Source organism: Macaca fascicularis, chromosome 20 (assembly GCF_037993035.2).
Source record: "Macaca fascicularis isolate 582-1 chromosome 20, T2T-MFA8v1.1".
Lineage (NCBI taxonomy): Eukaryota > Metazoa > Chordata > Mammalia > Primates > Cercopithecidae > Macaca > Macaca fascicularis.
The window spans coordinates 29,877,721-29,949,809 of NC_088394.1; the positions used below are offsets into that span (position 1 = coordinate 29,877,721).

The 72,089-nt window shown below is 40.8% G+C and overlaps 1 protein-coding gene across 8 annotated transcripts; it reads left to right on the forward strand.

Annotated features, from left to right (window-relative positions):
- The first annotated feature begins 8,775 nt into the window (after positions 1–8,775).
- Positions 8,776–52,262, forward strand: KRBOX5 (KRAB box domain containing 5). Of its 8 annotated transcripts, none has more exons than XM_015442496.4 (5): positions 8,776–9,038; positions 18,061–18,187; positions 18,693–18,788; positions 48,584–48,718; positions 49,586–52,262. In XM_015442496.4, exons 2-5 carry the CDS (start codon positions 18,154–18,156, stop codon positions 50,848–50,850), a joined length of 1,530 nt encoding a protein of 509 aa, XP_015297982.2. In that variant the 5' UTR covers positions 8,776–9,038; positions 18,061–18,153; the 3' UTR covers positions 50,851–52,262. The 8 variants fall into 8 exon arrangements, with proteins under 8 accessions (XP_015297982.2, XP_015297981.2, XP_015297980.3 ...); XM_015442495.4 differs by having other exon boundaries at positions 8,776–8,959; XM_015442494.4 differs by having other exon boundaries at positions 8,776–8,946.
- The last annotated feature ends 19,827 nt before the right edge of the window (positions 52,263–72,089 follow it).

Genomic DNA, 72,089 nt, shown 5'->3' on the forward strand with positions numbered 1-72,089 from the left:
ATGGAGGAGGAGAGCTGGGGGCCAGGGCTTGAGCCTGCTGGGGGAGGATGAGGCTGGAAAACCCAACCTTGCCCTGGCTCTTCCTGGCCCTGTGCTGTAGGCAGGAAATGGAGGGCCCTGGGCCCTGCCTGGGGTCACTCTGCTAACATAGTGGACTTGGGAATGGAGTACGGGTTCAGTTATTGCCTTATTGCTAGAGGACAGCTACCAGCTGGGCCTACCAGCCCTGTTTAGGGAGAGGAGTGGGAGCGGGTGGGTAGTGTCAGGTCCAGGGTGCCCCAGCCTCTTGCTCTGTGCCCTCAGGCAAGTCACCTCTCTCTGGGCCATGACTTTACCATCTGTCACCGGGGCCTGGGGGGTGGTATTGGGTGTTCTCCAAGGACAGAGCAAACCTGGAGGACTTGCAGGCTGGTAACTTGGTGGGGAGCCGGGCAAGGCCCTCTCATGTCCTCTCTGCTCACAGGCTTGGGCCCTGGAGCACCCCTTCAGAAAGGAAAAGGCCATTTGCCCTGGGGCACTCAGCCCTTGGCACTAGGCAAGGGCAAGAGCAAGCCTGTCATTCTTCCCTTTCTTCCAACTCCCACGCCTCTGCTCAGGGGTTGCTCTTAGGCTGCAGGAAGAGTCAGTGGGGCCAGGCTCTGTCCTGCACTTGGGCACACAGGTGCCAATGGGCAGGCCTGGAATGTAAAAGCCCAAAAGTGGGAAACTGAGTATTTCAGACATATATTCTCAGGACCCAGGTGTTTGGGGCTGGGGAAAGGGGTATGTCCCTGCTCCCTACCATGTGGCCTCTCACCAGGGTGGTCCAGGCCTTCTCCCTGGCGGTGTCCCTGCAGGAGATGGTGCTGGAGATCCACCGGGTGTTCATGGACCATGAATACCCATGTCCCCGCCTCACTTCTCACTGCACCCGGGTGGCAGCACGCTGGACCACCTCTCAGAGCTGCGCAGCATGGCGGGGCCGCAGGCGGGCTTGGTGCTCCACGTGGTGGAAGGTTGGCCTAGAAGCTGGGCTGCCTGCCCAGGGAGGGCCCCTGTGAACACGGCCAGGCAACACTTCACTGCCCCAGCTGGGGCCTGTGTGTCACAGATGAGCATGTGGAGGTGGGACTGGAGCACAGGTCTGCTCTTCAGGGCGTCATACCTGCATCTCTAACTTCATGGCCTGGGGTGAAAAAACAGTTGAAATTCTGAAAAGAAAGCCAAGCAGTATGAAGCTAGGGCTTGGAATCGGCCCGATTAAATTCTGAAAAGATGAGCACTTAGTCTCCTAAAGAAACTAAAAAGTTTTACAGTCCTTGAGTGGGGAAGTCGGCTCCAAGCAGCACCATCGGCTGGTGTGGTGAGCCTGGCTTGGTTGCCAAATAAAAGTTTCCATAGACTCAAGTTCCCTGGGGAAGCACTCAGGTTCCCAGGGCCTGATTATTAAGAGCAACTGTGGAAAAGGTCTGTACCTCAAGGGGGCCTACAGTTCATTACAACCTCTCCCCTCCCCCAAAACAATGATCATTAAAATCCCATGAAACTCAGTGGGGGCATTGAATTTGGCAGCCCTAGAAAGTTCTCAGGCCACCCCTTCGTGAAGGCTGCCCCAGGAGAGCTGGGCGAGGCTGCAGAAGCCCCACAGTGCCAAAAGCCCTGCCCACCCGACACACTAGAGCACAAAAAGCAGGAGGCTTTGTGGGCTCTCCAAGGCCTGTGTGTGCTTCAGAAGCACTGGCAGGAGGTGCTTTGCAAGCAAGGATTCTTGCCCTGAGCCAGCCAGGGTGTGTGTGTGTGTTTGTGTGTGTGTGTAGGTATGCGTGCGAACACATGTGTGTATTGAAACCAAAATATAGCTTATGTGTCCAAAGCGGAATTTGAAAATGGAAGCCTAAAGTTGAAAATTAAAATCATCCATGAAGCTTCCTTGCCAACTATTTTCTGAGCTGGGTGGGTTGTTCTAGGATGCAGGGCCCTGGGAGCACCTGCCCCTCTCCTGTTCCTGACAGAGCCCTGCACAGTGCACGAGGCCCGAGGTGACGAGTGCCACATCTGAGACTGCTCAGGAGCCTGGATCCAGCTGATGCAGCTCCTTGTCCTTCCTGAGCGTCTTCACTGACAGTGGCCTGGGAGATGCGGAGGCATTGGGGCCAGAGATTGGGCAGGGGGCAGAGGGGCAGGGAGCAAGGAGGTCAGAGGCTGACGAAGGGGGCTCAAGGCCAGGCCTTTCCACCTGGAGGAGCCTGGGCCTGAGGAACCCAAACCAGGGCCACAGTTAGAGGCAGCTGGCCCTGGGTGCTCGTGTGCCGACCACCAGCCTCGGGTCCCACAGACAGCAGGAGCAGAAAGGCTTGGAGATGGACCCCACCGACTGCACACCACACAAGCGCATCCTGCTCGGAAACCTGGAACAGCCACTGTGTGCCCTGTAGCCCCAGAACAGTGACTAAAAGGTGGGACTCCAGGGAGGAGCAAGGAAGAGGGTCCCTGAGTGGGTGGAGGGCCACACACCAGGAGGCCTGGCCCATTCATGCTTGGCCATTCCTGCAGCCCCTGAAAGTGCTCGCCTTGAGCGGCTGGCCCCTGTCCCCTGGGAACTGCAAGAGACTCCAGGTCTCCCTCTAGGGAGCCGTGAGCCAGCTCTGGCGAGAGCAGCCCTGGGAGCGGCGCCCATGTGCTTGTGACTCGCCTTTCGGGGCAGCATCTCAGGGCCAGGAAAACTCGGAGCAGGTGAGGACCTTGATGAAGGAGGAGCCTGTGGCAGGGTCCTGAGACTGGTGGGCGGCCCCATCTGCCTTTCCCCTGCCTGCCATGGGGTCCAGTATGCCCATTCGAGAGGGGCCACCTCATTCCAGGTGTGCAGCTGGATGGCCCCTGTGACGGAGCACACTGTGGACTGCACGTGTGGAGAGGCGCCTGCACCTCGAGGCTGGGCTGTGAGGGGCACATTCCTGCACAGGGGCCTGTGACCCGGCCCGGTCCTCACTGGGAACCCCCTTCCTTCCTGGGTGCCAGGTGGGGTTCTCTGCACTTCCTTGAGGCTCTCCGCGGGTCTGTTCATTGGGAAGTCTGGGGCTGTCTCTGGGGAGAGAGGAGAAGGGACTTCCCAGGGCAGGTTGCAGTGCACAGGCTGAGCCCATGTCTCCCTCCCTGGTCCCTCTGCAGCCCCAGTACTGGAACGTGGAGCTGCAGATGATGAGGGACCTGCCCTACAGGAACCAACCTGAGCAGCTGCTTCAAGAAAAAGCCATGTTTAAGGTTCCGAAGCCCCTGGTGAGTGAGTGACAGCCTCACAGCCTCAGGCCCACCTGTCTCCTGCTGGAATGTTTCTTGTGTACAGCAGGGACGTGAGGGAAACTGGCCTCCCCCATCTTGGTGAGCTGGGCCAGGTGGATGTAGCCTGAGGCTTTTGTGGGCGTGGCCTCTCGCCCTCCCAGCCTCGGTCCCTCCCAGGTACACAGCAACTTCGGAGTGGCAGCCACATGGGGCGTCGGTCAGGGAGGCATCGTCATGGCCATCAGCCCCAGTGAGGAGACCAAGCTGCAGATGTTCACGTGGAGCCGCGTCATCTTCAGCCTGGGCTTTGTTGTTAGTGGCCACTACAAGGACTTTGCTGGGGACGTGGCAGCCTCCATAGCGTTCACCAATGACCTGAACGGTTAGCACTGGCACAATGCAGTGGACATGGAGGGTCTGTACACGCTGGACACGGCAGAGGTGGATGACCGCGGCTACTGGGTCAGGTTCCAGTCCTCATCCCTGGCATCCTGGAGTGGGACCAGGAGCAGAGTGTCATCTGTGGCTCCACTGACTTTGCAAGACAATGGTGTGGCCCCCGTGTTGCCTGGATCTGCTGGAGCATGAGTTGACTGCTCAAGACCCTGCGCCACTGCACGCTCAACCACTGCGACGCGGAGGCGGAGCTCCTCTCGGTTGAGGGCAAGGGCATCACCGGCAACGACAGGTGCCACTATAGTCTCTACCTGCTGAGCCCACTGCCCCGACCTCAGCTCCCTGCCTGTGCCCCACAAGGAGCTGCCAGAGGAGTGCTCCCATGCCAGCTTCCCCTGCACTCATAGGCATAGGTTCTGTCGCCTGTGCCAGGAGCTGGTGGACGCCTTTGTGGAGCATAGTTGAGGAGCAGCCCTTTGAGGCTGGGGCTACAGCCAGCTGCACCCTGCTATAGGCAATCGGCAGCCCGGGTTGTTCTAGGGTTGGGTTGTTGAAGAGAGAAGCTCTGGACAGTGAAGAAGAGCTTGTTCTGGCCACACTCACTAGAGCCCCTTTCCCATCCCCCACCCACCTGCTATCAGGCTCCCAGATGCAGAATCTGGAGCTTTGTGTTGGTTGTAAGTTAGTGAGCCGTGAAACCAGCGACCCAGCTGAGCTGTGCTGTTCTCCTAAGGAGGGTTTGGAAGTTGCTGGGTGGGTTGTGAAGGTCACAGTCCCTGAGTGTTAGTGCTGCTGGTTTTTAGTGCTTAGGAGTTGACCATGTTAAATTTCCCACACCACAAGTAACTCTTTTCCAGAAGCCAGTGGCATTCCTGTCTCTGTTGAGAGTCCTGGTCTGAATGTGGACCCCTTCTCCTCCACCTCCATACTCTGGCTGTCTTCTTCCTGTCTGGGGAGATCTGGCAGCCACCACCTTGTTGCTTGGGTCTGTGAGAGCAAAGCTGAGTTCTGGTCGGGCTTGCAGCAGGAGAAGGAATCTGATGCCATCTATAAGGCCCAGGTGGGCTGTGGCCGGGCCGGCGGGTTGAGATGTGCCTGTAGGTTGTGGGCAGCTAGTCCTTTCTTGCCTCTGCTCTCTCTCCTGTTTTTGAGTAAGAGCCACGAGAAGCAAAGCTCTGAGAACCCCAAGTGCCCGGCCCAGCAGGCTGTGGCCCAGCAGCGCACCGTGAATGGGAGATACCGTTGGGCTGCAGTGCCAGCATCCTGCCCCTCCAGGTATATTCCTGGGTGGAGCTGGGCCCCCACCCAGCCTGGGTAAGATGAGCCTCACTCACAGCTCATCCCCCCACGGCCCGTCAGTTCACAGCCCCCAGCATGGCCAGCGTCTTGGAGCAGCTCCAGGTCATCAGTGACATCCTCTTCATTCTTCTCAGCTGAGGCCCCTCCATGGCTCCCTACTTATAAGTTGGCCTGTAGTTTTTTAAGATATGTAATAGGCTGACATGGCTCAAAATTGAAAAGTGTAGCCAGTGATGAGAAGTTCTTTGTGAATCCTTCCAGAAATACTCCATGTGATCTTTTTCCCCCTCTTTTTTTTTCTTTGGAATTGTGGCATGCCATGGATGAAGGTTATTATTGTTTACTTCATTTAACAATGTATCTTGGTGATCTTGCATTTCAGTTCCTAAGGAGTGGCTTTATTCCTTCCCCGGCTGCCTCTGGTTCCAGTGCAAAGTGTGCCTTAGGAGCAGGCCCTAAGGACTCCCGCGGTGCTGTCACAAGCAGTGCTGCCTTTGGGAGCCCCTAACCTCCTGCCTTTTCTCCCCTCAGTGTGGGAAAGGGGTTTGGTCAGCCAGGGGTGTCAGCAACCCTGTCCCATGCCCACTGTCTACACCTAATCTGGTGGCAGGGAGGCCACAGAGTACAGCGACTGGAACTGGGTGTGAGGGTGAGACGCAGCCGGGCCCCAGGCCAAGTCAAGTGCATGGAATCCTGACTGTCAGCAATCAGGGATCTTTCTGCTTTTGGGAGGGAAGTACTTGTTCCACGCGTCTCACTGAATATGGCACGGAGCTTGATCTGTCCCAAGTGGGAGTTTAACCAGCCTAGAGGGGAGCCCAGGGCCCTGGCCCAGTCTGACACCTACCTCCTCTCCCACCTTGTACTGCCCCAGAAGACTAGGAGAATCTGAAAGCAGAGGTGGTGCAGCACCACTAGTTCCAGGAGTCCAGAAAAACAGGGAAAGGGCATTCTGGGAGGTCGAGGTAGGTGGATCACTTGAGCTCAAGAGTTGGAGACCAGCCTAGGAAACATGACAAAACCCCATTTACAAAAAGCAAAAATTGGCCTGCTGTGGTGGCGCGACCTGTAGTCCCAGCTACTCAGTAGGCTGAGGTGGGGGGATCGCTTGGGCCTGAGAGGTCCAGGCTGCAGTGAGCCATGATTGTGCCACTGCACTCCAGCCTGGGTGATAGAATGAGATCCTGCCTCAAAAAACACACACAAAAAAAACAGAGCTAGGGCTGGGGACCCTATGGCCACTGAGTCTGAGCCAGCGGGGCCAGAGGAACTGAGCTCCCAGCCCTGTGGCTGCCAAGGATCCTTTTTCCTCGAGCTTGCAGGGATCGAGAGAGAGAGATAGTCAGGGACCCTGATGTTACAGATGCAGACTCCAGGAGAAGGGGGCATGCTCGCAGATTAGAGGAAGTGAGCCCCTCTTCCGTGTTCCACCCCCACCATCCTCCTGGGACCCCAGCCTGCATGCCCCCCTAAAAGATTCTTTTGCACTGATTCAGTGAATATACGATGCAAAGGCCTAATTGAAGACCTGTGAATGGCATGTACGGTCCTCAGTTCCCAGCTGTGGGACCCCTCAGGCTCCCCATATTCCCCTCAGCCTCCCCATCTTACATCAGGGGTGTGGAGTGTGTCCATGGCCACGAGTATTGATCTCTCCCTCCCAGCCTGTACATCGCCCTGAGGCAGTTCTGAGTGGATGACATGCAGATGAGATTGCTCAGCTCATTTGCATCGTTGATGTTATGGCTGCTGCTTTTACTGCCACAACTCCCAGGCCCAACCTGGCTTAATGTCTAAGTTTTAAGCCAAAAAGGATGGGGAGCCAGAGCTTTGTGGCAGGGCTGGGGGTTGGGGTGCACTTTAGTTTTGTGGCAGGATGAAGGCTGCAGTGGTTTTATTAGTCATGATTGGCCTGGCCATAGCTCCAGGCTGAGAGGGACAGGTTTGTCAGTGGTGGTCCCCCAGATGTCCCTGTGCCCAGCCCTGGCCTGTCTGCCGTCAGGCCCAGCAGGCGGTGCTGCCACAGGCTCTGACTGGCCTCCCTACTCCCTGTACCCCAGATGGACAGAACCTTGGGATCTACAGTTGGAATGTATCATTCTCCCCATTTTAACCCGAGCTGTCTGACACAGGGAGGGTGGGGTTGGTAAGGAGCGTGGGGAACCAGGGTTGACATGGATCCTGGGGAAAGGTTACAGACACAGGAGGGCTTGTCACCTCTCTGTGGAGCCCCACTGCTTACCACACAGCACCTGCTGCAGAGACTAGCTCTGAGGGTGGCAGGGGACCCCACGGGCCATGGCTGCTGCCTCTCTGCCCCTGTCTGTGCCTGCTGTGGGAGCCTGGACTGGGGGAGGACATGGCTGCCCTGTGAGCCTGAGGGAGTCTGTCTGGCTGTGACCGCTATGTAGGGCTTTGCAGAGAGCTGCTTATGGATATGGTGTCACCAGACACCTTGTTTCAGAGGGAGTGGGCATGAGCTGGCAAGTGAAGCACTCCCACAGCTTCTCAGGAATTTCTTCTCATTTTTAAACCATCATGTCTTCATTTCACATCGGAATGAAGTGAGGTTTTGAAACCTGCTTCCCCAGCCTCTGGATTGTGAGGGCTGTTGTCCCGCAGGTTACCAGGAGAGGCATATGTATAAATTAGCTCAAATTCAAGGTTATGCTTATAATGTCATCTGAGTGGGAGGTAAGAGGGTGGAGTCACAGGCACTCAGCTGGGATTTGCCTGGCCCACTCACTAGACTCATGGGATTGTGGCACAGGTGAACATCCCCTGTCATTGGAGGAAAAAGTCTGGAGTGCAGGGCGGGTGGGGGATGGGTGCTAGGCTGTGGGGTCAGGCCCTGGGCACGGTGGACCTGTTAGGTCACTGAGCATCTGGGCACCTGCTCCTGTCCCTTCAGTTGAAGTGAGGTTGGCAGCACTCCCCAGAAGGCGTGCAGTGCTGGGAGAGTGGAGGAGGGTCTGACGTTTGCCATCCTGTGGTAGGTTTTAGAGCTCACTAGACGCTTGTGGAGAGCTAATGACATGGGAAGAAGGCAGCCCGCCTTGATGGACCGTAGGGATAGAGCCTGCGATGTGAGAAACGGGTGTGTGGAGGCGGCCTGTCTACAAGAGGGAAGTTTAAGGCTCATTGCAGTGGCACCATCTCAGCTCACTACAGCTGGTGGCTGATGCCAGGCCATCCCTCTCCAGAGCAGGGAGGCCCTCGGCCTCATGTATAATTGAATGCCTTTTGGGACGCTTGGATCGTCCTTTATTTCTTGCAAATTCAGAGAAGAAAAAAAAAAATACAATCCTCATGTCCATTAGTTTCCCTGACCCCGAGATTTTAAGTGACAGCCAAGGGAAGCCTCCATTACCTTGGCCATTGAAGCCTCCTGCGTGCTCCCCAAAACCCCAGCAGTTCCCTCTGCAGTCCCACAGTTATGTCCTGAGCAGTGGGGTACCGTGCGATGAGAGGGGCTAAGGGATGGGATGAAGGTCTTTCTTGTGTTATTAGAACGGTTAAAAAGTTGTTTTAAAGGTGTCCAAATGCCCTCCTTCTTAAACCTAATTAGATAATAAGATGCCTTATACAAGCAAAACCAGGTACGGGAAAGCAAGTGCATTTCAAGTCCCAGCTCACCCCTTAAATTAGCTGTAATACTCTCAGCAGGCGGCCCCACCTCAATGCCTGTCTCCCATTCAAAAACAGAACTAATGAGGGGGCGAGGCCTGGAGCTTTACCCAATCAGTGGCGTTGGAGTGGAAATCGTCCAATCGGGAGCAGCCGGAGACCAGGGGCTGCTTCTGGGATTTGGCGGGGGCCTTTGTTGACTGCAGTGAGAGCTGGGTCTCTTCACCAGGGTTCCGAGTCCTTCCACCTGGGAGGCCCAGGCAGCTTCGCGTTCTGAGAATAGACGGAACCTCTGTTGCTCTGTGACCTGCAGGCACTGGGAGCTCCGTAGCTAAGACGCCAGGACATCCCGGAAGCTGGGAAATGGTGAATGTGCCAGGTCGGGGGTCCCCAGAGGAGTGAGAGGGGCGGTCGGAAGCGGCGGGAACCCGCTTTGGGGGCACCCGGGCCTCCCCAAGGTCAGCTCCGTGGTGTGGGCCCCGGGTCCCCGCGGGCGCAACTCGGCCCTTGGTTTCCTCCGCCGCAAGATGGCGGCCGGGTCGGCAGCCGGGACCCCGTGCGTCCTGTCCGGTCCCGACGCCGCAGAGCGACCTGGCCCTGGCAGGAGCCGTCTTTGGGCAGCTCTGTGCTGCAGCCCCGCGTCTCCTCAGATTGTGCGGTGAAAACGTGAGGGTCTCAGGGGAAACCCCGGGTCGGTGTGTGATTCGTGTGTGGGAAGATACTGTGCCCCATGGTGTTCCAGTCTCCTTTTTCCTCTTACAAATTAAAGGGACTTACCCTTAAAGCGTGGAAGGGTTTATTTGGGCAAACAGCGATTGGTGAAATGGGAAGCCTGCCGCCGTGGTTTGTGGTTTAGGGTCCTCTGAAGCGGCGATTTCAGAATCCCAGGGCTTAGCTTGGAAATGCTGCTGGGGACAAGAAACGGGCAATCTCTCTTCCACTATGGCTGTAGAAAACGAATACATTTCCACAGAAAGTGTGCTGGATTAATTGGTCAATTACAAACATTCATTAAAACGTCAGGGCCTCTCTTTTGCAGTGGAGGATTTGTGACAGTGGGTATCTCTGTTCCATATTCTACTGCTAACTGGATGTCCGAGTTTAATGCCAGATTTTATGAGACAGAACTTGGCACCTCCTAGAAGTGTTCACAGATACTAAATTATCTGCTGTTATGGAAATAATTAAATGACATGTTTCGTGCCCGAAAGAGGTATTGTGGCCTTACCTGTTGAAGTATAAACTGTAAGTGCCTTACCGTTTCCTTCCTTTCTATAAAAACGGTGTTTGAGTGATTTATGCTGTTTTCCTGAAACCTGTTAGGTCACTGAACATCTAACTGGCTGGGCACCTGCCCCTGTCCCTTCACTTGAAGTAGGATTGGCAGCACTCCCCAGAAGGCGTGCAGTGCCAGGAGAGTGGAAGAAGGCCTGACGTTTGCTATCCTGGGGTAGGTTTTAGAGCTCGCTGGATGCTTGTGGAGAGCTGATGAGATGGGAAGAAGGCACCCCACCTTGATGGACCTGAGAGACAGAGCCTGTGAAGTGAGAAGCGGGCCTGTGGAATAACCCTGACAAGGCATAGAAGACCTCAGTCTTACTTGAGCCTGCAAAAGGAGGTCATTGAAGGCCCAGTTAGTTCTTCTTGGGGAGCGCCCCCTTCAGGTGTCCCTGAGGTTTACAGCAGCCGTGGAGGGAGCCCTTTGTACTGGGAGAAGCTGCAGAGTTCTGGAAAGCAGGGGATTCACAGGCTGATGTGGTGGAGGTTGGGCTGGAAGGGAGACTGGGAAGCTCTTTCTGAGGGTGGAATTGTTAGTGTCCTGGAGCTGTTTCTTGACTTGGTCAAATAAAACATCTGGATATAGGTAAGAAGTTCCTTAATTCTAAAGGAGTATGGCAAGAGGAGGAAAGCACCAACTGTAAGATATTTGTGGATCTCACAGTTGAAGCAGAAAAGGCCTTTCTTTCATAGGGAGGAGCAAACATGATTAAAGGTGGGAGGGGAAGGGCACGACTCTGGGGCAAAATCAGATCCCTGATCAGAGAATGTTTCACCCTGAAGTCGGCCTGTTCTTGGGAGGGGCATAAAGAGGGGTTGAATGTTGGCTCAGGCTGTGGGTGGGACAAAGCTCAGGGACCTGGAGAAGGGGAGAAACTTCAGCAAGCTTGGTTAACACATATTTTGTTTTGATCACGGAAGACAAAACTCTTTATTTAATTGCTTATGAGGGGGGAAAAAAATGAAACAGGAGAGTCTGTGGCTTTGTGATACCTAAAACAGGGAACATCTACTAAGTCATAACGGGAAGAGGATTCTTTGCAGTAAGCTGCTCTTGCAGAACACAAAGAAAGGGGGATTTCTTTCATCACAGCTGCTTCCCAGGGTTAACTACCAACCCCATCTTTTCCCCACTCCTTTCTCTTGCCCTACACATCTCTTCCATTAGGCTGAGTTGTATGTTTTATAATAAACTGGCCAGTGCAATTACAGTCTTTGCTGAGTTCTGTGAGTCCTTGTATAAAATGAATGAACTTGAGTAGCGTATTATGGGAGGCCCTAACTTTCAGGCAGTAGCTCAGAAGTATAGATGGACCCTGGGGAATTGTGACTGACATCTGTAGAGGGGGCAGTGTTGTGGCACTGAAGTCTGAACTTGTGGGGTCTGTGCTGCCTCTGGGTGGTGTCAGAACTGAGTTGTTGGACAACCAGTTGGTGTTGGAGAATTGGCTGGTGTTCAGCAAACTCCACACATTTATTGTCGGAAAAAAGATAGCACAGGGACCTGGGCTGGAGAGAGACTCTGGGTGTCTCCTGGAAGGGAGGCTCTATTCTCCTGCACACAGGGTGTCACCCTACACATTGTCCTGTTATTGCACATCTCCTCCCAGGGAGAGAGGCGACTGAGGATAGAAAGGGTAGAAGTTCTGAGAACAGACCCCGCCCCCACTGTGCTGCTACCATATAATTCCCACCCACTCTGAACACACCCACTAGGCACTGACGTGGCCACACCCCTTTCAGGACAAGACTTGACCCTCAGGAATTGTGCCCGTAGCACCTTTGCTCCCAGAGTTTCCTGCCAAAATTCCCATACAAGTGCCTAAAGGACTCCTGGCTCATCCTTGTCCCCAGACCCTGAAACTGCAGCAGCAACCTAGTCCCTCCATCAACCTAGGCTTGTGGACCACCCAATCATAGTCTCATCTGCCTGCATGCACACAGGAATAAGTCAGAGCCCCGTCTAGGCCAGTATCTGTAGCACAAACCAGTCCTTCCACCAATTTTGCACTGCCCCCTACTCGAGAGTTCTTAGTAGCACCTTCCTTTCTGCCTTTTAACTTCCCCACAGACCCTGACAGGGTCTCACTCTGTCGCCCAGGCTGGAGTGCAGTGGCATGATCATGCAACCTTGACTTCCCTGGGTTCAGGTGATCCTCCCACCTCAGACTCCCAAATCGCTGGGACTAGAGGCGTGTGCCCCCTGACACCTGGCTAATTTTTGTAATTTTTGTAGAGACAGGGAGAGTCTCACTATATTGCCCAGGCTCGTCACAAACTCCTGGGCTCAAGTGATCCACCCGCCTCCCAAAGTGCTGGGATTGCAGGTGTGAGCCACCATGCCTGATCCACAAACCCTTTTTTACGTGCACGCGGCGTGTCCAAGCCCAATCCTCAGGTGCCTGAATCCAGCGCCTGCTGGAATTCAGATGTCCATGAATTCAAGATTGTGGCCCTAGATCTTGCAGTTGTGAGAACAAGTACAAATTAAAAATATATGACTTAACCCTTCTTGAAAATAAGGGAAGACATGTTTCTCTCCTTCCTTTTCTTGAATCATTTACTTTAGAGAGTTTTATATGTAAATTTTTTTCTGCCTTTTGGAAGTATATCTAAATCATTGTAACAGCTAAACAGATCTTTTGTCTCTTGTCAATCTTTGTTGTTGTTGTTGTTTTTGGAGTCTTGCTGTGTCGACCAGGCTGGAGTGCAGTGGTGCCTCTTGGATTCAAGTGATTCTCCCGCCTAGCCTCCCAAGTAGCTGGGATTATAGGTGCCTGCCACCACGCAGGGCTAGTTTTTGTGTTTTTAGTAGAGATGGCGTTTCACCATGTTGTCCAGGCTGGTCTCAAACTCCTGACTTCAGGTGATCTGCCTGCCTCAGCCTCCCAAAGTGCTGGGATTTCAGGCGTGAGCCACTGTGCCTGGCCGTCAGTCTTTTTGATTCGGGACATTCTTTCTCTAGGAACTGGGAATCATTGATTTGAAATATAGGTAGCAAAGAAGATCGAGCCATATCTCACAGTTTCTCTAGGAGAGCAGGCATCTGCCTTCAGGCCCCTGGCTCCAAGTTGCAAATCTACCTGTCACGAAGACATGAAGTTTATTTGTCCTTATTTAAGGAAAAATAAGGCCAATTAAAAAACACAGATGGCCTCCCAGTTCCCAGGTGAATTTAGGATGCACTCTATCTGACAAATGGTGCTGTCGGGTCTTCTATTGAGGACTAATGGTGAGTCATGAGTGACTGTTTTTCCAGTCTCTTAGCAGATTGCATGTAATGTCCTTCACATTTGGTCTGATTGTGTCATAAAACAGTTTTCTTTCTTTTCTACCATTGTGCATTGTTTTTCTGATGATTCTGTTTTTAATTGTATTTCCCAAACACTGAGACGTGTAAGGTGCCGCAGGCCTCACTCTAGAGGCGACGTTCCCTCGAAGACTTCCCGTCACAACCCACAGTTGTGCAGCAAAGTGCCCATTGCCCCAAAAATCTGCAGGCAGAATGGTCTCTCTGCTTATTTGGAATCTTTAATCCCTTCTAGAACAGTTGGCCAGATTTCTACAGAAGTAAGTTCACAGGGCATCAGTTAGCCATTCCGGCTCTGTCATGCCCCTGGCATCTTCAGACCTGAAACTGATTTAGAGACCATGGGGACTGGAAACCAACCAGGCACATACACATACATGGAGTAGGCCTGAGAATCTCAACATTCCCTTCATCCTCTTGCCCAAATGCCCATGAATGTGCGGAGGGTGCATGCCACTTCCCTGCCCCTCCAACACCTAAATCTGCAGCCCCAAAAGTTGAACCCAGGTCCTGGGGTTCTCTAGGATGTGTGACAGCAGCCTTCCTGAGGGGCTGTCTCCTCTAGTTTTCCTCTCTTCACAGCAACACCCAAGAATGCAGAGCCAGGTTGATTCCGTCTGGGGTCTGCACATAAAGGCTGGTCTCCACCTGGGATCCACAAGACAGGGCCAGACTTTGCACTGAGGATGTATAGAAAATCCAGCGGACAGTTTCTGCATTACGAGAGATTGACGTAGACCTTGTAAAGCCCTACTTTTTGTGTGGGGTCCTTCAAGTTTTCCAGATCTTGTCCAGTGAGCTGCTGCAGTTCTGTGAGGGCCTTCTGGTCTAAGCAGAATATGGTGGCAGAATCTGTTAGTGTAAAGCAGCATCTTAGCGAAGGGAGGGCAGGGCCACCACTGTCCAGAGCCATGAATAAAACTACAGCTACCTGTGAGCTGCGTTACTAGAATAGGGTAATCTTGCCCTTTCTTGTACCCAAGAGTTAGCTGATCAGGTATAGGTAATATTATGCCTGGCTCCAGAATCTGTGGCTCCACTGGGGCAGTTCCACTTTGTATCCTGGCCCCACAGAGTCGGCCTGAGTCTGTCCTGCCCAAATCACTATTGGGGCCTGAGCACAAGATCACCAGGGACTCCCTCACCAGCACCTTGAGACATTTGGTGATGTCCTGTGCAGACTGAGGTCAGGCTGACAACAGGGTCTAATTTCTTTCCATCTCAGAGGGAAAGGAATGTATTATCCAGGATTTGTTCCTCCACTCTCAGAAGGAATCTGTTTATTTGGTATCCAAATGGGAGTTGCTCCAGTGTTCTACTATGTGGACGAAGAACAAAGAGGAGTTCTGGAGACTCATACTGATAGGTAAACCAATTGCTTCCATTTCATATGGCCATTAGATCAACACTTGTAGCAGCCATAGTCCCTACCATCCAGGAACTTTCAGTCTAGAGCAGGTGGATAATGGCCAAATTCAGCATCATGTGGTCCTGTGCAAGCACGGAGGTATATGGGGAACTTGGGCTTGATTTGGGACACTGCCCTTATGTTGACATTGTGAGTTCTGATGTCACCACCCAAAGTGCCATCCATGGACAGAAGAGTTGTTATTATTTCTATCGATTTTCTCTTGATTTGGTTTTTAACATAATTTCCCAGAAGGCCCTACATGTTTTGACTAAATTGCTTGTTAATGGATTTACAAAATAGTTAAGGATGAAACAAACAGTTAAAATCAGAAAAACTCTGGGAGTCAGGCTTAGGAAAGACAGGACTTACATCAGCAAGATAGAGATGGGAAGCCTAGGGCCTGCCCCGTGCCCCTTGCCTTGGTCTACCCTAACCCTGCCCAAATCCACCCTCTTCTGAGCTTGGTTCAGGTCTGGCTCCACCTGGGAGCCTACCTTCACAGAACTGTTTGTTGGAGATCAGACTCCTGAGTGGTTGCTCTTGCTGGTTCTCCAGAGCCAGTGCTCACAATTTCCCCAAACCCAAAAGCAGTTAAATGGGAGCAAAGGACAATATGGGGGCCTGAATTTTTTTCTTCATTGAAACAGTGCTTCTAGAGACATCCCACCTGGCAACCTTTTTTCCATTCCTGCAGGTCCAGTAGTTGCTCCGCAAGTAGTAACAAAGTCAATGTAAAGACTACAGTGAGAAATCCTTATGAACTAAACTTCAGCCTTCTTTTCCGTATCCATCCCATCTGTCTATAGTTAGCTTTTGTAGTGACAGGGAAACAGAAGAAGAGAGAGAAAGGCTGGGCCATCATCTAAATCTTGCAGGGAATTATGGGATACTCAGGACTCACATCCCAGGGGTTTATGTGGCTTAACTCACACCATGTGATGTTGCTAGCACAGTGCATACTGTGAGCACATAGTACAAGCTCAGTAAACACTGCTTTCATGCATGTATCCATGCTGTTTTCCAAATGCTGACTTAGATGTTACCGTACTCTCCAGCCTCTGTAGACTTTAAATGGCTGGCAAAGGATGTGATTTTTCAGGACAGTGGTTGGTGGTCCTCGCTGTGAATGAAAAGTATTTGCGTTGTGATTCGAGTATTGGGTGTAAAGGACTCTGTGCTGTGCCCGCTTCCTCTAGCTGTGTGCTAATGATAATGGGTCTTAAGCCGATTCATGGAACTTTTCCAAACCTGCAGAATCGCAGTACTTAGCACAGGCCCCAGAATACCAAATGATGTGTATGCATATTGAAACTTGAGAGGAATGCTTAGCTGAGTGGTTCTCAGCCCAGGCTTCTAAGTAGGGTCACATGGCCAGTTTGAAGAAATATGGCCACCTGTATGTTCCTCCACAGATTTTATTATTATACTCGGATCATGATTTACTTTTTTCCCCCACTGATATCACAATAATGATTATGGGTCCATCTGTGCGTCAGCACTGATACCGGTTCATCTCATTACAGCTGATGCTAACTTCATTCCTCTGGTTCGGGTGCTCTCTGCCGGATTCCTTCACTAGTTATTTTTCTCTTTGTTGTTAATGAGTATCTAGGAGGGAGGATTTACTGAGTGATGCATATAAACCATCTCGTTTAATCCAGAGACTCCCATTGCTTTTTAGTTTCCCTTTGCTTGTGGGTTGCTTTGGAGAGTGAAGGCTCTCACGTTTGTTGACTGTAAATACTGGTTTTTGAAACTGGAAGTTCTGAAACAAGCCTCACTTCTGTAGGTTTCCTTTTTAATTTACTAATTTCACAAGCATACACTCCTTTATTCTCTGTATTTTCAGAGAAAGATAACAACAATTAACATATAATTAATATATCTACTGTCTTAATACTCTAAAATATAACACAGCACTTAGAATAAATAAAACAAAAACTTGGGGGAAAAAAACTAGACTCAGAAACAGAAGCTCTTTATTTTAGTTTATATCATTGTATATATTAGTCTTCATAGTTTGTTAAAAAACAGAAAAAGGCATCATCCATAAAGAGTTTTATAGTTTTAACACAACTTAAAATATTTCTTAATTAAAAAATGTTCTGTCACTTTTCATGTATGTATAGTTACCATTTCTATGTGTGTGTGTGTATATGACATAAACATCATTTGATTAGTTTTGTGTTGCTGCCTTCCTGTTTTCATCATCTTCTCAGTTGTGACACCTGCTCTGAACATTCTTTTATACTTATCTCTGCATATTGGCCTGTTATGTCCCTTTGAAATGAATTCTAAGTTAGATACTGGGGTAAAATAATAAATAAATATAAATAAATATAAATAAATAAAAAATAAAGTAAGCTCTATTATATACTAGATATTTGGCAAAAATTTTTTTTTCAGGCTTGAGACAGGGAAAGCATTAGCAAAACATTTTTATTAAAGAGGAAGAATAGTATTATTTCTCACATAGATTATTTTTATGGTTTTATCAATACATGAAAAACTGCTAGGATGACATCTAGGAAATAGTAAATGTTCAAAAAGGATTCTACTATTCTTGCTATTATGTTATAACCTGTAAATTTCATAAAACTCTCAATTCCACATCATCCCTGCATTCTTCCCTCAGTGTTCTACCTCTCTGCTGTTCAGAAGTGTGGCCTCTGGACCTGAGGCATTGGCATCACTGATGAGCTTGTTAAAAATGCAGAAACACAGCCCCAGCCCCAGCCCCAAATCTCCTGAATCAGAATCTGCATTTGAACCAGTTCTGCAGTTTATTGTTGAATACAATACAATTTGAGAAGTATGCCTCTAAGTCACCATGACTTTTCCACCTGAGAATTATACACAACTGATTGTGGATGATGTAAATATAGACTCAAAAGTGTATATTCCTATGTTGATGCCTTAGTTTTTTGTTTGTTTTTGTTTTTTGAGACGGAATTTTGCTCTTGTTGCTCAGGCTGGAGTTCAGTGGCGCAATCTTGGCTCACTGCAACCTCCGCCTCCTGGTTCAAGCGATTCTCCTGCCTCGGGTTCCTGAGTAGCTGGGATTATAGGCTTGTGCCACCACGCCCAGCTAATGTTTTGTATTTTTAGTAGAGATAGGGTTTCATCATGTTGACCAGGCTAGTCTCGAACTTCAGGTGATCCACCCACCTCAGCATCCCAAAGTGCTGAGATTACAGGTATGAGCCACCGCACCTGGCCTTGATGCCTTAGTTTTATACTCTGTATTCTATATAGGCATAATGTCTACACTGGTTTTGTGGATCTTATATCATTCTCTTTCCACAGAGTTAGAGAATACATTAGAAAATATTATTATGTTTGAAAGTGTCTTATTGAATATTTCAGGTCACTCATATAAATCAGAGTCAGTTTTCTTAGCTCTCTTATTTCATCTTGGTTTGTCAAATGATGAACTCTGCCCATGGCCAAATGGTCAATGTGCTATTTATTTTTATTTCAGGGACTGTTGACATTCAGGGATGTTGCCATAGAATTCTCTCAGGAGGAGTGGGAACACCTGGACTCAGATCAGAAGCTTTTATATGGGGATGTGATGTTAGAGAACTACAGAAACCTGGTCTCTCTGGGTGAGGATAACTTGCCTTTGGAATATCTAACATCTAATAACTAAGGATTTTATTTCTGTCCTTTGTAGAATGTCACTTGGGAGCTTATGCTTTATATGAATGAATTCAGGTTCCTGCTTCCAGGAAAAAAAAAATTGTGGGTTTGTTATAGAAAAGACTTCCTAATGTTTGATCTTGACATTTGCCTTCTTTCTTAAGATGATGTCGAAGCTTCACTGTAGTTTAGTGGTGATTCTAGAAATGGAGTGACATAAACTATGATTGCCCACACTTTAAAATCCAATTCCTTCTCCTTATTTTTGATTTAGTCATACTTGGAAGTGAAGCTCAGGATTCCTTTGTTTAAAATGCTTCCTAAATATTGTAAAGAAGCTGACAGGAAACAGTGTTTGGGGAAGTAATTTTCTAGGATCCTCTATAATGTTCCCTCTTTACTGAGTATCCTACTGAGCTGGCAATTAAAGAACTCCCAGCAAGAGTCATGTGACTTTTTCTAATAAAACAGGTCTCGCTGTCTCTAAGCCGGACCTGATCACCTTTTTGGAGCAAAGGAAAGAGCCCTGGAATGTGAAGAGTGAGCAGACAGTAGCCATCCAGCCAGGTAGGTGGGAGCAGATGAAGTAGATGACATGAGTGAGAGGTCCAGCGGTCAAGAAAGAACCAGACCTTGGAGTGTGGATTGGGAAGTTCTCCAATGGAAATGATTTTTGAGACACCTGGGTTTATTTCTTTCTCTTGCTGTCACAGAGGGACATCTTCTGTCTCATGTTCTTAAATTATCTGATGATTCTCCTTCCCCTTCTGTGATCCACCATCATATTCACAGTGACAGCCAAAGTGCTCCCCTTGGCCTATGAGGGCCTGTGTGATCTGACTGCCCTTGCATTGATTTGGGGGCTCTGGGAAAGTCTGGGCATGTTTCTACCTCTATTTGGAACCCCTTTTAAAGTTCTGGTTTTGCGTCATGTCAGAAATGTGTGAGATGAGTGATGGACAGTAGGATTTTTTTCAAAAGTCCCAGGAATTCTGTGGATAGATGCCACATATTTTCTGGTATATTAATTTCTAATCCTATGGTGGTTTCCAAGATGATCCTACAAAAATTGAGACTCAGTAATTCATCACAGTGCAAAACATCTTCCTAAATATAAAAAAAAATCTGATCCTGTATTTCACTTCAACTTTTCATCTTTCCTAGTCTAAACTAAGATTAGAAATATAATATCTGTATGCACAAATTCCACAGATTTAAAATCATTTAATATAATACTATGTAGAATTCTTAAGTAAATAAATGTCTATGGGGAGCTGAGAACATTGTTCAGTATATAGTAAACTTTCAACTCTTACCTTATATATTCATAACATTTTATAATTTTGTCTGGTTAAGCGGGAAGCTTAATGAGAATGTGTTCTTTATGTTTGTTTTCTTTCTTTTCCTTTTCTTTTTTCTTTTCCTTCCTTCTTTCATGTGGATTTTTTCCCCACACTTGTAAATTATATATATTTGAGAGGTGCATCCTGATCATTTGATTTTATCTATGTATACAGTGTGTATTGATTAATACAATGAAATTAATTAACATATTAATCATCTCACAGTTGCCAGGTTTTTTGTGGAGAGAACATTAAAGATCTACTGTGTTAGCAAATCTTAAATATATATGAGTATTGTAAACTATATTCACAATGCTGTACATTAGATCCCCAGAATTTATCTTTTAAATGAAAGTTTGTACTCTTTGACCAGTATCTCCCCAGTTTTACCACCTGTCAGCTGTTGGGACCCATTCTATACTTTACTTCTATGAGCTCAACTTTTTTTAGATTCCACAAATAACTGATATTATACAGTATTTGTATTTCTCTTACTCAGTTACCATAGTGTCTACCTGGTTCATTCATCCATGTTGTCAGAAATGGCAGGATTACCTTCTTCATTATGCTGAATAATATTCCACTATATATTGTGAATAATCAGCTATGAACATAGGGGTGCACATATCTCTTTAACTGATTTTATTTTATTTATTTATTTATTTATTTATTTATTTTTGAGATGGAGTCTCACTTTGTTGCCCAGGCTGGAGTGCAGTGGTGCCATCTTGGCTCACTACAACCTCTACTTCCCAGGTTGAAGCGATTTTGCTGCCTCAGCTGCCCGAGTAGCTGGGATTACCTGCTTGTGCCACCCCGTCTGGCTAATTTTTTTGTATTTTTAGTAGAGACGAGGTTTCGCCATGTTGGCCAGTTTGGTCTTGAATTCCTGGCCTCAAGTGATCTGCCTGCCTCGGCCTCCCAAAGTGCTGTGATTACAGGTGTGAGCCACTGCTCCTGCCAGATTGTATTTCTTTTAGGTATATACTTAGAAGTAGGATTAGAGGTTCATATGGTACTTCTATTTTTAATTTTTTGAGGAGCCTCCATGCTTTTTCCCATAATGGCTGGATCAATTTACATTTCCACCAACGGTGTACAACGTTTTCTTTTCTCTACACTGTCACCATTTGTGGTCTCTTTTCTCTTTGATAATAGGTATTCTAACAGTATGAGGTGATATTTCATGATTTGATATCTCATTGTGGTATCTCTGTAAATGTGAGGTGATGGCTCATTGAGGTTTGATGTGCATTTCCCTGATGATTAATTATGTTGAGTACCTTTTCTTAAACCTGTTTACTACTTTTATGTCATCCCTGGAAAAATTTCTAGTCAGGTCCTTTTAAGTCAGATTTACTTTTACTGGCAATTGAGTTGTGTGAGATTCTTACATATTTTGGATATGAAACTCTTATCAGATATATTTTCTCCTAGTCCTTAGGTCAGTCCTTAGGTTGCCTTTTCATGTTGTTCTTTGTTTCCTTTGCTGTGCAGAAGCTTTTTAGTTTGATGTAGTCCCACTTGTTTTTGTTTTTTGATTTTGTTGGTTGTGCTTTTTTGGTGTGAAATCTAAAAATTCAGTACCAAGGCTGATGTCGAAAAGTTTGTTCCCTGTGTTTCTTCTAAAAGTTACACAATTTCTGGTTTTACATTTAAGTGTTAATTCTTTTTGAGTTCATTTTTGTATATGGTATAAATGTTCAATTTCATCCTTTTGCTCATAAATATCCACCTTTTCCAGTATAATTTATTGAAGAGACCATACTTTTCCCTTTGTGTATCTTGGTGCCCTTGTCAAAGATTGCTAACTGTATACACATGGGGTTATTTTTAGTTTCCTTGTTCTGTTCCATTGGTCTATGTGTCTTTTTAGGTCAATATAATACTCACTATTGGTATAGCTTTGTAATAGCTTGGAATGAAGACGTGTGATGCCTTTACCTTCATTCTTATTTCTTATGATTGTGTTGGCTATTTGGGGTCATTTGTGGTTTTGTAGAAATTTGAAGGCCAGATGTGGTGGCTCACACCTGTAATCCCAGCACTTCGGGAGACCGAAGCAGGTGGATCACTTGAGGCCAGGAGTTTAAGACCAGCCTGGCCAACATGGTGAAACCCTGTCTCTACTAAAATTACAAAAATTAGCCAGGTGTGGTGGCGCATACCTGTAGTCTCAGCTGTTGAGAAGGCTGAGGCAAGAGAATTGCTTGAACCCAGGAGGTGGAGGTTGCAGTGAGCCAAGAGCACGCCACTGCACTCCAGCCTGAGCAACAGCGAGACTCTGTCTCAAAAAATATATATAAAATAAAATAAATTTTAGAAGTTATTTTTATTTCTGTGAAAACTGACATTGGAATTTTAATAGGGATTACTTTGTATCTGTATATCACTTTGTGTAGTGTGGACATTTTATCAGTATTAATTTTTCCAGTCCATGAACAAGGGCTATCTTTCCATTTATTTGTGTCTTTTTCAATTACATTCATCAGTGTCTTACGGATTTTAATAAGCAGATCTTTTACCTCCTTTATTAAATGGAGTCATAATAATTTTATACTTTTTGATGCTATTATAAATTGGATTGTTTGCTTAACTTTTTTTCTCAGATCGTTTATTGTTAGTATATAGAAATGCAACTGATTTTTGTATGTTAATTTTGTGACCTCAGCTTTACTGAATGAGTTTATTAGCTCTAACTCTTTTTGTATACTCTTCAGGATTTTCTGTATATAAAATCACCTAATCTGCAAGCAGAGAGAATTATAATTCTTTGTTGCTGATGTGAGTGCCTTTTATTTCTTTTTCTTACCTAATTGCTCTTGTTGCAGGGCAGGTGAGCCCCCAGATTGGGGCTTATCCTGGGAAGGTTCATAGCTTCACTTAGGAAGAATTCAAATGCAAGGTAGTGGTAGAAGAAAACAGCTTTATTGAGCTGGCAGTGTTGCAGCTCTATGACTGCTCCTGTGGAGTGAGGCTCCCCTGTAGGCAGTGTGCTGAGAGGAGCAGTTCTGCAGTCGTGTACTTGTATACCCACTTTTCATTACATGCAAACTAAGGGGCAGTGTTTTTTCCCTTCAATTTTTTGGAAGAATTTGAGAAGGATGGACATTAATTCATCTTTAAATGTGTGATGCCATGCACCCATGAAGTCATTTGGTCATAGGCTTTTTCTCACTGGATTTTTTATAACTGCTTCAATCTCCTTTCTTATTATTGGTCTGTTCAGTATTTCTGTTTCTTTGTGATTTAATCTTGGTGAGTCATTCATTACTAAGAATCTATTTCTTCTGAGTTATCCAATTTGTTGTCATATGATTGTTCATAGTAGTCTCTTATTATTCTTTGTATTTGTGTGTTGTCAATTGTCATGACTCATTATGTATTTATTTATTTATTTGAGACAGGGTCACACTTGGATGCCCAGGCCAAAGTGCAGTGGCATGATCATGACTCACTGCAGCCTCATCCTCCCAGGCTCAGGTGATTCTCCCATCTCCCAAGTAGCTGGGACTATCGGTGCATACCACCATGCTCAGCTAATTTTTGTACTTTTTGGAGAGAGGGGTTTCGCCATGTTGCCAAGGCTGGTCTCCAACTCCTGGGCTCCCAAAGCGCTGGGATTACAAGCATGAGCAAGTGCACACAGCCCATTTGTAATTTTTTGAGTCCTCTCTCTTTTTGTTCCTTTGTTTAATCTGGCCAAAAGTTTCTCAATTTTGTTTTCTTTGAAAAACTCAACTCAGTTTCTTTGATGTTTTCTATTGTCTTTCTAGTCTTTATTTAGTCTCTTTTCGTTCTAATTCTTATTATTTCCATAATTTTGCTAACATTGGGATTGGGATTATTTTGTTCTTGTTCAAGTTTCTTGAGGAATTGAGTTAGATTGCTTATTCAACATCTTTTTTGTTCTTTTTTTCTTTTTTTTCTTTTTTAAGACGGAGTCTCACTCTGTCACCCAGGCTGGAGTGCAGTGGTGCGATCTTGGCTCACTGCAAGCTCTGCCTCCCAGGTTCACGCCATTCTCCTGCCTTAGCCTCCCGAGTAGCTGGGACTACAGGTGCTCACCACCACGCCCGGCTAATTTTTTTGTATTTTTAGTAGAGATGGGGTTTCACCGTGTTAGCCAGGATGGTCTCGATCTCCTGACCTTGTGATCCACCCGCCTCGGCCTCCCAAAATGTTGGGATTACAGGCGTGAGCCACGGTGCCCGGCCTTTTTTTTTTTTTCTTAATGTAGAACTTTATTTTTATAAACTTCTGTATTAGAACTGTTTTGATTGCATCACACAAGTTTTGGTTTCTTGTGTTTCCAATTTCATTTGTCTCAGGATATGTTTAGATTTTTCTTTTGATTTCTTCTTTAACCCATTGATTTTTCCGGAGTGTGTTGTTTAATATTTACATATCTGTGAGTTTCCAATTTTCTTTCTGCTATTGATTTTTAGTTTTATATCAGTACAATCAGAAAAAAATCTTGATATAATTTTAATCTTTATAAATTTGAAAAGACTTACTGTTTTTTACTTTTGGTTTAACATGTGATCTATCCTGGAGAATATTTCATGTATTCTTAGAAGAATGTGTATTCTCATATTGTTGGGTGGGATATATATGTATATTTAGTCTGTAGTGTTATAGTGCACTGTTTTCTTAATTTTGTGCTTGAGTGATCTATCCATTTTAAGTAGGATACTAACATTTTCTTTTATTGTATTTCTGTATATTTCTCTTTCCAGTTCTCTTAATGTTTGCTTTATATATTTAGGTATTCCAGTGTTGGGTGCATATATCTATCTATCTATCTATTTATTTATTTATTATTATACTTTAAGTTCTAGGGTACATGTGCATAACGTGCAGGTTTGTTACATATGTATACTTGTGCCATGTTGGTGTGCTGCACCCATCAACTCGTCAGCACCCATCAACTCATCATTTACATCAGGTATAACTCTCAATGCAATCCCTCCCCCCTCCCCCCTCCCCATGATAGGCCCTGGTGTGTGATATTCCCCTTCCCGAGTCCAAGTGATCTCATTGTTCAGTTCCCACCTATGAGTGAGAACATGCGGTGTTTGGTTTTCTGTGCATATATCTATTTAATTGTTCTATCCTCTGGACAAATTAACCTCTCTATTATTATATAGTTAACTCCTTTGTCTCTTGTGACAGATTTTGTCAGTCTGTTTTATCTAATGTAAATATAACTACCCCTGCCTGCACTCTTTTGTTTATCATTTGTATGGAATATCCTTTCCAGTTCTTTCACTTTTAGCCTATGTTTGTCCTTAAATCAAAAGTGAGTCTCTTGTAAGCATCTTGTCACTGGATTTTTAAAAATCCATTCAGCCACTCTCTTGTCTGTTTTAAATTTGTTTTGTGACTGCTATATCAGAATATCACAGGGTATTTTATAAGGAAATGGGTGATTTATAAAGAATACAAGTTAATTTAGCTTATGATTCTGAAGGCAGGGAAGGCAGAGAACATGACACTGGCATCTGGTGAAGACCTTTATGCTGCATAATAACATAGCCAAAGGCATGACGGGGAGAGAGCATATAACAAATGCACACTTGTGATGACTAACCCACTGCTGTGATAAGGACATTAATACATTCATTACAGGCAGAGCTCTCATGGCCTAATCACTTCTTAAAAGTCCCACTTCTTAATTCTGTCACAGTGGCTATTAAATTTTAAACTAAATTTTGCAAGTGACATTCAGTCTATATCAGTGTCTGTTTATTGGATAATTTAATCTCTTTATATGTAATTATTGATAGGTAACTATTGTAATTTTGTTTTCTATTTTATACTTCATTTGTTTCTTTTCTCCTCTTATGCTGTCTTCCCTTTGGTTTTGTTAATTTTTTGTCTTATTTTTGTTGTTTTTATATACTTTGATTACTTTCTCTTTTTATTGTATGTATCTACTACAGTTTTTTTCCCCAGTGGTTATAAGACTTACATAAACATCATATAACAGTCTAATTTAAGATGATAATAATTCAACTTTTATACATAGAAAACTCTACAGTTTTCCTCTCCTTCACACATTTTAAAACTTCTTATATTGTGTATTCATTAAATTATCAAAGCTATACTTCTTAAAAATACTTTTGTTTTATAGTTCTTATACTAGAATTAAAAGTGATAAATGTACCCACCATTACAATATTTGAATATTCTGAATTTCATTATTTACCATTTCCAGTGATATTAGTAGTTTTAATGCTTTCATATTTAGTTAGCATTTCATCATTTCAACTTGAGTAATTCCCTTTAGTCCTTTAGCATTTCTAGACAGGTCTAGTGGTGATAAATTCCCTTAACATTTTTTTTGGGGGAGGGGTCTTGAAATGTCTTCATCTCTCTCATTTCTAAAAGATGCTTTGTTGTATATAGCCTTCTTAGTTGTCTTTTTTTAAAATTTTCCTTCTTTCAGCACTTTGAATATATGGTATAACTCCTATTTGGCCTGTAAGGTTTCTGCTGAAAAATCTACTGATAACATCATAAAGTTTCCCTTGTATGTGAATAATCTCTTATCTCATGCTGCTTTCATGATTCTTGCTTTGTCTTTGAATTTTGCCTTTGTCTTTGAATTTAATTATAATATGTCCCAAAGGAATCTTCATTAGGTTCTTCTTGCCGCAGTTATTTTGAGCTTTATGAAACTGGTTGTTCATATCCTTTTCCAGATTTGGGGAATTTTAAGACATTATATATTTAAATAATCTTTTTTTCCTCTTTCTTTCTTCTGAAAATCCTAAAATGTGTATATTTGTTCACTTTATGGTATACAGCCTATATGTTCCTTCTCACTTTCATTTTTTTTCTAATTGATTACTTTCAAATGACCTGTCTTTGAGTTTGCTGATTTTTTTTTTTTCATGATTGAGTCTCTTGTTAAAACTGTTACATTTTTTCAGTTCTTCCATTGTTCACTTTAGTGCCAAGATTTCTGTTTGGTTCTTTTTAATGGTTTCTATTTCTCTATTAAAAGTCTCATTTTGTTCAAATATTGTATTATAAAACTTTTTAGTTATCTATCTGTGTTCTTTTGCATCTCACTGAAATTCTTTAAGATGATTATTTTGAATTCTTCGTTACCCAACTTTCAGATCTCCATTTCTTTGGAGATGATTACTACGGCTTTTTAGTTTCCTTTGGTGGTGGTGGTGGTGGTTTGCCTGATTCTTCATAATCTGTGTAGCCTTATGTTTATTTCCCTGAATGTGAAGGAGCAAACATCTCTTCCAGTCATTATAGACTAGTTTTGGGAAATAAATGTTTTCTTCTTTCGGACCCTGAGCTGATGAGATTTTGACTAAGATTGCAGTTGAGTGTGTTGGAGCCATGTCACATGACTGCTACTGGGTCTGCAGTGGATTATATGGTTGACAGACCTATTAGCAGGACATAGATAGTCATGGATCCTGTCTGTTCTCTAAGAAGACAACTTTCTTCAGGATCTTGAGCATTGTGGCTGGTTCTTAGATAAGGAGTTGCGGTTGTTTCTGCAGAGTCAGGGTGCTGATAGAATAGATGTAGACAGGTGTGGCTCCTGCTGAGTCTCTGGGAGTGTTTTCGTCCAGTCATTGAACAAGTCACTGATAGACATGACTGACCCCTGATCACAGCTGAATGGGTCTGGAACTGATTCATAGGGCTGCTACAGGATATGGGCCCTGGGCCCACGGCTTGTCTCCTTCTAGGTTTCTCATTGAGCAGAACTGCTCCCAGACCCTGGCTGACAGAAAGTAGAGCCAAACTTACAGGGCTGCTTTAAGATTCACAGTGAGACTAATGTCAGCAAGTCTAGCTCCAGGGGCACAGATGTGTGCTTTCAGGCAGGTCCCAGGTTGAGCAAATTTCCTGACCTGTGGCTGCATGAAACTGGAGCAAAGTTTCAGTGCCACTTCAGGATTCCCATTCCAGTCAATGTTGGCAGTTCTACATCCAGAGGCACAGATGGATGTTTTTTCCTGAGGGTCCCTGTGTGGACAGAACTTTTTCCAGACCATGACTGAGAGGTGATGGAGATGGATTTTGCCTTATTCAGGGGCCACAGACAGGACCGGGATCTTCAGGCCTGTCACCTGAATCTCAGGTGGGAATGAATCCTCCTGGATTCTTGGAAGATTTTTTGAGTGGCAGGACCAAGGCCAAATGAGCTATAGCTAAATCTACAGTGGGATATGGCAATTTTTTTGTTGTGTGTCCAGAACCATAATCAAAAAGCCTACCCTTCAGTGAAGGACTTGTCCTCAAATTGTCCTCCTTGATCTTGGACTCCAGCTGGGCATGAGAAATTCTCACCTGGATCACAAAGCTCCCATAAAGGCAGTTGTGTTTGGCACGGCTGCCACATTATGTTGTGAGAAATATGCATGGGGGCCTCCTAGTCTGTCATCTTGCTTATTTTTCTAATCCTATATGTTTCACTCTTGAAAATGTATCAAATTTGTGATTTTTGGATTCAAAAATTCTGAAACAAAATACTCGAATGTACACATTGTGTAAGATGTAAATTAGATTACTAGTGGGCACCACATATTTTTTTTTTTTTTTTTTTTTGAGACGTAGTCTCGCTCTGTCACCCAGCCCAGGCTGGAGTGCAGTGGCGCGATCTCGGCTCACTGCAGGCTCCGCCTCCCGGGTTCACGCCATTCTCCTGCCTCAGCCTCCCGAGTAGCTGGGACTACAGGCGCCCAGAACCGCGCCCGGCTAATTTTTTGTATTTTTAGTAGAGACGGGGTTTCACCGTGGTCTCGATCTCCTGACCTTGAGATCCGCCCGCCTCGGCCTCCCAAAGTGCTGGGATTACAGGCGTGAGCCACCGCGCCCGGCCCACATATTTTTTAATATGTTTGATTGTAAGTTTAAGTTTACTGCAAGCAAAAAAGAATTATTAAGATTGATATCCATTTTATATTTAACTGATGTATAATTTAATTCCAAATACTGACATTATATTTTAGCAATTCTCACCGTATTTTGCAACATTTATGTTGTTCCTTGATTTGGAAATATAAAGCTTTTCTTAGCTTCTAAAGACTTTATTATAGCCATTATATTTTGTGTAAGAATAGCACCAATATATTGATAACATGATAAAGAAATTTTCCTAGTGTCTTTTAAATATTTACTCATTAAAATTTTCTCATTAGAGCTAATTATTGGTGATTATAATGCATTTTCTGTGACATTTTACTGCCATTCATTGAATGGCAATGATTCAAAATGCCTTTTCTTCATGGGTGCACACAGTTGATAATTGCAAATATCTAAAGGATTATTATTAATAGACTATGTTGTATTCATTATTTTATGCACTAAAATTTCTCTTGTTCTTGTTATTCTATATGATTGTGTTTTTTTCATATATGTTTCCTTAGATCAGTTAATTGTATTTTTGTTTGTAACTTTGATATTATGAGTTGGATGATAATTTTCAACTCTGTAAGACTTTAAGACAATATGATGTTTAATTTATATATGAATTAGCTGTATGTCTGTTGCTTATTTAAAAATCTATGTGTTTTTCACCTGTATAAATATTGCCTCTACTTTGTTCATGACTTATCTTGTATATATTTTTTTCTCAGCTGTTAATGATTGCTTTATTCTGTCTAGATGAGTAGTTAAGGAAATAACCTTTTTTTTTTTTTTTTGAGACGGAGTCTAGCTCTGTCGCCCAGGCTGGAGTGCAGTGGCGCAATCTCAGCTCACTGCAAGCTCCGCCTCGCAGATTCACGCCATTCTCCTGCCACGGCCTCCCGAGTAGCTGGGACTACAGGCACCCGCCACCACGCCGGGCTAATTTTTTATAGTTTTAGTAGAGACGAGGTTTCCCTGTGTTAGCCAGAATGGTCTCCATCTCCTGACCTTGTGATCCTCCCGACCTCATGATCCTCCCACCATGGCCTCCCAAAGTAGTGGGATTACAGGCGTGAGCCACCGCGCCCGGCTGGAAATAATCTTAAATTCACAATCCGTTGTTTGGATCTATATAATTATGTGAGAGGAACACTTTTGTTCTTTGAAGCTGATTTTTGAAACATTTGATGACTATCTCTTTTAGGTAGTCAAATTTTTTATGGTGAAAACATAACAATTGTCATCTCAAACATTTTTAAGTGTACAGTTTATTAGTGTTAAGTATAGTCATATTGTTTTACAAGAGGTTTGTAGATCATTTTTATCTTACAGAAGTCAAAGTGAATACCCATTAAACTACAAATTGTCCTTTCCACACTTCTCTCCAGCTCCTGAAGAGCACCATTCTGCTTAATGTTTCTATGAGTTTGGCTACTGTAGATACTTTATATAGGTGTAATCAAACAGCATCTCTTTCTTTTGAACTATCTTATTTCACCTGACGTAATGTCCTCAAAGTTTGTCCGTATTATACTACTTGTCGAAATGTCTCTGATTTTTAAGGCTCAATAATGTTCTGTTGTGTACGTGTGCCACATTTGTTTAATCGGCTCATCCAATAAGGGACATTTTGATTGCTTCCAGGTATTGTCTTTTGGGAGTAATGCTGCAGGGTACATGGGTGTGCAAACATCTATTCCATGTTCTGTTTTGAATATGTTTGGAATATTTTGGATACACGGATATAGTACCATGTGTATGTTCTTGCATTTTGTTGCCTCATCCTTTGATATTATATCCAAAAAATCATTGCCAAGACCAATTTTCATGCCCAAGCTTTCCCCTTTTGTATTTGTATTTCCCCTTTTGTATTCTTCTAGGAGTTTTATATTTATAGGTTTTATGTTTAAGTTTTAGTTCACTTTTTCAATTGATACAATGTTAATTGTACATATTTATGGGGTACAATTTTATATATATGTGTGTGTTATATAATGATCACATCAGAGTGTTTAGTGCATAACCTCATGTATAATTCTTTGTGGTGAGAACATTCAAGTTTCTCTTCTAGCTGTTTTTTTTTTTTGTTTAAATTTTAATGTTTGTAGAGACAGGATCTCACTCTGTCACCCAGACTGAAGTACAGTGGCACAATTGTAGTTCACCATAACTTCAAACTCTTGGGTTCAAGTGATCCTCCTGCCTCAGCTCCCCAAGTAGCTAGGACTACAGGCATGTGCCAACATGGCTGGCTAATTTTTAAAAATTTTTGCAGAGATAGGGTCTCACTACATTGTCTAGGCTGGCCTTGAACTCCTGACCTTAAGTGGTCCTCCTGCTTCAGCCTTCCAAAGTGCAGAGATTGTAGAAATGCAACACTGTGACTGGCCTTTTCTAGCTATTTTGTAATATGCAATACCCTTCTATTAACCATTGTTATCATACTGTGTAATAGAACACCAGAACTTATTTCTCCTATGTAATTGTAACTTTATACCTGTTAACCTCTTTCTATTCCTCCCCCTTCGGTCTCTGGTAACCACTGTTATACTCTCTGCTTATATCAACTTTTTTTCCATTTAGACAGAGTCTAGCTCTGTCACCCAGGATGGAGTGCAGTGGCGTGATCTCAGCTGACTGCAACCTCTGCCTCCTGGGTTCAAGCTATTCTCCTGCCTCAGCCTCCCGAGCAGCTGGGATTACAGGCACGTGCCACCATGCCCAGCTAAGTTTTTGTATTTTTAGTAGAGACGGGGTTTCACCATATTGGCCAGGCTGGTCTTGAACTCTTGAACTAAAATGATCCCCGACTTGGCCTCCCGAAGTGCTGGGATTAGAGGTGTGAGCCACTGTGCCCTGCCCACCCACCCTTTCTCTTCTCTTCTCTTTCTTTGTCTCTCTCTCTCTCTCTTTCTCTCTTTCTTTCTTTCTTTTTCTTGTTACTCATTTGAGTAAGACCATGAAGGGTTTATCTTTCTGTATATAGCCTGTTCACTTAACATAATATCTCATGGTTCATCCATGTTATTGCAAAGGACAAGATTTTATTCTTTTTTTAATGGCTGAATAATATTTCATTGTGCATTTACACCACATTTTCTTTATCCATTTATCTCTTCCTGTACATTTGGATTGATTTCATATCTTGGCTATTAGAAAGAGTGCTGCAGTAAACATGGGAAAGCAGCTGTGTTTTTGACACATTGATTTCCTTTCTTTTGGGTATATTACCCAATAGTAGAATTGCTAAATCATGTGACAGCTCTGTTTTTAATTTTTCAGGAACCTCCATACTCTTCTATAGTGGCCATACCACTTTACAGTCCCATCAACAGTATATATGTGTTCCTTTTTCTTCACATCCTCTCCAATACTTGTTTAAGTTATATTTTTTGTCTTTTTGATTATAGTCATTTTAGCTAGAGTGTGGTGGTATCTCATTGTGGTTTATATTTGCATTCCCTTGATAATTAGTGATGTTGAGCATCTTTTTATGTACCTTTTGGGCATTTGTATGTCTTCTTTTCACTAATGTCTATGAAGGTCTGTGGCACGGTTTTAAATTGAATTGTATGTTTGTTTCATTTTCAGAGTTCAAATTTCTTATATACTTGATATTAACCTCTTGTCATTATGTATTGTTTGCGAATATTTTCTCCTATTGTCTACATTGTCTCTTCGCTATGTTATGTCATTTCATATGCAAAAGTCTTTTAGGTTGATGTAATCTCATTTGCCTATTTTTGCTTAGGTTGCCTTGGCTTTGAAGTCTTTCTGAGTCCAATGTTGTAGAGTATTTGCCCTGCTTTCATCTAATAGTTTCATAGTTTAGGGCATTACGTTTAAGTCTATAATCCATTTTGAGTTGGTTTTTGTATGTGATGAGAGTTAGGGGTCTAGTCTTACTCTTCTGCATATGGATACTCAATATTTCCTATACCATTTATTAAAGAGATTATCTTTTCCGCAAAGTGTGTTCTTGACATCTTTGTTGAAAATCAGTCAGCTTTAGGTGCATGAATTTATTTACGGACTCATTGGGCATATTGGTCTATGTGTTTGTTTTCATGCCAGTATAATGCTGTTTGGGGTACTGCAGCTTTGTAGTACATTTTGAAGTCAGGTAGTGTGATGCCTTGAGCCTTGTTCCTTTTGCTCAGCATTGCTTTGGCTATTCAGGGTATTTTGTGGTTCCATGTACATTTAGTTTTTTTTTTTTCCCTATTTTTTTGAAGAATGTCATTGGTATTCTGATAGAAATTGCATTAAATCTATAGGTCACTTTGGGTAGCATGCCCCTTTTAATAATATTCTTTTTTTTTTTTAAGACCAAGTCTTGCTCTTGTCATCCAGGTTGGAGTGCAATGGCACGATTTTGGCTCACTGCAACCTCCGCTTCCTGGATTCAAATGATTCTCCTGCCTCAGCCTCCCAAGTAGCTGGGATTACAGGCACCCACCACCACATCCAGCTAATTTTTATAGTTTTTTGGTAGAGACGGGGTTTCACCATATTGGCCAGGCTGGTCTTGAACTTCTGACCTCAGGTGATCCACCCGTCTCAGCTTCCCAAAGTGCTGGGATTACAGGCATGAGCCACTGTGCCCGGCCCATTTTAATAATATTCTTCCAATATATAAACACAGTATATTTTCATCTATTCACATGTATTGCATTTTTTCATCCATGTTTTATGATTTTCAGTATAGAAATTTTTCACTTTTTAATTTAAGTTTATTGCTGGGTATTTAATTTTTTGTAGTTATTTGTATGCACAAAAAAGTATTTAACAAACTTTAACTTTATAGTGAAAACGCTATGCAAATTATGTATAGAAGGTATGTATCTCAACACAATAAATATGACAAACCAGTGTTAATATACCAAACAGGGAAAAGATGAAAGCTTTTTCTCTGAGATCTGTAACATGATAAGGATACCCATTTTCACCACTCCTATTCAAGATAGTACTAGAAGTCCTAGCCAGAGTAATTAGTCAAGAGAAAGAAATAAAAGGCATCCAAATTGGAATGGAAAAATGAAATCGTCCTTGTTTACAGACAGTATGACCTTGTATATAATAAAAACATAAACATGACACCAAACAGCTGTTAGAACTAATAAACAAGTTCTGTAAAATCGCAGGATACAAAATCAGCATAGAAATATCAGTGGCATCTCTGTGTGCTGATGGAAAACCATCTGAAAAAGAAAATAGAAAATGCGAGTTACAGTAGCTATGAAAAATAAGTCCGTCCATTTTGAGTTCATGTTTGTAAATGTGCAAGGTAAGGTCCAACTTTATTTTTTCCCCTGTGGATTTCCAGTATTCCCAATCCTATTTGCTGAAGAGACTGTCCCTTTTCTCATTGTGAATTCTTGGAACCTTTGTTGAATATAAGTTTACTATATACACGAGCATTTATTTCTGGATTCTTCAATCTGTTTCATCTTTTTATCTTTATGTCAGTAGCACACTGTTTTGAGTACAATAGCTTTGTAGTATATTTTGAAATCCGAAAGTATGATGCCTCTTTGTTTTTCTTTCCCAAGATTGTTTATCCATCTGTGGAAGATTGTTTATCCATCTGTGGTCTCTTGAGATTCCATAGACATTTCAGATTATTTTAATACTGTGCAAAAAGTTCCATTAATATTTTGATGGAGAGTACGTTGAATCTGTAGATCACTTTAGGTAGTATTGACATCTTAACAGTGTTATCTTCAAAATTTTGAACAAGAGTATGTTTGAGAGTTTAGTTTCCACATATTCTTGGACATGCCATTTTTCTTTCTGTTCTTCTAGTTTTATTCTGTTGTAGTAAGAAGTGATGCTTTGTGTTATTGTCATCTGCTTAAATTTGGTAAGACTTTTTTTGCAGCTTAACAGGTTGTCTATCAGTGATAGTGTGCCATGTATGATTACGGATATTGTGTATTCTGCTGTTGAATGGTTAGTTCTGTATATGACTGTTAGGTCTAATGGTCTATAGTGTTGTTCAAGTCCTCTATTTCCTTACTGATCTTTCGTCTCTTTTATTCTTTCCGTTACTGAAAGTGGAGTATGAAAGTCTCCTACTGCTATTGTACTGCTGGCTATTTATTGCTTCAATTCTGTAAAAGTTTGCTAGTTGCTGTATATATTTGAGCGGTGTAATGTTAGGTGCGTATATGTTAATATTTATTATAGCTTCCTGGACAATAAACACTTTTATAATTACATAATGCTCTTTCTTGTCTCTTGTAACATGTTTTGATGTAACATGTATTTTAACTAATATGACAGTATTTTACTTTTGGCATTTTTTTTTTCCATTCTTTCATGTTCAGCTTATGTACATTCTTAGATCTAAAGTTGGCCTTCAGTAGAAAGCATTGAGTTGGATCTTTTTTCTTGAATTTATTCAGCCAAATTATGTCTTTTGAATTTATTCATTTATATGGAAAGTAATTACTGAAAGGGAATGACTCACTATTGCATTTTGTTCACTTTTTTGTTTTAGGTCTTGTATCTATTTTAGTCCTGTTTTCCTCTCTTGCTATCTTCCTTAGTGTTTTGTTGATTTTTGTAGTGACATGTTTTAATTCCTTTCCCACTTCTCTCTGTGTATCTATTATAGGTATTTGCTTTATGGTTACCATAGATACTATGTGAAACATCTATAAGTTTTAACAGTTTACCTCAAGCTGCTAACCTTAATTGTGTATAAAAATCCTGCCTCTTTATGAACTCTCCATTGTATTTTATTGATATCACAAATTATATCACTTTATATTGTGAATCCATTAGAACAGATTTATGGTTATTTTAAAGTGTTTGACTTTTCAAATCGATAGCAGAATTAAAAGTATTCTATGCACCATCATTATAATACAGAATATTTTATTTGTGTATATAATTACTGTTATCAGAATACTTTATATTTTTATATAATTTTGTGTTACTACTCACTGTCGTTTTATTTTTCAGTGTGAAAAACTGCCTCTACTTAGCAGTTCTTTTAGAAAAGATCTAGTAGATATGAATTCATTCAGCTTTTGTTGATTTTGAATATTCCTTATTTCAAAATTTTTAAAGGATAGTTTTGGCAGAAAACATTTTCTTGATTGGTAGTTGTCATTTTTCAGCACTTTGACTATATCATTCTTCAACTTTCTGACCTGTGAGATTGTTTGCTGAGACATTTGCTGGTCATCCTAGGAATGGGCCTTGCATATGCCAAGTCACAGTTTGTTTGTTTTTTTTTTCTGGCTTCTAAATTCTCTTTGTTTGTAACTTTTGAATCTCTGATTATAATGTGTCTTGTTGTGGGTCTCTTTGTGTTGCTACTAGTTAGAGTTGGTAGAGTTTCATTAAATTTTAGGCCATTTTCTCCCTCAAATTTGGAAAATTCTCAGCCATCGTTTCTTCAAATAAAGTTTCTACTCTTTTCTCTCTCTTTGTGTTTTAGAATTCCCATTATGAGTAAATTGGCCTTTTGGGAACAGGCCTCCAAATCTGGCTATAAACTGGCTCCAAAACTGACCATAAACAAAATCTCTGCAGCACTGTGACATGTTTGTGATGGCCATGATGTCCACGCTGAAGGTTGTGGGTTTACCGGAATCGGGGCAAGGAACACCTGGCCCACCCAGGGCAGAAAACTGCTTTAAAGACGTTCTTAAACCACAAACAATAGCATAAGCGATCTGTGCCTTAAGGACACGCTCCTGCTGCAGATAACTAGCCATAGCCCATCCCTTTATTTCAGCCCATCCGTTTGTTTCCTGTAAGGAATACTTTTAGTTAGTCTATAATCTATAGAAACAATGCTTATCACTGGCTTGCTGTCAGTAAATATGTGGGTAAATCTCTGTTCGGGGCTCTCAGCTCTGAAGGCTGTGAGACCCTTGATTTCCCCCTCCACATGCTATATTTTTGTGTGTGTATCTTTAATTCCTCTAGCACTGCTGGGTTAGAGTCGCCACGACCGAGCTGGTCTCAGCATTGGTCTACTTAATAGTATCTCATTAGTCTCTTAGACACTCTGTTTTTTTCTTTTTGCTGTCCTGACCATATACTTTCAAATGACCTATTATCAAGCTTGTTGGGTTATTTTTCTGTTAGATCAAGTCTGTGGTTAAACCCTCTAGTGAATCCTTAAATTTAGTTATTTTTCAGCTCCATACTTTGTCTTTTTATAGTTTTAATCTTTGTTCATAAGCTCATTTTCTTCACGCATTTTTGTCTTCTTTTGTTTGTGTTCTTCTTACCTCGTTGAGCATCTTTAAAATAGATATTTTGCTAGGCACAGTGACATGTGCATTTAATCCCAGCTACTTTGGAGGCCAAGGCAGGTGGATTGCTTGAAGCCAGCCTGGGCAGTATTGCAAGACCCTGTGTCTAAGATTTTTTTTTTTTTTTAATTAGTTGTTGTGGCATGTGTCTGTAGTCTCAGTGACTCAGGAGGCTGTGTCAGGAGGATTGCTTTACCCCAGGAATTTGAGGCTAGGCTACATTGAGCTATGATTGTACCAGTGTACTCCAGTCTGAGTGACAGAGTAAGACCCCATTTTTTTCTGTTTCTTTTTTTTTTTAAATATATTTTTGACTTTTATTTTAGATTCAAGGTATACATGTGTTTGTTCATTACGTGGATATATTGCAAGACGCTGGTTGATGTCTGAATGATCCCATCACCCAGATCATGAGCATAGTGCCCAATAGATAGTTTTCCAGCCCTTGCTTCCTCCGTTTACTGCCCCCTATGAGTCCCCATTGTGTCTTTTCCCCATCTTTATGTCCATACGTACCCAATGTTTAGTTCCCACTTATAAGAACATGGTCTTTGGTTTCCTATTCTTGTGTTAATTTACTTAGGATAATAGCTGCATCCATGTTGCTGCAAAGGACATGATATTTTGTTTTTTTATGACTTCATAGTATTCCATGGTGTGTACATACCACATTTTCTTTAACTAGTCCATCATTGATGGACACCTAGGCTGATTTCACGTTTTTACTATTGTGAATAGTGCTGCGATGAACATAGGAGTGCATTGACTTTTTGGTAGAACAATTCATTTTCCATTGGGTGGATACTGAGTAATAGAATTGTTGGGTCAAATGGTAATTCTGAGTTCTTTCAGAAATCTCCAAACTGTTTTTCACAGTGACTGAGCTAATTTACTTACATTCCCATCAGCAGTGTATAAGTATTATCTTTACTGCTGGCACTTGCCAGCATCTGTTTTTTGACTTTTCAATAATCACTATTCTGAGTGGTGTAGATGGTATCTCAGTGTGGTTTTGATTTGCATTTTTCTTATGGGTAGTGATGTGTAACATTTTTTCATATGCTTATTGGCTGCTTGTATGTCTTCTTTTGAGAAGTGTCTGCTCTTGCCCTTTACCCACTTTTTAATGGTTTTTTTTCTTGTTAATTTAAATTTCATATGGATTCTGGAATTAGGCCTTTGTCAGGTACATAGTTTGTGAATGTCTTCTCCCATTCTGTAGGTAGTCGATTCTGTTCACAGTTTCTTTTGCTGTGCAGAAACTCTTTAATTAGGTCCCATTTGTCAATTTTTGTTTTTGTTACAATTGCTTTTGAAGACTTAGCCGTAAATTCTTTGCCAAAGTCAATGTCTAGAATGGTATTTGCCAGATTTTCTTCTAGTATTTTTAGATTTTTTAGGTTCTGAATTTAAATCTTTAATCATCTCGAGTTAATTTTTATATATGGTGAAATGCAGGAGTCTATGTTCATTTGTCTGCATGTGGTTAGTCAGTCATCCCAGAACCATTTATTAAATAGGGAGTCCTTTCACTATTGCTTGTTTTTGTTGACTTTGTGGAACATCAGATGATTTTAAGTGTGTGCCTCTATTTATTTCTGGGTACTCTATTCTGTTCCATTGGTCTATGTGTCCTTTTTTTAAAAAAATTTGTTTTTCTTTATTTCCTCAAAAAAAAAAAAATGGGGGATACATTTGCAGAACATGCAGGTTTGTTACATAGGTATATGTGTGCCATGGTGGTTTGCTGCACCTATTGACCCATCCTCTATGTTTCCTCCCCTCAAACCCCAACCCCCACCAGGCCCTGGTGTGTGTTGCTCTCCTCCCTGTGTCCATGTGTTCTCATTGTTCAGCTCCCACTTATAAGCAAGAGTATGCAGTGTTTTGGTTTTCTGTCCCTGTGTTAGTTTGCTAAGGATGATGGCTTCCAGCTTCATCCATGTCCCTGCAAAAGACATGATCTCATTCCTTTTTATGGCTGCATAGTATTCCATGGTGTTTATGTACCACATTTTCTTTATCCAGTCTATCATTCATGGGTATTTGGGTTGGTTCCATGTCTTTGCTATTATAAATAGTGCTGCAACAAACATACATGTGCATGTGTCTTTATAGTAGAATGATTTATATTCCTTTGGGTATATACCCAGTAATGGGATTGCTGGTTCAAATAGTATTTTTGATTCTTGATCCTTGAAGAATCACCACACTGTCTTCCACAGTGGTTGAACTAATTTACATTCCAACTAACAGTGTAAAAGCATTTCCATTTCTCCACAGCCTGGCCAGCATCTGTTGTTTTTGACTTTTTAACGATTGTCATTCTGATTGGCATGAGGTGGTGTCTCATTATGGTTTTGATTTGCATTTATCTGATGATCAGTGATGTTGAGATGTTTTTCACATGTTTGTTGGCTGCGTAAATGTGTTTTTTTAAGAAGTGTCTGCTCATATTCTTTGCCCACTTTTTAATGGGGTCGTTTGTTTTTTTCTTGTAAATTTGTTTAAGTCTCTTGTAAATTCTGGATATTAGACCTTTGTCAGGTAGATGGATTGCAAACATTTTCTCCCATTCTGTAGGTAACCAGCCTTTTAGTTTAATTAGATCCCATTTGTCAATTTTGTTTTTGTTGCCATTGCTTTTGGTGTTTTAGTCATGAAGTCTTTGCCCATGTCTGTCCTCAATAGTATTGACAAGATCTTCTAGGGTTTTTATGGTTTTGGGTTTTACATTTAAGTCTTCAGTCCATCTTGAGTTAGTTTTTGTATAAGGTGTAAGAAAAGGGTTCAGTTTCTGTTTTCTGCATATGGCTAGTCAGTTTTCCCAGCACAATTTATTAAATAGGGAATCCTTTCCCCATTGCTTGTTTTTGTCAGGTTTGTTGAAAATCAGATGGTTGTAGATGTGTGGTGTTATTTCTGAGGTGTCTATTCTGTTTCATTGGTCTATATGTCTGTTTTGGTACCAGTACCATGCTGTTTTGGTTACTGTGGCCTTTTAGTATAATTTGAAGTCAGGTAGCGTGATGCCTCCAGCTTTGTTCTTTTTGCTTAGGATTGTCTTGGCTATATGGGGTCTTCTTTGATTCCATATGAAATTTAAAGTAGTTTTTTTTTCTAATTCTGTGAAGAATGTCAATGGTAGTTTGATGGGAATAGTATTTAATCTGTAAATTACTTTGGGCAGTATGACCATTTTCACAATGTTGATTCTTCCTATCCATGAGGATGGAATATTTTTCCATTTGCTTGTGTCCTCTCTTATTTTCTTGAGCAGTGGTTTGTAGTTCTTCTTGAAGAGTTCCTTCACATCCCTTGTTAGCTGTATTCCTAGATATTTTATTCTCTTTGTAGCAGTTGTGAATGGGAGTTTATTCATGATTTGACTGTCTGCTTGTCTATTGTTGTTGTAAAGGAATGCTTGGATTTTTGCAAATTGATTTTGTATCCTGAGACTTTTCTGAAGTTTCTTATCAGTTTAAGGAATTTTTTGGCTGAGATGACTGGGTTTTCTAAATATAAAATTATGTCATCTGCAAACAGAGACAAATTGACTTCCTCTCTTCCTATTTGAATATGCTTTATTTCTTTCTCTTTCCTGATTGCGCTGGCGAGAACTTTCAATACTATGTTGAATAGTAGTGGTGAGAAACGGCATCCCTGTCTGGTACTGATTTTCAAAGGGAATACTTCCAGCTTTTGCTCATTCAATATGATATTGGCTATGGGTTTGTCATAAATAGCTCTTACTATTTTCAGATATGTTCCATCAATACCTAGTTTATTGAGAGTTTTTAACATGAAGGAATGTTAAATTTTATCAAAGGCCTTTTCTGTATCTATTGAGATAATCATGTGGTTTTTGTCTTTGGTTCTGTTTATATGATGGATTACGTTTATTGATTTGCTTATGTTGAACCAACCTTCCATCCCAGGGAAGAAGCCAACTTGATCATGGTGGATAAGTTTTTTGATGTGCTGCTGGATTCAGTTGGCTAGTATTTTATTGAGGGTTTTCACATGAGTGTTCATCAGGGATATTAGCCTGAAGTTTTCTTTTTTTGTTGTCTCTCTTCCCAGTTTTGGTACCAGGATGATGCTGGCTTCATAAACTGAGTTATTGAGGAGTCCCTCCTTTTCAATTGTTTGAAATAGTTTCAGAAGGAATGGTACCAGCTCCTCATTGTACTTCTGGTAGAATTAGGCTGTGAATCCATCTGGTCCTGGGCAATTTTTGGTTGGTAGGCTATTATTACCTCAATTTCAGAACTTGTTATTGGTCTATTCAGGGATTTGACTTCTTCCTGGTTTAGTCTTAGAGGTTGTATGTGTCCAGGAATTTATCCATTTCTTCTGGGTTTTCTAGTTTATTCGTGTAGAGGTATTTATGGTATTCTCTGGTGGTAGTTTTTATTTCTGTGAGGTCAGTGGTGATATCCCCTTTATCATTTTTTATTGTGTCTATTTGATTCTTTTCTCTTTTCTAATTTGTTAATCTAGCTAGCAGTCAATCTATTTTGTTAACTTTTTCAAAAAACTAGCTCCTGGGTTCATTTATTTTTTGGAGGGTTTTTCATGTCTCTATCTCCTTCAAGTCTGCTCCGATCTTGATTATTTCTTGTCTTCTGCTAACTTTTGGATTAGTTTGCTCTTGCCTCTCTAGCTCTTTTAATTGTAATGTTAGGGTGTTGATTTGAGATTTTTCTAGCTTTCTGTTGTGAGCATTTAGTGCTATAAATTTCCCTCTTAACACTGCTTTACCTGCATCCTAGAGATTCTGGTACGTTGTCTCTTTGTTCTCATTGGTATCAGATAACTTCTTGATTTCTGCCTTAATTTCATTATTTTCCCAGGAGTCATGCAGGAGCAGGTTCTTCAATTTTCGTGTAATTTTGTGGTTTTGAGTGAGTTTCTTAATCGTGAGTTCTAATTTGGTTGCAATGTGGTCTGCGAGACTGTTAGGATTCAAGTTATTTTGTATTTGCTGAAGAGTGTTATACTTCCAATTATGTGGTCGATTTTAGAATAAGTGTCATCTGGCACCGAGAATAATGTATATTCTGTTGATCTGGAGTGGAGAGTTCTGTAGATGTCAATTAGGTCCACTTGATCCAGGGCTGAGTTTAAGTCTTGAATATCCTTGCTAATTTTCTGTCTCGTTGATCTGTCTAATATTGACAGTGGAGTGTTAAAGTCTCCCACTGTTATTGTGTGGGAGTCTGCATCTCTTTGTAAGTCTCTAAGAACTTGTTTTATGAATATGGGTGCTCCTGTACTGGGTGCATATATATTTAGAATAGTTAGCTCTTCTTTTTGAGTTGTTCCCTTTACCATTATGTAATGTTCTTCTTTGCCTTTTTTGACATTTGTTGGTTTAAAGTCTATTTTATCAGAGACTAGAATTGTAACCCCTGCTTTTTTTTTTTTCTTTCCATTTGCTTGGTAAATTTTCCTTTATCCTTTTATTTTGAGCCTATATGTGTCTTTGCACATGAGATGTGTGTCCTGACAGCATACCAATTGGTCTTGACTCTTTATCCAATTTGTAAGTCTGTGTCTTTTAATGAGATGTTTAGCCCATATATATTTAAGATTAGTATCGTTATGTGTGAATTTGATCCCGTCATCATGATGCTATTTGGCTGTTTTGCACACTAGTTGATGCAGTTTCTTCATAGTGTCATTAGTCTTTATGCTTTTGTGTTTTTCCAGTGGCTTTTACCAGTTTTTCCTTTCCATATTTAGTACTTCTTTCAGTAGCTCTTGCAAGGCAGGCATGGTGGTAATGGAATGCCTCAGCATTTGCTTGTCTGGAAAGGATTTTATTTCTCTTTCGTTTATGAAGCTTAGTTTGGCCGGATATGAAATCTGGGTTGAAAATTCTTTTCTTTAAGGATGTTGAATATTGGCCCCCAATCTCTTCTGGCTTATAGGGTTTCTGCTGAGAAGCCTACTGTTAGTCTGATAGACTTCCCTTTTTAGGTGACCTGGCCTTTCTTTCTGGCTGCCCTTAACATTGTTTCCTTCATTTCGACCTTGGAGAATCTGATGAGTATGTGTCTTGGGGTTGATGTTCTCATGGTGTATCTTAGTAGTGGTCTCTGTATTTCCTGAATTTGCATGTTGGCATGCCTTCTAGGTTAGGGAAGTTTACCTGGATAATATCCTGAAGTATGTTTTCCAGCTTGTTTCCATTCTCCTCATCTTTTTCAGGTACTCCAATCAATCATAGGTTCAGTCTTTTTGTGAAGTCACGTATTTCTTGGAGGCTTTGTTCATTCCTTTTTATTATTTTTTTTCTCTAGTCTTGTCTACATGCCTTATTTCAGCAAGGTAGTCTTCAAATGATGTCCTTTCTTCTGCCTGGTTGGTTTGGCTTCATGAAGTTCTCATGCTGTGTTTCTCAGCTCCATCAGGTCATTTATGTTCCTCTCTAAACTGTTTAGTTAGCAGCTCCTCTAACCTTTTATCAAGGTTTTTAGCTTCTTTGCATTAGGTTAGAACATGCCTCTTTAGCACAGTGTAGTTTTTTATTACCCATCTTGTGAGGTCTACTTCTGTCAAGTCTTCTGTCTCATCCTCTGTCCAGTTCTATGCCCTTGATGGAGAGATGTTGCAATCATTTGGAGAAGAGACACTCTGACTTTTTGGGTTTTCAGCATTTTTTTGTTGATTCTTTCTCCTCTCTGTTTGTCTAGTTTTGATCTTTAAGGCTGCTGACCCTTGGATGGGGTTTTTGTGGGGGCTTTTTGTTGTTGTTGATGCTGTTGTGTTGCTTTCTGTTGGTTTTTCTTTCAATGGTCAGGTCCCACTTCTATAGGGCTACTGCCATTTTCTGGGCGTTCACTTTGGCCCTGTTCATCTGGTTCACTCCTGTGCCTGGAGATGTCACTCAGGGAGGCTGGAGAACAGCAAAGATGGGTGCTTGCTCCTTCTGGGATCTCTGAACTTGGGGGCACCAACCTGATGCCAGTAAGATTGCTGTTGTATAGGGTGTCTGACAACCCCTGTTGGAGGGTCTCACCTAGTTGGGTGGCACATGGAATAGGACCTGTTTAACGAAGCACTTTGTCCCTTGGTGGAGGGGGTGTGCTTTGCTGGGGAAAAACCCACCTGTCTGGGCTGCCTGGATTCCTCAGAACTACCAGGAGGAAAGACTAAGTCTGTTGATCTGCAGAGACTGCCGTCACCCCTCCCACTAGGGGCTCGCGCCCAGTGAGATCTGGGTTTTTTCCCTGAGCCTCTGGCTGGAGTTATTGGAGTTCCTGCAGGGAAGCCCTGCCCAGTGAGGAAGGATGGGACAGGGTCAGGCCTGAAGAGGCACTCTGGCTGCGGTCTGCCCCAGCCAGTGTGTTGGGCTGTCGGAGACACATCTTGGGACCAAGCCATGCAGCCTCCCTGACTCCAGGAGGGGAAAAGCACAGCCTGGAGCTATAGAGGTGAATGTTGCCTTTCCCTCACCCTGGGAGCTTAGCGTGTTATGCAGTTGTGAGTCCCAGTGCTGGCAGCTGCCCCTCTGCCAAGGAGCTCAAATGGCTTAGACAGCAGGCAGATGCAGCTGTGGTGCTTGTCGCCCCTCCCTGCAGGTGCTCTGTAGGCTTAAGCAGGTTCCAGCTGAGAGACTGTTGAGAATCTGTGCAGCTGCAGGGTTGGGATGCTAAGCCCCAGTGGCATGAGTTCATGAGTGGGATCTTCCGATCTGTGGGTTGTACAGTTCCCTGGAAAAAGCATTATTTTTCTGGTTGGGTAGCACACTCACTCACTGACTCCTTTGGCTGGCAGGACAGGGCTCTCCTCCCCTGTGTGGCTCTCAGGTGGGCTGCTGCACCACACTGTTGTTATTTTCTCTGTGGATCATGCCAGCCTCCTAGTCAGTTCTGATGGGAGAACCTGGATACCTTGGTTGCTGGTGAAGGATTCACACACTTACTATGGTTCTTTTCAGTGGGAGCCTCTGAATGCTACTGCTTCTAGTCAGCCATATTGGCCCTACCCCGTGTGTGTATTTTTGTGCCAGTACCATGCTGTTTTGGTGACTGTAGGCTTATAGTATAGTTTGAAGTTGGATAATATGAAGCCTTTGGTTTTTTCTTTTGTTTAGGATTGCTTTGGCTATTTGGACTCTTACTTAGTTCCATATGAATTTTAGAATAGTTTTTTTCTAATTCTGTGAAAAGTGACATTGGTAGTTTGATAGGAATAGTATGGAATCTCTAGATTGCTTTGGACAGTATGGCCATTTTAAAGATGTTGATTCTTCTTTGAGCATGGAATGTTTTCCAATTGTTTGTGTTGTCTATAATTTTTTCAACAGTGTTTTATAGTTCCCCTTGTAGAGATCTTTAACCTTGTTGGTTAGATCTATTCCCAGGTATTTGGTTTTTTCTTTGTGTGTGTGGTGATTGTAAATGGAATTATGTTCTTGATTTGGCTCTCAGCTTGCATGTTATTGGTGTATAGAAATGCTACTGATTTTGTACTTTGATTTTGTATCTTGAAACTTTACTGTTCCTTATCAGTTTTTGGCACAGTCTTTCCAGGTGTAGAATCTTATCAGCAGAGATGATGTTACTTTCTTCATTTCCTCTTTGGATGCCTTTTATTTCATTCTCTTGACTGATTTTTCAGGCTAGTACTTCCATTACCACGTTGAATAGAAGTGGTGAGAGTGGTCGTTCTTCTCTCATTCTTGTTTTTAAGGGGAATGCCTCCAGCTTTTGTCTGGTTAGTATGTTGGCTGTGGGTTTCTCATAGATGGTTCTCATTGTTTTGAGGTATGTTTCTTTAATGCTTAGTTTGTTGAGGGTTTTTTTTTTTTTTTTTAAATCATTAAGGGATGTTAAATTTTATCAAAAGCTTACCTCATATATATTGAAATGGTGATTTTTTTTTTTTTGGAGACAGAGTCCCACTTTATCCCCCAGGCTGGAGAGCTCACTGCAACCTCCGCCTCCTGGGTTCAAATGATTCTCATGCCTCTGTCACCAGAGTACCTGTGACTGCAGGAATGTGCCACCACACCCAGCTAATTTTTATATTTCTAGTAGAGACAGGGTTTCACCATGTTGGCCAGGCTGGTCTCGAACCCCTGGCCTCAGGTGATCCACTGGCCTTGGCCTTCCAGAGTGCTGGGATTACAGGTGCTGCGCCTAGCTTTTGAATTTTAATTCTATGTGGTGAATCACATTTTTAAATTTCCATATGTTAGACTAACCTTGCATTCTAGGAATAAAGCCTAGTTAACTGAGATAAATTAACTTTGAGCTGCTGGATTTGGCTTGCTACTATTTTGTTGAAGATTTTTCTGTCTGTGTTCATTAGAGATATTGTACTGTAGTTTTCTTTGTTCATTGTGTCTTTACCAGATTTTGGTAACAGAGTGATGTTGGCCCCATAGAATGAGAGGGGAGGAGTCCCTCCTTATTTTTTGGAATAGTTTCAGTAGAATTGATACTAGCTCTTCCTTGTACTTCTGGTATAATTTAGCTGTGAATCCATCTTGTCCAGGGGTTTTTTGGTTGGTAAATTTTTTATTACTGATTCAGTATCAGAACTTGATACTAGTTTGTTCAGGGTTTCAGTTTCTTCCATATTCGATCTTTGGAGATTGTATGTTTCTAGGAATTTATCCGTTTCCTCTAGATGTTCCACTTTATGTGCATAGAAGTCTTCATAAGTCTCTGAGAATCTTTTGTATACCTGTGGGGTTGATTGTAATGTCCCCTTTGTTGTTTCTGATTGTGCTTATCTGGATCTAATGTTTTTCTTTGTTGACCTAGCTAGTGGTCTATCAATCTTGTTTACCCTTTCAAAGAACCAACTTTTGGTTTTGCTGATGCTTTGTTTGGAATTTGTGGTCTCAATTAATTCAGTTATCTGGTTTTAGTTATTTCTATTCTTCTACATTTGTGCTCAGCTTATTTTTCTTTTTCTAGTTTCTTTACAAGTGATGTTATATCATTAATTTGAGATCTGACTTCTTGAAGTAGGCATTTCGTGTTATAAGCTTCTTTTATTGCGGCTTTAGTTGTGTCCCAAAGATTTTGGTATGTGTTTTCTCTGTTTTCACTAACTTCAGATAACTTTTTAATTTCTGCCTTGATTTCATTGTTTACTCAAAAGGTCTTGAGGAGCCAATCGTTTAATTTTTATGCGTTTCTGTGGTTTTGAGAGATCTTCTTGTTGTTTTCTGTTTTTATTCTATTTCAGTCCAAGAGTATGGTTGGTATGATTTTTTTCTTTTTAATTTATTGAGACTTGCTTTCTGGCTGAGCATATAGGGTCAATCTTCAAGTATGTCCTGTGTGCATATGAAGGATGTGTGTGTTCTGTGGTTGTTGGGTGGAATATTGTCTATTAGGTCCAGTTGGTCTATTCTGTAGATGCCTGTTAGGTCCAGTTGATCGTTTGGAATTGATGTCCAAAATTTCTTTGTTAATTTTCTGCCTCAGTGATCTAATGATGTCCATGGGATGTTGAAATACCTCACTGTTATTATGTGGCTAATTCTTTTCTCAGGACTAGAATCACTTGTTTTATCTCAGTGCTCCAAAGTTTGGTGCTTAGGTGTTTAGCATATGTAAGTATTCTTGTTGAATTGAACCCTTTATCATTATGTAATACATCCTTGTCCTTTTGTATGGTTGTTGGATTAATATTCTCATTTCTTAAAGGAAACATAGAATGCCAGGTTCAGTTGCTGGATTCATCCCAGCACTTTGAGAGTGTGAGGCTATAGGATTTCTTGAGGCCAGGAATTTTTGACTAGCCTGAATGACCTAGCAAGACCCTGTTTGTACAAAGAATTAAAAAAGTTATTCAGATGTGATGGTGCGTTCCTGTAGTCATAGCCACTTGGGAAAGTGAGGTAGGGTGACTGCTTTAGGCCAGGAATTCGAGGTTTCAGTGAGCTATGATTGCACTGTGGCCTGGTGACAGTGCAAGACCTTGTCTATAAGACAAAGATAGATATTTTAAATTATTTTAAAATTAGTTAATAGATTTCTACTTCTCTAGCTTCACTTGGATGTTAATATGTTAATAGATTTCTACTTCTTTAGATTCACTTTCATTTTGGTCCTTTTATTGAGCCATGTGTTTTGGTTACTTTGATGTTTTGTGATTTTGTTGATATTTTGATCAAGTAAGAAACAGCTTCCTATTCTGTCTATTATGGAATGAATTTGTATAGGTGAAAACTGATACCCATCAGGCACTCTAGTCATTCTGGGAGATTCTTCATACTGTTGTCAGGATGTTTCTTCTCTAGACTACTGTGTGTATTTTCCTATTAAAAAGGTTTGTTTTTTTCTTTTTCTCTTAGGAGCCTTTAATCTCCCCCTGTGGTAAGTGTCATAGGCACTACTATCTCTCTGTTGTTGTAATAAGCATTCATCTTTGTTCTCAGTTGACCTGTCATTTCAACTATGTCACCATTTTCTCCTGCACCACATGTTAAAGGAAGCAATGGCCAGACTTTAGATCACCCCAGAATAATCCAGAACTTTGGACATATGTTTTACTCCTTTTGTTTTTCTTTCCTGAGAGTGAAACAATGCGAAAAGTTTTTGTGTAACTGCACTGTGCTGTGGTGCACAAATACAACGAAGTTTCTTCCTTCTAAATGCGACCATTCTTGGCTTTGTGTTCACCTAGGTGCTGCAAACTCAACTGACTTTAGTCACCCTATTATATTTAAGTTCATATATCAATTGAGAAAACAAAGGGGCCTCAAGTTTTTGATTCAACTATCATGGTGTTCTCTATGCGGTATAATTTGTGTGTTAGATTTATAAAGTATTTTCACCTGAATTTAGTAATTGGAATTTTTAAAACTTTTGGTATCTTTCAGATATGTTTTCTCATGATACTCAAGGCCTCTTAAGAAAGAAGCTCATAGAAGCATCATTCCAAAAAGTGATATTGGATAGATGTGGGAGCTGTGGCCCTCAGAATCTAAACTTAAGGAAAGAGTGGGAAAGTGAGGGTAAGTGTGAAGGTCACAACAGATATTATGATGGACATACAAAATGTAAGACAACTACCTGTAACAAAAACATCACTGTTACAGGAGGTCAAAAACATGAAAAAACTCAATCTGTGTCAGTTGGTTTTTCTAAACCATGTGTTTCTGTAAGTAAATGCCGACATCAATTTTTGAAACATACCTTTTCTTTAAAAGAAAATTTGGATAATCCAAATAGTGACTTAGTCCATGTTTCTTTTTTTTTTTTTTTTTTTTTTTTTTTTTGAGACGGAGTCTCGCTCTGTCGCCCAGGCTGGAGTGCAGTGGCCGGATCTCAGCTCACTGCAAGCTCCGCCTCCCGGGTTTGGGCCATTCTCCTGTCCCAGCCTCCTGAGTAGCTGGGACTACAGGCGCCCGCCACCTCGCCCGGCTAGGTTTTTGTATTTTTTAGTAGAGACGGGGTTTCACCGTGTTAGCCAGGATGGTCTCGATCTCCTGACCTAGTGATCCGCCCGTCTCGGCCTCCCAAAGTGCTGGGATTACAGGCTTGAGTCACTGCGCCCGGCCCCATGTTTCAAATAATCATTTAAACCAATTAAAATGTAGAACTGGAGTAAATGTTGGGGCAAATATTTCTGAAAAGGAGAGATTTAAAAATGAGGAGGTGATTTCTAAATATGATCAATTTGATGGGTCCTTTGTTGTTTCACCAACAAATAACACCTTGTTCTGCCTGTGATCAATATAGAAAGGTCTTCATTCATTCATCGTTGCTTAATCAATGTCAGGGAATAGATAATTTGGGAAAACATCACACATGTAATAAAACTTTGACAGCCTTTAAGCAGGACTCTACCCTAAATAATTACCAGTATATTTGTATTACAGAGAAAAATCAGTACAATAAATCTGATACAACATTAAGCCAAGGAATAAGCCCCAGAAGACATCAGAAAACTCATTTGCTACAGAACCATTACAAATGTAAAAAATGTGAGAAAGCCTTTCATGAATGCACCAACCATGTCCGTCAGAGTATCTTTATTCAAGAAAAGTCTGCCAAATGTAATAAATGTGTGGAAACTTTTATGCAGTCATCAAAACATACTCAGCCTCAGAGAATCCATATTGGAGAAAAGTCACACAGATGTAATAATGGTGAGAAAATCCTTAGTAAATTGTCAAGTCTAAGAATACATGAGATAATCCATAATGAAGAGAAACCGTACAAATGTAAAGAATGTGACAAAGCCTTTAACCATCGTTCACACCTTACTCAACATCAAATAATTCATACTGGAGAGAAACCATACAAATGTAAAGAATGTGGCAAAGCCTTCAATTCTAGTTCATATTTTACTCGACATCAGAGAATTCACACTGGAGAAAAACTTTACAAATGTAAAGCATGTAGCAAATGTTTTACTCATTCTTCAAATCTTCTTGTGCATCGGAGAATTCATACTGGAGAGAAACCTTACAAATGTAAAGAATGTGGTAAATCATTTAAAGTGTCTTCAGCCCTTACTCAGCACGAGAGAATCCATACTGGAGAGAAACCCTACAAATGTAAGGAATGCAGCAAAGCCTTTAACTGTAGGTCGTACCTAACTAAACATCAGAGAATTCATACCGGAGAAAAACTTTACAAATGTAAATCATGTAGTAAATCTTTCTCTCGTTCCTCAAGTCTTATTGTCCACCAGAGAATTCATACTGGAGAAAAACCCTATAAATGCAAAGAATGTGGCAAAGCCTTTAATTGTAGTTCACGCCTAACTCAACATCAAAGAATTCATACTGGAGAGAAACCCTACATATGTAAAGAATGTGGCAAAGCCTTTAACTGTAGTTCATCCCTTACTAAACATCAGAGAATTCACACTGGAGTAAAACTTTACAAATGTAAAGCATGTAGCAAATCTTTCTCTCATTCCTCATGTCTTTCTGTGCATCAGATAACTCATACTGGAATGAAACCATATATATGTAAGGATTGTGGCATCTCCTTTAACCGGTCTTCAAACCTTAGACGACATCAGATGATTCATACTGGAGAGAAACCCTACAAATGTAAAGAATGTGGCAAATTATTTAATCGATGCTCAACCCTTACTCGACATAAGAGAATTCATACTAGAGAATTTCTGTAGTTGTAGTAAATGTGAAAAGAGTTTTATCCAAAATTTAGAACTTAAAAATCACCATAGAGTTTATAGGGAAACAACTTACAGATTGAATAAATGGGAGGAAGTATTTAATCAGAACTCAAATCTGAATGTGTCAGGACTTACACAAAAAAGGACTAAAGCACACATCCCCAGACTTTAAAATTAAATAACAGTATTTGTTATGGAGGATTACTCGAAAGCCAAAGCAGTTATTTTGTTATGTTTCAAATGAGCAAAAGCATTGATGTTTGGACAAGTAATTATTCAGTGAGCACATTATTTGTATTGAAAACATTTGAAATTTGTATAAAGCAAATTATAATTCAATTCTCAAGTTAGTTTTTATACCTTAATGCTTAGTGTTTACATAAAAACATATAGTCTATTTTTTCTACATCAGAGCTATGAGAGGTTGTTCTATAGTAGATGAACGTCATTAATATCAATTTATTTTCATGGAAGTTTAATGGCAAATGTAAAATACATGAAGAAAATCTTAAAGAGGCTCTTTGTGTTTGAATCATAAAACAGTAATGTGTGTAAGCATATAGTACATATTTAGGGCATTATTATTCTATACTAAAGTAAAAGAGGAATATTCTGAATTTATTTATTACATCAATTGTTCCTTAAGTAGAAAAACACTGGTCAGTTATTTAAAATACTGGCAAACCTTTATAGTACAATGAAGTAGTAATCTTGAATATTATTTGATCTGTTAAAAATAAAAACATCTTCACAGATATCAGAGGAAAGTGAAAACTCATATCTGAAAGATTGTAAATGTGCTTTATATCAATTTTCCAGAGGACTTAAACTTCTAATAATATTGATAATATTCTCATGGTTACTATTTTGTATTATTTCCTGCTTTTTGTAGCTACTGGTGTACTATGACAATTGTAATAAAGATTATATGTGGGTATACTTAAAAGTCATACTTTTAAAATCCTGAATCATTGTTTATAAAATGTTATTCAGTATTTTTCTTTGCACATGCCCTTTTTCAGTCCAGTTGAATACTTAGAGATTCTTCTTTGCTTTCACTTGCATTGAATGGAATATATAGATGTATTAAGATAGAAAGAAAAAGGTGTAAGAGAACTATACAGGCAGAAATGCATGTATGTGTACCTGTCTTCAAATGGAAAAGAAAATGATGGATCACAACAGGAAATTTGAGAACTATCTATTTATTACCAAACTAGAAACCTCACAAATTCTCAAAGCTAAATTAGTTTCTCATTGCACACTGAATTTTTCTCTCATAAATCTAATGTCTTCTGGGTTCAGACTGTATCCCATATAAATCCTTTTTTCTTGCCTATGATTCATGTAAGAAGAATTATATGATTTTCTTATTTCAAAGCTTATAAAATATTGCTTATAAGTTCCCATGGATTTTAAGAATGTTTTTATAAAATTTAATGGTACTGTCTGGGTGTGGTGACTCACGCTGGTAATCCCAGCATTTTGGGAGGCTGAGGCAAGTGGATCACCTGAGGTTAGGAGTTTGAGACAAGCCTAACAAACATGGTGAAACCCTGTCTACACTAAAAATACAAATATTAGCTGGGCGTCATGTCCCATGTCGGTAATCCCAGCTACTTGGGTGACTGAGGCAGGAGAATCACTTGAATGTGGGGGGCAGAAGTTGCAGTAAGCCAAGATCACACCACTGCACTTCCAGCCTGAGTGACAGAGTGAGACTCCATCTCAAAAAAATAAATAAATAAATAAAAAAGATTTAATGGTGCTTAGAAATTAATCTGAATACATGTGTAACTCTATAGTGATCTATTTAGTTACAATACAAAATTCTGACCAGTTAGTTGAAGAAGTACCAAAGATAAATAAAAAATCTTGAAAACAGCCAAGACAAAGTAACAAATTATGTAAATGGAATAAATAATATAAGTGCAGTATAATATGTCATGAAAAGTAATCACTGCAAATGACAATGGAATTACATTTTTTAATTTCAGATAGGAAAATCTATTATCAACACGAGATTCTGTATTCAGCAGATTTCTTTAAAAAATGAAACCAAGCCACAGTGAGATATCACACACCCATGAGAATGGTAAAAAAAAATTTTAATGTGAGTACCAAGTGCTGGTTAGGATTTGGAGCTACTCAAGTTAGGAATGCAAAATGACATAGTAACTTTGGAAAATAGTTTGACCATTTTAAATAAAGTTAGTCATATACTTATTATTTGAACTAGATGTCCCACCCCTAACCAACCATTTATTATACAAAACTGAAAACTAGTGATTAAAACCTGTTTGTGGATATTTGTTGCCACTATATTCATATTTGCAAAAAGCTAGAAATAAATCTTATGTCCCTCAGTAGGTGAGTGGATAATAAACTGTGATATGTCTATACAAAAGAAATGTGTTGTTAACAAAAAGGAAAAAACTATTGATCTCCACTACTACATGTATGAATCTTAAATATTTTTCTCTAAATTAAGGCTGTCAGATCAACAAGGCTGTGTATTACGTGATTCTATTTTATCACATTGCATGAATGATTAGAGGGATGGAAAATGATTAGTGGTTGCCAAAGAATGGGAGGAGGACAGGCATTGATTACAAAGGGGCAACAAGAAAAGTTTGGAAACAGTTTAGTGTGGTACCATGGAAATAGGTATATGACTACACAGTTGTCAAAACCCAATGAACTGTACACCACAAACAGTAATTTTACTCAATGCAAATTTTAAAAATTAACCAGGATGTTGGGGAAATTCAGATATAATGCAGACAGTGACAAATGAATCTCATTGTATTACAAATTATTTGTCATCTGGCTGGGTGCAGTGGCTTACACCTGTAATCCAAGCATTTTGGGGGGCTAAGGTGGAAGGATCATTTAAGGTCAGAAGTTTGAGACCAGCCTGGCCAACATGGTGATACCTTGTCTCTACTGAAAATACAAAAATTAGCAGGGTGTGGTGGCACACACCTGTAATCCCAGCTACTCAGGAGGCAAAGGCAGGAGAATCACTTGAACTGAGGAGATGAAGGTTACGGTGAGTCAAGTTTGTGCCACTGCACTCCAGCCTGGGTAACAGAGTGAGACTCTTGTCTATAAACAAACGAATTATCTGTCATCTACCTATAAACATAACCCTACTGAAGAGGATGTGGATAAAATGTATGCATCTAAGTCACTTTGAAAAACAGTATTTTGGTTGAATGCTCTAAGACTACACAAGCGCTGTATTCTACTGAGTAATATTTTATTTTCCTACAAGAATATGAGTTAGCAATTCTGAAACACTTTTACGTGTTATTATATAATATATGGAGGCTGTTTCTCAGTGTTGTTCACAAAAGTTAAATGGTGAATGCTAGCATGAATCTTGTGGTCCTAGCCCAAAGTTGGAAATGTCAGGATGAACCCATCACTAATATATCTGGATGGATGGATGGATGGGTGGATGGATGGATTAATATAAAGAAAGATAGATAGATAGATAGATAGATAGATAGATAGATAGATAGATAGATAGATAGATAGATAGATGGATGAAGCATGTCTAAGATATCTGGAAGGATGGATGAATGGAAGGATGGATAGATGGATGGATGGATAGATAGATAGATAGATAGATAGATAGATAGATAGATGATTCAGAGATCGATAATGTTCCAAACTCTTGAGGGCCAAGAAGCAGAGACATCTAGTATCAATGAACACACCAAGGTCTACAGTCTTAGTTTCTAAACAACATTCATTAAAAGGACCCAAAGGTTGAAGTTAGAAAATATAAGTTGAGCTAGAGGATCTTGTAAAGCCACAAAGGAAAAAATGCTTAATAAAAATTATGGGGACTTTTCAAAGGGAGCCAACCTGAAAGACCTCCCAATGGTCCAAGCTCCAACAATATGAGCAATAAGTTATGATAGCTTTGGATTATGGCCCAGAGAATAAAATAATATTCACTTATCTCTACTGTGTGAATAAAAGAGATTAAATAAATATGGAAAGAAGGAAGGAAATCTTACAATATTCAAAATACAAATCAATGTAGTTGGATAATGCAAAATAAATCAACACTAGAACATCACAGTAATAATTACTGTAGGGAACATTCCCTGAGGAATTCAAAAATTTCAGGAAAAACTTAAACACTAAAGAGTGTATTTGGGTCAGTCTCGGTGGCGCATGCCTGTAATCCTAGCACTTTGGGAGGCCTAGGCGGGTGGATCACCTGAGGTCAGGAGTTCGAGACCAGCCTAGCCAACATGGTGAAACCCCGTCTCTACTAAAAATACAAAAATTAGCCAAGCATGGTGGTGGGCGCCTATAATCCCAGCTACTTGAGAGGCTGAATCAGGAGAGTCACTTGAACCTGGGAGGCAGAAGTTGCCGTGAGCCGAGATCATGCCGTTGCACTCCAGCCTGGGTGACAAGAGTGGAACTCCATCTCAGAAAAGAAAAGCGTATTTGCATATTTTAAGTATCTACCATCTAATATTAATACAGTTTTTTTCTTAATTTCTTAGACTTGTGACTATTTGAAACAAATTGCAACACTGTATTGTAGGATTTATAATTTATAGTTGTTAAAATTTATAACACATGGAATAAGGATAAATGGAACGGTTCTGTAGCAAACTTTTCACTTTTTTTTTTTTTTTTTTAAGACAGTATAGTATTAACTCTAGAAGTAGATTTGGTTGATATGTTAAAGATTCTTATTGTATTCCCTGCAGCAACCACTAAAAAATGCAAAGAAGTGTAATGTAAATGCTAAAAAAGGAGTTAAATATAAAATATTTGTTTGCACAATATTTATGTATCTTTTAGTCATAATAGCCCCAAACAGGAAACAACCAAATGTCCATCAATAAGAAAATGAACTAATTGTATAGCTTTTAGAACAAAATACAGCTCAAGAATACAAAAAAGCAAGCACACATCCTGGATAAAATTCATAAACCTGCTCAATGAGAGAAAAGTTCCAGACACAGAATTGTACTTTATGTATTTGTGTATTTAATTTCAGGCAAAATAATCCTATGGTGAAAAAAATCAACACAGAGATAATCTCTGCTTGAGAAAAAGGACCAAAGACAAGGGAATTTTCTGAGGGTGATGAAAATATTACTTTGAAAAGGGGTGAAGTTTATATGGGTCTATTTATTTGTCTAACATGTACAGTTAAGGTTTATGCCTTGCAGTGTATGTACATCTTCACAAAAAAAAATCTTAAAAAAATTAAGTGGGTGGAGGTAGGAAAAGGGTTGAAGTATAGATGAAGCTGAAGTGGTACATGATTAGTGGTTGAAGCTTGGTGACAGGTCTATATATTTTATTTTTATGTCTTTAATAGTATTTGTATAAATGTACAATATTCATTTACAGTGTTAGCTCAGGATCTTGTTTACCTTTGGACAGGGAGGGAGGGATAAATTTATTTTCTGGGTAGGAGTAAAGCTGGTTCTATTCCTCAGTTATGTGAATTATCTGTCATGATCCAAAAAGCTTTATATGAATATTTCTGTATATAATGTTGTATATCAATAAAAAATTATATATTATGTATTTGCACCAAAATCCTAACTCACTGTCTCAGAATATTGGCAGTGTTTCCTTTTGTCGTAAGGTGGAACACAATTTCATGGCATTAGCAGATGGGTTTGAATATTCTGAAGTATCAATGTCCTAATCTTATGGACACCTCTTGGGTCTTTCCATTTTTGCCTTCAATTGGTAAGTGGCATGGTTTTGATGTTTTGAGATGAAACTTTTTCCCAGCAAAGTCTTTTTCCCATAGTGATGCTCTGAAAGCCAGGACACCTAGCACAGGACCCTGGGCATAGTGTGCACTCAGTACATGTGGAGCATGTTGATCAGGAACAAAAGGAGTAGCAAAGGTCAGTTCCTGCAAAAGTTGAGTAGATAATACAGGTATGACTGAAAGGCTGCAACTCAGGAGTAAACATTTTACATTCATTCAAGAGACAATTTGCAACTAGTACACCAAAAAATTTTGACTTAAAGGAGTACTTTGGGGGCTTTGGCTCTGTAATCACCTGGAGAACTTTAAATAATACTGATGTCTGGGCCATGCTCCAGGGATTTTGATTTTATTGGTCTGTTGCAATTTGGGTTTTGGGAATTGTAGGGTCTTTGCATGTGACTGATGTGGAGCCAGGGGTGAGACCCCCTGTTTCAGGGTGAGGGATGCATTAGTTGTGTGTGATTTCCATGTGTGCTGCAGGTATTTGTCCTATGACCATTCCTGCATTTGGAGTCTTGGAAATTGTGGCAGGAGGAAATGTCTCTCTACAGATCATTTTTTTATGTCACTTGCTTTTAGAATAAGAGGTTATTTCAGGCACAGTAATTTGATTTAATCTGTTTTCAAAGCATAAATAACCTGAAAATACTAAAATGAAAAGAATTCGCAAACGTGAGAATTTGCAAACATGTGGAGTGTGTTCTTACGTGCTTTCCAATTTCTCTGATGATAAGAAATGAATAATGTTTGGCCTTTTGATTTCCTTAGCTCAGACACTTTCTCAAATTATTTGAAGACCTTCCAAGTTGCTTCAGAAGCATTGTCCAAAGGAGATTATTCCCAATAATGAAGAGTAATAGATGGATGAGAATGTGTAAGGAATCCTATTTCTGTCACAGAAGTGGCACTCTGCAGAACCTCAAGGGCCCATGGAGTTCATGGGCTTTGGAGTCAGGCAGAGTTGACCCTGAGTCCCATCCCAGTCTCTTAATAGACTAGTTACTTGGAACAGTTATGCAAGACAAGGCATAATGATACTGATTGCAGTAATGGGAACAATTCATTCTTCTCTGTGTCCATGCCCTTTGCAATGTGTTTTTAGCTACTGTCATGCAAGGAAAGATTCTGTTTACCCAATCCTTGGGTCTGACTGACCTTATTTGCTGTGGCCAATTCATACTGATTGTTCTAGTGAAACAATTAGGCATGTTTTGCTCCTCATTCTAGTCTTTAAAATGATATTTTATGAAATTGTATTTCTACTGTATTGGGCTATATTCTTTCTTCTCAGTATTCTAATTCACTGGTCCTCTTATCTCTGTTTAGTTTAGTGGTGAACCTATACATTGTCTCGTAACTTAATTTTGTATTATTCATATTCTATTGGGCTGTTGTTCAAATGTGGCTTTTAAACTTGAGTTACTTGTTCTTTCCACAAAAATGAACATTGAATTTCTACTTTTCTTGTATTCATTTAAACATTTTAAATATAATTCCAATGTGCAAAGCCATTGCATATTTTTTCTTCCGATATTTCTTATTATGTCACTCAGTTTTTCCTTTGGTTCTCACTTTTGGGAGATACTATATTTGGGGTGTCTATAGTCATATTATTTCCAGTGTTTCTTTCATTTTCCCTGGGAACAAGATGAAAAACACACATAGATTTGACATCCTTATGATGAGTCAGTATCTGAAAGGAGCATTTTTTTCTTAGGTTGACTACTCTGGATCATTATCTTGATTTAATTTTGCTCCTTTGAAGTTCTTATACTTTCCTTTAACTCCATTCAGCAACTTAAAGGTTACTGTAACTTGAGGATTTTTTTAGTTGTCTGTATTAAAATATTTAATAATATATAGCATTTTTGCTAAAAGCACAAATATCCACAGTGTACATGAATAAAGTATTTCAATAGACATTGTGCAGCATATAGCAGAATCTTATGAGATATCCCGTTTCTTCATTCAGAACATTCCTCTCAAATATACCATGTGATAATAGTAATTTGTAAACAGTAGTTTTTTGATACTTAAAATTTTGTTTTTTGAACATTTCTGAAAATATATACTTCATGCCAATGAACAGAACTGATCTAGATACAGCCAGAATTACTGTTTCTCTATAATATTAAAATAATATTGATAAAATTATTTATCTGAATTCAGGTCTTTTGGCTTTAATCACTCTGCTTCCTTTTTAGCATGTTCCTGAATTTACAAAAGAATCTGTTTGGATTTCTACTTATTCTATAAACAAATTAAAAGAGACAAGGGAAATTTGTGTGTGGCTAGATAGTAGTTATTGGTTACAATTTATAATTTCTAGTGTCCTTTTAGTTGCTTTGAAAATAGTAACCTCTTGAATTTCTGCTATCATAAAATTCGTGTCATTGTTAGGCCTGCACTTTGCCATTCAGTTTTTTTCACCTCTGGTACTAGAATATAATGTGTATCTTCTTTTTACCGGTGAAAAATGCTATGCATTTGTCTCTACCTAATTAGTGAAACTATATTTAGCATGTTTATGTTCATTTAGTTACTGTATACCAAAACATTTTATTTCTGTGATGGTCTTAATTTTACCTAACAGGATTGTAAATGGCTTAGTTTGTCAGTTTTCATGAATTTCTGTGTTCCACATTTCAGGTATTAAGTCCGTGTGTAATTGGCTTAGAATAATCCCTAACACACTGTAGGGGTTACTATGTACTAACTGCTCTGCTTCCTCACATTTCTGTTTGTTCATACCATTCTTCATTTACTAAATTATTTTGTGTATGTTATTCATATTTATTTTTCTGTCCTCTCTAAATATTTATTAAAAAGAGGAGGTAGGCTAATGTGTCATGTTGATAAAATTCAAAGTCAAATGGTATGCTTCACTGTTTTCCTTTAGATATAATAGCTTTTTTGACTCAATGAAGTTTTAGTCATATTCTCAATCCTAAAACACAGGAAGCTTTTCTATAGCTGATTGAAATTTATTGTTTAAATTTTTAAAAATATGGGTAAAGAAGGCTTATGCTAGTAGTGTTGCAGGGTCTTTACTCATATTCCCCCTTTTTTTGTTTGCTGAGCGTATTTTTAAGAGTGGAATGGACACATTCTACTATGGCCTGCTCTTGGGGGTTATATGAGATGCCTGTGGAATGTTGGATGTTCCGTGTGTGAGAAAATTGTTGAAATTGTAAGCTGGCATAAGCCAGACCATTATCAGTTTTAATTTTTGTGAGCCGCCCCATAAATGCAAAAGCTAAGAGAAGATGTTTAATAACATATCGGGTGGAGTCTCCAGGAAGAGCATGTGCACCAATTAGCTGAGAATTGGTATCAATGGATACATGTACATATCTTAGTTTTCCAAATTCAGGGATGTGTGTAACATCTGTTTGCCATAACTGATTAGGTTCTAGTTTTCTAGGGTTAACACCTGTTGAAGGAGAGGACATGTCTGTGAGCTGGCAATTATCCTGTGATCAGGGTAATATGTTTAGCTAGTCTTTGAGTACGTTGAAATTGTTTAGTTAACTTCCTCCAACTTTGTTGGAAAAATTGATGCGATTTAGTGGCTTGGTCAAGCAGTGATGTCGTGACTTGCAGGTCTGCTTGATTATTGCCATAAGCCAGTGGGCCAGGCAGTGAGCCATGGGCTCGAATATGTGTGATAAAAATAGGATGTGTACATTTATCCAGCAATTGCTGAAGTTGAAGAAAAGGTGCACACAGGATGGGCTCGAGACTAGACTTAATGAGGGCTGTTTCAAGGTTCTGCAATAAATAGAGTAAGCAGAGTAGTAACAATATTCATGGGCTGAGCAGAAAAGGTCTCCAGGGCCAGTTTTATGGCTCCAACCTCAGCTCTCTGAGTGCTAGTAAATCCAGAATGAGTGAGGAAATTATGCGGTCTCCACCAAATAGCTGTTTTTCCATTTTTACCAGAGCCGTCAGTAAAAAGCATTAAAGTGTTAGTTATGGGGGAGTTAACTACTTTTGTAGGCACAACTACTGGAGTATGAGATAAGAACTGAAGTAGTTTGTCAGCAGGAAGGGCATGCTGTATATGACCTGCATAATCAGAGAGTGCTATCTGAAGATCTAGAGATAGGGGCAATACTGCTTCAAATTGTTTGTTACTCAAAGGAATTCTTATGATATCAGGGTAATAACCTAGCAACTGATTGCATCATCTGTGGCATGTATAGATGACTTTACTAACTAGCTGGATATAGGGAGATAGTGTTTTAGTCCCACTATGTGAGCAAAAATTTCATTCTAGGAAGCATAGCCCTGGGGCCATCCTGTTGGGGAATGTTTAGTAGGAAAAACAATTTAACTGAATGTTGTGGGTCTATGCAATTTAGTTGCCTCTGAGAAATAGCTTGCTCTATTTCCTCAATTTCCCTTTTTGCTGCAGGAGTTAAATACCTGGGAGAGTCTAGGGCTGTATTATCCTTTAGGATAGAAAACAGGCTTTGTAACTTATCAGTAGTTATGCCCAAGGTGGGATGAAGCCAATTAACATCACCCAGTAATTTGTGATAATCATTTAAGCTGTGTAAGTTGCTAAGTTGCTAGTATTTAATTTAATCTTTTGAGGTCTGAAGTTAGTATGTATCCAAGATGTTTCCAAGGAGAAGACAATTGTGCCTTTTCAGGGATTAAACCTCTTAACTATGTATTCTTTACGACAGAGGCATATAAACTTAAAAGAACTGGCTCCGTTGGGGCTGCTAGTAAAATATCATCCATAAAATGAATAACCCTTGCAATCAGGAAATTTATTTCTACTGGAGAATAAAACCCGATTTACATGATATTGACACAGGGTAGGACTGTTCAGCATTCCTTGAGGAAGTAGTTTCCAATGAAATTGGTAAGCTGGCCTTTCATTATTGATAGCTGCTATTGTAAACACACATTTTTCCCTTTCCTGTTCTACCAGGGGATACTACAAAAGCAGTTATTTTAAGTCAATAATGAGTATAGGTCAATATTGAGGAATTGCCATGGGGAAAGGGAGGCCTTGTTGAAGGGGCCCCATAGGTTACAAATTAGCACTGATAGCCCGTAAGCCATGTAAAAGTCTTCATTTGCCAGAACTTTTGGGAATGACAAAAATGGGTGAATTCCAAGAGCTCTTTGATGGTTCTATATGGCCGGCTTTTAATTGCTCCTCAACTAATTCATGGGTTCATAATTTCTCTCCCTTTAGAGGCCACTGTTCTATCCCATTGGATCTTGAGAGAGCCACATCAGGGGTAGGGGAGGGATAATAACAGTGGCCATTATTAGAAAGGGGTCTGCAGAGTGACCCACCCCCCATTGGGCTAATAGGTCCCATCTCCAAAGATTAACAGGGATGGGTGTGATTAGAGGCTGTATAACTGCCTTTCTTCCCTCTGAATCGCAACATGTTAGGGGCCATGTGCTCTGCTTGGCTGTGTCCACTTCCCTGTGCTGACAATTTTTTATTTCTGAGTGACCCACGATCAAGTTTCTGGCCTGTTTTGATTGCTAATGATTGAAATATCCACCCCTGTGTTCAATAAGCCAGTAAAATTTTTATTTCTAATTTTTAAAGTAATCATGGTCTCTGATCAGCGATTAATTGGTTCTGATATACTCCTGTGGCTCCCATGCTTCCAAAACTTCCCTTTCTCCTTTCCTTTCCCTGGGCGTTGGGGACCCAGTATGGTAAGAGTAGTAACTGAGCTGTCTTTGATCCAGGGGGAAGAATATGCAGACCTTTACATTCCATCATAACTAATACCTCACCTTGATAATCACTATCAGTTACCCTGGTGAGCACATTAATTCCTTTACTGGATAGGCTTGATCGCCCTAGGACTACTCCCACTGTTCCCAGAGGCAGTGGACCCAAGATCTTGGTTGCAACCCTTTTAGGGTCTTCTCCTTTTAGCACTAATTCGTTGGGGCAGAGTAAGTCCAGTCCTGTGCTCCCAGTGGTGGCTGCTCTGAGAAAGAGGACTGTGGACTTTCCGTCGACCAAGGAAAGCTGCTGGCATTCAAATTTGGATCTGCATTGATTTACCCAATGTTTCCCCTTTTTACATCAGGGACATATAAAAGGGGATTCTTTTCCTGAGTTACCTTGGTCTCTACTATTGGGGCATTCTCTTTTAATATGACTTGGCTCTCTGCGTAGAAAACAATTTGGGTTTTTCTCCTTTTTCACTTTAGGAGGCCTTAATGCCTGTGGCTGCCTTTCCTCTAATTGCCTGCACTGCTTGCTGGCAGTCAATGTTACCATTTTCATAAGCCAATTGTAACAATAAGATATCAGCAGCCTAGGCATGACTAATTTATCTCTTAATTGCCTGGGTTAACTGATTGATAAATTCAACAAATGGCCCCCGAGGCCCTTGTGGAACAATTATGAAAGATCCCTGTTGAACACTGCTTTCGGGAATTTGGTCCCAAGCCCTGAGAGCACACAAAGACATTTGTGCATAGGCTTGGGGATCAAAATGTAGTTGTACATTGGCATGGGGACCCCTACCCTGGATCATAGCAGTTGTTTTATCTTGCCTGGCCAATTCATTCTGGTTGGCTTGTTGTTCACATAACTCATCATATTCTGCCTTCCAGAGGAGATATTGGCTGGGCTCTAACTTTTTTTAGCTAGCACTGACCAGTCCCATGGACTCATACAGAAGTTGTCTGCTATGGCTTCAATTATTCCTTTTGTAAATGGGCTAGCAGCTTTATTTTCTTTAGTGCTGTTTCTTATCTCTTTATTAGCGTCAAAAGAAATGGGTTCAGATACTTGATTGCCTGTCGATATTGCATTACTGGGCAGGCTAAGAGCTCCCCTTCTAATGCTGCTTGCCCAAGACAGGGTCCCATAGCTGTAGCATATCCATTGTCTTTTTCCAATTTATTTGAGGAGGGGGCTCAGGCAAAACCTCTGTTTCCTCTTTGGTATTTTTGCCTGTTAATGGCGGGGCTGAGGGAGGAGAAGGAGGCAGTAAGGTAGGTGATGGTTCCCCCTCCCTTACCTTTTAGGCTCTTCTGTGTAGAGCAGGACCAAAGCAGCCCTAATTAAAGCACATAATGTTAGAGATGTTACTGGGACCCTTTGCCCTTATTCATGATGTTATTTAAAACTTTTCCCCACTTGTTCCCAGAGCTCTATGTCTAGCATACCTTCTTCCAGGAACCATGGGTTATGGGAAACAAATTTGCATTAGGTCCCTTAATTGAACCTGTGAAACTGAGGTTCTGTTAGCTTTAAGCAGCTGTTTCAATACTTTTATATACTGTTGCTGTTGAGCTGATAACTGTTGTCCCATGATGAAACCCTAGCCTAAACAATTCCCTCGAACTTGGAGATCCCAAGGGGGCACCAATGACTTACTGACTGTGCAATCTCTTCACCTTCATTTTTGAGGGTTCCATCATGATCCATTGCAGCATTCCTCACACAGGGCACCACCTGCTGAGTTTGTCCTGCAGACTCTGACTGAGCGAGGATGAAAGAAGTATGCTGCCACAGCTATTTTGCCTGACAGCACGGCTAAGGGGAGTATACCCCTTAGAACCACTGACGAGAGTGCAGCTCAGCCAAGACTGCTTATCAACCTATGAGCCGTCGATGCTCACATTTATTTAGCACAGATTTAATGACAAAGGCTTGGAGCAAACACAATTTGTGGGTAATAAAAATTGTCAAACCCCTGAGTAGAGAGCAATCCTGTGCATGAATTATCAAAGGTTGGTTTCTGGAGACAGGAGTAAACACATTTATCTAGATAAGTTCTTTACATTCCCTTTTTATCTACCCTTTGCTCTTAGGCTCCAGAGAAAGGAACTTGGCTGCCTTCAGCCAAATTTTATTTAGAAGCTTTTGCAAAACCTCCCAGCCTTCCAAGAAGATTTGTATCTTTCCTTATAATTTTTCCTGCCACCCTGACCAATCTACACCACAGGGGATTGGGGAAGGAAGGAAGGAATTAAGGGCACCAGAGAGAGAAAGTAAAAGGTAAATGACAATACTTTAGTAAGGAAGTGACATTCCATAGCTTCAGTTGTATTCTTTTGCCAAGAGGTGAGTCGCTAACCACTTACTGGTTACACAAGGATGTGTATACTGGGAAGTGGGGATCTTCATGAACCATCATGGATGCTGCTCACCACAGAGGCCAAGGTGAGACAAATGGACCTGATTCTAAATAGCATGAGAAGACATTGGAAGGTCTATTGCCTCAGGATGACATTATCGAAATTTTATTTAACTTCAATTCCCTTATGGTGGATCTGGTAAATGAGACCAGGAGGGGAAGTGACTTTCCCAACATGCAGCTGATAAAACCCAGGCATGTTTGAGTTGTCCTACCCCATGTAATTCTTCCATCTCTGTCTTTTTGTATTGGCTACATGTGATACTGACTCATGACCATTGTATTATTTCACATGCTCCTGATGAGTCCCTTAGAATTAGGTAACTCCTGATGAGTTCTTGTAGAACTGGGTAACTAGCATGATCTCTGTTGTGCAGGTTGGGAGACTGGAGCCCCTGAGAAGCACAATGACGTACCTAGGATGACATAACTCATAAATTTATTAAAAGGAGGTTCTGACCTAGCTCTCCTCAACCTGTGGTCCTGGCTTCACTGAGTCTTCTCAGAGTCTGGGGGAAAGGGGTCTGTGTTTGCATAATTGTGTGCAGGTAATAAAACAACATGGGGAAAGAAGATGAGCAGTCAGCATCCTAGAGAAGCCTATGGGTAGGTCTTAGTAAAAGAATGATGAAACCTTGAAGAAGTGACTTCCCTTCCTTGGTGAAAGACCCCAACAGAACTTAGAACTTTGGTAACCAGGCAATCACATTTCTGAAGACAGTCTCCTATCAAGTTTAGTTAGCCAGAGACTGTCAAGAGAGCAAGATGTTCTGCTATATTCAAACCTCTTGCTTCAGTGAGAGCCTTTTCTAAAGATGCAGAATTTGGCTCAGCTCTCAATCCCCAACCTCCATGCTTCAGGCCATTTGGCAAGAGGTACCCCAAAGTAACCACAGGGTAGCCCTTTCCAGGCCAATCCTCACTTGAGATGCCATCTGGACAACCTCATACCCTCTCCTCATCACCATATATGTGTGTAGGGTGGGGAGCAGAAGGTGAGGTGAAGCTCTTCCTGGGAAGGAGCAGGTTTTTAGATGCTGGAACTCTACTGCGTTCATACCCCAGGTCATGGCTGGCAGGATGGGAAGGTGAGTGTTGGGGATTAAGTTTGTTTACTCAGATTTAATTTTGAGACCTCAAGCTGTCATGTGGCTTTTGCCCTGGTTGGCAGTTCACGGAGATGCTCCTCTGTGCCTGATCTAGGATGCAGAACTTTAATCAGAGTATCTCCTTGTGGGAACAGCCAAGCAGGCCACTAACACCTCTCAATTAATTTGCTGGGTACTCTGTTTGCAGAATTCCATGCAGGAGATCAGTGAAAAGCTGTTTGACAGGTCCAACTGTATCTCCTTGGACAAAAGACAGTTGCACCACATCACCAACCATGGTCACTGCTGGGCAAGCATGAGAGTGAGCATGGAAGGGCCATCACAGACAAGGACCTGAGATGGCCAGGGTGGGCCCAGGGCCTAAACCTGAGTATAGAAACTCCCCTGGGCTGTGTCCTATATTTTTGCCAATTTAGTGGCTGATATTCGCATTCTCAAAGGAACCTGGCCTCCATTAGTCCTCAGTGGCAACTTGGCTAGGTGCAAAGTCTCTGTTCACATACTTCTAGGAATATCAGAGAAAACACTTTTGCATTGTTTTTACTTTACAATAGGCCAGGAGTATCTTTGCATGTTGTTGCTGTTTTTATTGTTTTAACAACTTGCCCCAAGTATTCCATGTAGCAGTCAGCTCCACTACTCTTCCAGACCTCCATTCTTAACCATCACTCTAAATTGGGTGGTTTATATAGGAAAGGGAGGGGTTTAGGCTATTCTAACATTTGTCTATAGCTTTTAATCCTATAAAACATATCATCATAACCCTGCCAGGTCAGAACCTGTGCCCTCACCTGTCTTCATAATATTCCATAAAGGAGGCTGTTTCCCACAGTAGTGCAACCTTTCCGTGCTGGTGAAGATTGACGTGATTCAATTCTATGGTTATCTCAGCCATACTGTAGGGGACATCCTGTGTTTGTTCGAATAGACTATCAGTTTGCTGGTGCTCCCATACGGTATTACCAGATTACCATGTGCTGGGTGGCCTTAGAAACAAAAATGTACTCAATTTTGGAGACTAAAAATCCCATATTGAAGTGTCAGCTAGGGTGATTTCTCTCATTTAGTGACTTCCATTTTTATATTTTCATGGTGTTTGAAGAATAAAACATTTTAAATTTGGTGAAGTATAGTTTTCCCTTTTTGATTGTCCTTTGGTGTGAAACCTAAAATATCATTGCCTAATGCAACGTTGCAAAACTTTAATATTCCTCCTAAGAATTTTTTAGTTTCAGCACTTATATTTAAGTGTATGATCTTTTTAACTTTTGTTTGTTGGTTGGTTGGCTTGTTTTTTGTTTTTTGATGTGTGATTTGAGTTAGGAGTTCAGTGTCATTATTTTGCAGGCCAATATCCAATTTTCCAGTATATTTTGTTGAAAAGACTTTTTTCTCCTCAGAAATTTCTTGGCCCCTTTGTTAAAATCACTGTACCATAAATGCATGTTTATTAATGAAACTTCCTATCTATTTCATCGTTCTATATGGATCCATCCCTGTGCTACCACCACGGGCTTAATTATTGTTACTTTGTAGTGAATAAAAATTTGTTTTATCGAGTTTAAGTTATAGAATTTTGTTATTTTATTTTATTTTTTTTGAGATGGAGTTTTGCTCTTCTTGCCAGGCTGGAGTGCAATGGCATGATCTCGGCTCACTGCAACCTCCACCTCCCAGGTTTAAGCAATTCTCTTGCCTCAGCCTCCCAAGTAGCTGGGATTACAGGCATGCGTGACCACATCTGGCTAATTTTATGTTTATAATAGAGATGGGGTTTCTTCATGTTGGTCAGGCTGGTCTTGAACTCCTGAGCTCAGGTGATCTGCCCGCCTTGGCCTCCCAAAGTGCTGGGATTACAGGTGTGATCCACTACACCCAGGTAAATTTTGTTATTCCTTTTAAGGATTGTGTTTATGTTTTTGGTTTACTTTGCATATGTATGTGGATTTTGAGAAGGCTTGCTCTGAGGAATTCGGGCAGTCCAGATGAGTGAGATTCCTCTCAGTGCATCACACTGACTCTGCCAAGGGGCAGTCAGAATGGTTCATTAAGTGTGTCTCAGATCCCATGCCTCCTGACTGGGTGAGACACCCCCAAACAGAAATTGCCAGACAACTTATACAGGAGAGTTCCTTCTGGCATCAGGTCAGTGTCCCTCTGGGACAGAGATCCCAGAGGAAGGAGCAGGCAGCTGTCTTTGCTGTTCTACAGCCTCCACTGGTGACACCTCCAGGTGTGGGAGGAATCCAGGCAAATAGTGTCTGGAGTGGACCCCCAGCAAACCACAGCAGCCCTATAGAAGAGGGCCCTGACTGTTAAAAACAAACGGAAAGCAACCACAACAATAGCATCAACAAAAAAGGCACCACAAAAACCCCATCCAAAGGTCAGCACCTTCAAAGATTGAAGGCAGATAAATTCATGAAGATGAGAAGGAATCAATGAAAAAGCTCTAAAAACTCAAAAAGCCAGAGGACCTCTTCTCCTCCAAATGATCATGACACCTCTCCAGCAAGAGGGAGAACGCTGAGATGGATGAATTGACAGAAGTAGGCTTCAGAAGGTGGGTGATAGTGAACTTTGCTGAGATAAAGGAGCATGTTCTAGCCCAATGCGAACAAGCTAAGAACCATGATAAAACATAAGGAACTGTTAACCAGAGCAACCAGTTTAGAGAGGAACATAAAAGACCTGATGGACAACACGAGAATGTCAAAATGCAACCACAAGGATCACTAACCACATAGACCAGGCAGAGGGAAGAATTTCAGAACTTGAAAACTGTCTTGCTGAAAATAAGGTTAGAGAAAAAAGAATGAGAAGGAATGAACAAAACCTCCAAGAACTATGGATTATGTAAAAAGAACAAACCTATGACTAATTGGGGCACCTGAAAGAGACGGGGAGAATAGAACCAAGTTGCAAAACATAAGTCAGGATATCATCCAGGAGAACTTCCCCAACTCAACATGACAGGCCAACATTTAAATTCAGGAAATCCAGAGAACCTCAGTAAGATCGTTTATGAGATCAATCCCAAGATACGTACTCATCAGATTTTCCAAGATCAAAATGTAGGAAAAAATGTTAAGGGCAGCCAGAGAAAAAGGCCAGGTCACCTACAAAGGGAAGGCCATTGAACTAATGCAAACATCTCAGCAGAAACACCACAAGCCATAAGAGATTGGGGGCCAATATTCAACATTCTTAACGAAAAGAATTTTCAACTGAGAATTTCATATCCAGCCAAACTAAGCTTCATATTCAAAGGAGAAATAAAATCTTATTTAGACAAGCAAATGCTGAGGGAATTTGTCACCAGTAGGCCTGCCTTGCAAGAGCTCCTGAAGGAAGCACTAAATAAGGAAAGGAAAAACTGTTACTAGCCACTACAAAAACACATGAAAATACAAAGACCAATGGCACTAAGAAGCAACTATATCAACAAGTCTGCAAAGTACCCAGCTAACATCATTTGACAGGATCAAATTCACACATAACAGTATTAACCTTAAGTGTAAATGGGCTGAATGGCAAGCTGGATACAGTCAATCAAGATCCATTGGTGTGCTGTATTCAAGCGACCCATCTCATCTGTGAAGACACATATAGACTCAAAATAAAGGGATGGAGGAAAATTTACCAAGCAAATGGAAAGCAGAAAAAGCAGGGGTTGCAATCCTAGTTTCTGACAAAACAGACCTTAAACCAACAAAGAGCAAAGAAGACAAAGAAGGACATCACATAATAGTAAAGGAATCAATTGAGTAAGAAGAGCTAACAATCCAAAATATATATGCACCTAATACAGGAGCACCCAGAGTTATAAAATAAGCTCTTAGAGACCTAAAAAGGGATATAAACTCCCACACTATAATAGTTGGAGACTTTAACACCCCTCTGTCAATATTAGACAGATCAAGACAGAAAATTGATGAGAATATTCAGGACTTGAACTCAGCTTTGGATCAAGTGGACCTGATAGATATCTACAGAACTTTCCACCCAAAAACAATAGAATGTACATTCTTCTCAGTGCCACATGGTACCTACTCTAAAATCAGTTACATAATTGGAAGTAAAACACTCCTCATCAAATGCAAAATAACTGAAATCACAACAAAGAGTCTCTCAGACCACAGCAAAACCAAATTAGAACTCAAGATTAAGAACCTCACTCAAAATCACACAACTACATGGAAATTGAACAACCTGCTCCTGAATGATTCCTGGGTAAATAATGAAGTTAAAGCAGAAATCAACAAGTTCTTTGAAACTAATGGGAAAAAAGAGACAAGGTACCAGAATCTCTGGGATGCAGCTAAAACAGTGTTAAAAGAAAATGTTATAGCACTAAATGCCCACATCAAAAAGCTAGAAAGATCTCAAATCAACACCTTAACATCGCGACAAAAAGATCTAGAGATACAAGAGCAAACAAACCCAAAGCTAGCAGAAGACAAGAAATAACCAAGATCAGAGTGGATCTGAAGGAAATAGAGACATGAAAAACTCTAAAAAAGCAATGAATCCAGGAGCTGTTTTTCTTTTTAAAAAAAATAAATAAATAAAATAGACAAACTACTAACTAGACAAATAAAGAAGAGAGAAACATCAAATAGACACAATAAAAAATGATAAAGAGGATATTACCACTGACCCCACAGAAATACAACCATCAGAGAATGCTATAAACACTTCTATGCAAATAAACTAGAAAATTTAGAAGAAATAGATAAATAAATTCCTGAACAAATACAGCTTCCCAAGACTGAACCTAGTAGAAGTTGAATTCCTGAATAGATGAATAATAAGTTCTGAAATTGAGGCAGTAATAAATAACACCAATCAAAAAAAGCCCAGAACCAGATGGATTTACAGCTGAATTCTGTCAGAGTTTTTAAAAAAAAAAAAAAAAAAAAAAAGGAGCTCATACCATTTATTCTGAAACTATTCCAAAAACTTGAAAAGGATAGATATTTTCCTAACTCATTTTATGAGGCCAGCATCATCTGGTGACCAAAACCTGGCAGAGATACAACGAAAGAAAAAGAAACTTCAGGCCAATATCCCTGATGAATATTGATGTAAAAATCCTTAATAAAATATGGCAAACCAAATTCAGCCCCACAAATTAAAAAGCGTATTCACCATGATCAAGTCGGCTTCATCCCTAGGAGGCAAGGCTGGTTCAACATATGCAAATCAATAAATGTAATTCATCACATAAACAGAACTAAAGACAAAAACCACATGATTATCTCAATAGATGCAGAAAAGGCCTTCGATAACATTCAACATCTTTTCATGTCAAAAACTCTCAGTAAAGTAGGTATTGATGAAGCATACCTCAAAATAATAAGAGCCATTTATGACAAAACCACAGCTAAGATAATATTGAATGGGCAAAAGCTGGAAGCATTCCCCTTGAAAACCCGCACAAGACAAGGATGCCCTCTCTGACCACTCCTATTCAACATAGTATTGGAAGTTCTGGCCAGGGCAATCAGGCAAGATAAGGAAATAAAGCATATTTGAATAAAAAGAGAGGAAGTCAATCCATCTCTGTTTGCTGATGGCATGATCCTATATCTAGAAAACCCCATCATCTCAGCCCAAAAACTTCTTAAGCTGATAAGCAACTTCAGCAAAGTCTCAGGATACAAAATCAATGTGCAAAAATCACAAGCATTCCTATACACCAACAATAGACAAGCAGAGAGCCAAATCATTAATTAACTCCTGTTCACAATTGCTACAAAGAGAATAAAATACTTAGGAATACAGCTAACAAAGGAAATGAAGGACCTCTTCAAGGAGAACTACAAACCACTACTCAAAGAAATCAGAGAGGACACAAGGAAATGGAAAAACATTCCATGCGCATGGATAGAAAGAATAAATATAGTGGAAAAAGCCATTCTACCCAAAGTAATTTATAGATTCAAAGCTATTTCCATTACACTACCATTGACATTCTTCACAGAATTAGAAAAAAAACTGCTTTAAAATTCACATGGAACCAAAAAAGAACCTGTATAGCCAAGACAATCCTAAGCAAAAAAACAAAGCTGTAGTCATCATGTTACCAGATTTAAAACTATACAACGAGGTTACAGAAACCAAAACAGCATGGTACTGATACAAAAACAGACATATAGACCAGTGGAACAGAATAGAGACCTCAGAAATTGACCCCACATCTAC

What these genes read in the sequence shown, in the direction of transcription:
- KRBOX5 (XM_015442495.4), top strand. An exon ending in CAGAAACCTGGTCTCTCTGG is followed by an intron (nt 18,188 to 18,692) that starts GTGAGGATAACT and finishes CTAATAAAACAG; the next exon opens with GTCTCGCTGTCTCTAAGCCG. An exon ending in GACAGTAGCCATCCAGCCAG is followed by an intron (nt 18,789 to 48,583) that starts GTAGGTGGGAGC and finishes GGTATCTTTCAG; the next exon opens with ATATGTTTTCTCATGATACT.